Source organism: Sinocyclocheilus grahami, unplaced genomic scaffold, assembly GCF_001515645.1.
Source record: "Sinocyclocheilus grahami isolate Dianchi unplaced genomic scaffold, SAMN03320097.WGS_v1.1 scaffold328.1, whole genome shotgun sequence".
Lineage (NCBI taxonomy): Eukaryota > Metazoa > Chordata > Actinopteri > Cypriniformes > Cyprinidae > Sinocyclocheilus > Sinocyclocheilus grahami.
This window is the reverse complement of record NW_015505507.1, coordinates 509458-578676: the sequence shown is the minus strand read 5'-3', so window position 1 is coordinate 578676 and position 69219 is coordinate 509458. Positions and strand designations below refer to the sequence as shown.

The 69219-nt window shown below is 37.6% G+C and overlaps 2 protein-coding genes and 1 long non-coding RNA gene across 3 annotated transcripts in view; all 3 read left to right on the top strand.

The window, feature by feature from the left end:
- Window positions 1-12166, top strand: part of LOC107602477 (eukaryotic translation initiation factor 3 subunit A) — a 29451-nt gene extending 17285 nt beyond the window's left edge. Inside the window, exons 16-20 of the mRNA XM_016294996.1 lie at window positions 3735-3814; window positions 3914-4449; window positions 6438-6570; window positions 7092-7255; window positions 11538-12166. Coding sequence (XP_016150482.1) covers window positions 3735-3814; window positions 3914-4449; window positions 6438-6570; window positions 7092-7255; window positions 11538-11731 — 1107 coding nt within the window. The 3' untranslated portion in view covers window positions 11732-12166. The remainder of the gene's footprint in view (window positions 1-3734; window positions 3815-3913; window positions 4450-6437; window positions 6571-7091; window positions 7256-11537) is intronic.
- A 5290-nt stretch (window positions 12167-17456) lies between these two features.
- Window positions 17457-21967, top strand: LOC107602481 (homeobox protein EMX2). Its single transcript, XM_016294998.1, has 3 exons — window positions 17457-18147; window positions 19709-19893; window positions 21386-21967. Exons 1-3 carry the CDS (start codon window positions 17757-17759, stop codon window positions 21551-21553), a joined length of 744 nt encoding a protein of 247 aa, XP_016150484.1. The 5' UTR covers window positions 17457-17756; the 3' UTR covers window positions 21554-21967.
- Window positions 21968-44826: 22859 nt separating this feature from the next.
- On the top strand, window positions 44827-57783 carry LOC107602480 (uncharacterized). The gene is made up of 3 exons (XR_001611042.1): window positions 44827-44890; window positions 56315-56451; window positions 57699-57783. It is a non-coding gene; the product is annotated as an uncharacterized lncRNA (long non-coding RNA).
- The last annotated feature ends 11436 nt before the right edge of the window (window positions 57784-69219 follow it).

Genomic DNA, 69219 nt, shown 5'->3' with positions numbered 1-69219 from the left:
ACATTTGGGCGGCGTTATGCAAATCTTCCCACATTGTGACGTAGACATGTGGGGTGTGTTAGAACGAGCCGTTTTTGGTAGGCGTGGTTGACTCTTAACTTTTTATAAAGAATATCTCTTTGGATTTGGGACTTTAGTCTTTGCAACTTTACAGATCTTCTTCATGCACCAAGAGCTTGCAACACTCCAAAGAGAAAGGAAAAATTGAAATCGCATCATATGACCCCTTTAATTTTGACTTGTTTTTTTCCATTTTTACTTGTCTAGAAAATCCTTCTTGGTTTAAGAATTTTTAGATATCTGGGCTGGGAACAAGCAGTGTAGGAGAAGAACATTTGGCATCTAACTCAAAAAACTGCTTTCAACAGATCAATCTTTATCAAATTTATTATGTATAAAACTTGAAGAACATTCGATGTGAATCTCTTGAATGTGAAAACACAACAAACACCAAATCCATTTGACTTAAAGTGGTGGAACATAGTGCAGAACAAAGTGCAGCCATTAAGTTGCCCCAACAGGACATTGTGTATCAAAAAGTTAAATGAAAATAAATAAGTAATAATAATTAGATATGTATATTTTCTGAAGAAAATGTGAGTGGTGCTTGCCATGGCAAAACCCGGCACTAGACACTAATAGTATCGTGTTAACATGTTACACACAAGTAAAATCTTAAAACAAAATTAACATGATTAGCATGTTGCTAGCATGATATTAACATGTTTTAAACCATAGATATGTATACGTAGATGCCTTATTAGCGACTGTTTCTATGGGCTGTTATATGTTAGCCGTCCACCATATTGTAACGGTCAACTTGACGTCATTCATCAGTCTGTGCGAACCCTCGAGTATGGTGGCCGAGAGAGCTCACCGGGCTGCTATCTTATCCCAAATCGAATATCGAATTTTTTTAACAAGGTATCGCATTTTTTTTTCAATATCGCACAGCCCTAATAAAAGCATACTTACAGTCTGTGAGTCAGAACAGCCGGCATTGTAGTCTACTCTCCCAGGATCAGGAAACAGTCCTCCATAAAATGCGCTGCACACATCTGAATATTTGGGTTAAACTGTTCTGGAACAGTGTTGTAAATACAACTTAACCACTGATTTCTTATTGTGTCCTCTTTTGGAAGGCCAAACAAAGTAGTTTCGCTTTCACAACGAAACAGCGTCACACAGCCTTGAGTGAGCGGAGGCCGGAGGCTTAGTGAACCGTGGCCTAGAGTATGCGGAGGCTGGCTTGAGTGAGCAGAGGTGTGCGGGCTTGAGAACGGCGCGGCCGGTGGATTCAACGGAGCGTCCAGGCTTGTGACGACCCCGTGCTGGACTCCGCTTTTTAGATATCGTCCTCTTTTAGAAGGCCTACCAAAGTAGTTTCGCTTTCACAATGAAACACAGCACCTTCACGACATGGCGGCGGCAACAACAATACTACAGCGAGAATAAAAGTTATGCCGCCTTTCTTTGCGTGAACATTTGGGCAGCGTTATGCAAATCTTCCCACATTGTGACGTAGACATGTGGGGTGTGTTAGAACGAGCCGTTTTTGGTAGGCGTGGTTGACTCTTAACTTTTTATAAAGAATATCTCTTTGGATTTGGGACTTTAGTCTTTGCAACTTTACAGATCTTCTTCATGCACCAAGAGCTTGCAACACTCCAAAGAGAAAGGAAAAATTGAAATCGCATCATATGACCCCTTTAATTTTGACTTGTTTTTTTCCATTTTTACTTGTCTAGAAAATCCTTCTTGGTTTAAGAATTTTTAGATATCTGGGCTGGGAACAAGCAGTGTAGGAGAAGAACATTTGGCATCTAACTCAAAAAACTGCTTTCAACAGATCAATCTTTATCAAATTTATTATGTATAAAACTTGAAGAACATTCGATGTGAATCTCTTGAATGTGAAAACACAACAAACACCAAATCCATTTGACTTAAAGTGGTGGAACATAGTGCAGAACAAAGTGCAGCTATTAAGTTGCCCCAACAGGACATTGTGTATCAAAAAGTTTAATGAAAATAAATAAATAATAATAATTAGATATGTATATTTTCTGAAGAAAATGTGAGTGGTGCTTGCCATGGCAAAACCCGGCACTAGACACTAATAGTATCGTGTTAACATGTTACACACAAGTAAAATCTTAAAACAAAATTAACATGATTAGCATGTTGCTAGCATGATATTAACATGTTTTAAACCATAGATATGTATACGTAGATGCCTTATTAGCGACTGTTTCTATGGGCTGTTATATGTTAGCCGTCCACCATATTGTAACGGTCAACTTGACGTCATTCATCAGTCTGTGCGAACCCTCGAGTATGGTGGCCGAGAGAGCTCACCGGGCTGCAACTAAGAAAACAATGTTTTAAAACTTGTAAAATTGAGATAGTACACTTGAAACCACAAACCAACACATTCTCACCTGTGAAAGGTTATATCGTTTCTTCGGGTATTTAAATACCAGAGGTATTTACAACCAAAGGCTATGTAGGATTGTTGCATCTTTGAATATTCATTGATTATTATGGTGAATGATATCAAGTTGACCGTTCCAAAATGGCAGATGCGTCAACGTTTCTGGAGTGGTCGAATGTGGCATCTATCTATGGTTTTAAACAAGCTGTTTTTGTGATTAGCATGATGCTAGCAACATACTAACATGATTAACATGTTGTTAGCATGATGCTAACATGTTTTTAACAAGAAGGTAACATGAGTAGCATGATGCTAGTGACAGTATACCCCATTTCCCCATTATATACGTTATGTGTACTTGCAAGTCATTTGCCCATAGTTGCCGCTTGGACGTTTGACTAGGTATACAAAAAACTATAGATATCTTGTAAGATTTGTTTTGTTTGAATGATTTTAGAGACCTTCATGATTATGTAAATATATATATATATATATATATATATCTGTTATGGACTCCTAGGAACATATTAAAACGTCATAAATAGGCTGGCAATATGCTAGAAACATACTAAAACCTGCTAGCAACACTTAGCTAAGTGCTAAAGCATGCTATTAATGCAGTGAAACAGGAAGTTGCTGTAACTCAGGCATGCAGTGTCCAATCTGCCCCAAATTTAACATGTTTGAGTCCTGTCCTGAACACATCTACATGCCCGTATTTGGTTATAGTCATAGCGCCACCTACTGGCAATAGGAAGTGACATGTTTTAACACTGTGATGCACTATTAGCAACACAGTAAAATATGCCATTGTGTGCTAAACATGTTAGAAACATTTTACCTCCTATATTTATCACTTTAAATGCATATTGCCCACCATTAGCTGTTTTCCTAAAGCCACCGGGTGGTGGTGAGCCTGGGTGCAAGGGCCCTTTCATCGCTGCTTGCAGCTTTAATTTAAAATGTAATTTATTACTCTGACGACTAAGCTGAATTTTCAGTATCTGTTACTCAGGTCTTCAGTGTCACATGATCCATCAGAAATCATTAAAATATGCTGCTTAATTTTTGTGGAATTTTTTTCAGGATTCTTTGAATAAAAAGTTTAAAAGAACAGCAATTTTGTAACAATTATTTTGATCATTATAATGCTCCCTTGGTAAAGAGTATTAATTTCTATAAAAATTAACACTTAACAAAATTAATACTTCCATTTTAACCAGATGATGACTGCATACTGTTCAGATATAAAATGGATATTGTTATTTATTAGTCTAAATTTTAATTGTTTTTTTTCCAGGACTGGGGTGAACAGGAAGAAGGAGGCTGGAGGAAGCGTGGTGAGGGCGATTCAGACTGGCGACGTCCTGTTGGTGACCGGTAAGAGTTTTCACATAAATTGATAACCTGATGCGTAAGGACAAAGATTAAAAACGGATGCAGAGAATTGTGATTCATTATCTTTTTTTTTCCTCCCAGGGAGTGGCGTCAGGAGGGGCGTGAAGGCCGTGAAGACAATGATCGAGAAGACCGTGACCGTGAAATGCCCTTCCGGAGAGGAGGAGAAAGTTCTAGTCGTGGTGGTTCAGATGACAGAGGACTCCGCCGTGGCTTTGATGATGAACGAGGTCCGCGCCGAGGAGGTGACGATGACCGTGGACCCAGACGGGGATTTGATGATGACCGTGGGCCCAGGAGGGGCGTTGACGATGACCGAGGTAACCGAAAAGCTGATGAGGACCGCGGACCAAGGCGTGGAATGGACGATGACCGTGGCCCCAGACGAGGTGATGATGACCGTGGCCCAAGAAGAGGCTTTGATGATGACCGTGGACCCCGTAGAGGCATGGATGAACCCAGGGGGCCTCGACGTGGGGCAGATGATGACTGGGGCCCCAGAAGAGGAGGGGATGATGAGAGGGGAGGCCGTAGGGGTATGGATGACTCTGGCCCACGTCATGGAGATGACTCTAAACCCTGGAAACCTCTTGGGAGACCAGGTGCAAGCTCATGTGGTATTTCTGTTTCTTTTCTTGCAGAGGGCATGTTGCTAAATATGTGTTTTAAAGGGTTCATATCATGAGGAATCTAATTTTCCTGTCATGAAGCAATGTGATGCTATCATCTGTTATTGAAGCATGGGACAGTTTAAACCCACAGCTCGTTCTTAAGTGCAGCAAAGTGTCATTTCATAGGAGAAATGTATTTGGTCTTAAACCCGTTTTATTCCAGAGGTCAGAGGAAAGATGGTTGGAAAATAAGAGGTGAAAAAATTAATTACTGTAGTTGTTGGAAATCATTCACTAATGTCTGAGAACCTCAGAGGGAACAAAAATATGACCCCTTTATATTGTATTTGATCAGTGGAAAGTTGGTTTTTGGTAACTATAGTCAGTTCTAGGGGTGGCAATCACCAGAGGCCTCACGATACGATATTATCACGATACGTGCCACGATACAATATCTTGCGATATTCTGTGAGATATTGTAATTTATTATCTTTTTCCAACTTCAGATTATGTCCCCAAAGGAAAACTTTGGCAACATCTGTTTTAACTAAAAATAAACATTTCTCAGTTTATCTCACTTCAATTTTATTGCTGCAGTGCAAAATAAGATTGTCAAACAGACAAACTGACTACACTTACATCCCCTCCTTGTTAAAATAAATAAAACATAGTCTTACATCCGATTTAAACGCGGACGGTGCTTTCCTGATAACTTACCAGGATGGCGATACCGATATGGTGGCCGATATATCGTGCATCCCTATTATTTTCTAGATTATAATCGGTTGTAGAGGGTTGTATGAGTGCATGTTTTGCTTCTTTTTGAATTAGCATTTGAAAGTAGGGAGAAGTAAAGAATAGACATGCATTACATTTTTTCCCCCTGATTTTTTTTATATATTTAATATTGGAATATAATGTGTTTTTTTTTTTTTTTTCTTTAAACGGTGATTGTTTTTGCTTAAAAGCAGTATTAAGTCCTTGTGGTCCTTAGGACTGTGTAATTGAATAAAATATTTTATAAAACAGGTTCCATACCTTACTTTTTCAGATCTTAAGATCCACCCATTTACTATTTGCTGGAAATCTAGGCTCATCCAGTTGGCAGTAAGTTTAAAGTGAATGTGTGTGCAGGGAAGAAGGGGGTGGCTGGAGAAGAGGTGGTGCTGAGGAGCAGAGCAGCTGGCGTGACTCTCGTCGTGAAGACTTTGACCATGATGATCGTCATGAACGCCGTGACATGAGGGACCGCAGAGATGACCGAGACCGCGATCGTGACCTCAGAGCCCATGATGAAGGTTAGTCTCATGATCTGCCTTGCACATCTTCAATGTAGTCATAATATTTTCACTCATTTTAAGTTTGCACATATAGAGCCTTTTGACAGATTTGATTAAAATGTACACTTGTTTGAGATGAAGGTACTGTATCAGTGGCCCAGATAAAGCTGTTTTGTAGTGTGGGGTCATGAGTGCCTGGAGTTAATAATAGAAGTTATAACTAGAGCCCGACCGATATGGGTTTTTTGGGGGCCGATACCGATATTAGGGAGTAAAAAAGACTGCTATCGATATATCGGCAGATATTCTTTGTGTGTAGGCTATATTATGGTACACTATAGGGCTGTGCGATTAATCGAAATCGTCATAAAATCGTGATTTGAGCTTGCGAGATTTCTAAATCGCTTTATAGCACAATTTTCTGCGCCCTTGATCTCCCGCAGAATGCTCATCAGATCAGAGCGTTCACACTGCACGCGATTGCGGTCCGGCAGTGCGCTCCAGGAGCGGTGCGTCTGCAGCAGTCTTGCTGCAAACGTTTCCGCACATAATCTATTTCTGCTGTGTTGCACGCGCTGAAAGAAAGTGACAGCGCATTATTCGCGGTAAAAATTTACATGGATTGACACGGAAATTTAGTAATTACACCATAAATGCATATAATTAAAGTCTGTTTTTTCAACTCATGTAATTGCTCCATGTAACCTTTTGTAGGTGGATGGAGAGAGCGAGAGAAGGCTCGGGAAGAAAGCTGGGGACCTGCTCGTGAAACTGGCCATGATGATGGTGAGCGTGAGGGAGATGATGGTCATGAGGGAGATCGATTTAGAGATCGCCGCCCTCCCAGGTAAAAATATAGCAATTTACTCTATGAAAAATAAAAGTTTTGTCTGACACTGTTGCATATTCTACAAGCTTGTGGTTTCAGAGCAGTTAAAATTCTGCACATTTATGCCATGCAATTGCTTATGATGTACTTCTGATGAATTATAATGTTTGTCATTTTCTAGATTATAATCGGTTGTAGAGGGTTGTATGAGTGCATGTTTTGCTTCTTTTTGAATTAGCATTTGAAAGTAGGGAGAAGTAAAGAATAGACATGCATTACATTTTTTCCCCCTGATTTTTTTTAATATATTTAATATTGGAATATAATGTTTTTTTTTTTTTTTTCTTTAAACGGTGATTGTTTTGCTTAAAAGCAGTATTAAGTCCTTGTGGTCCTTAGGACTGTGTAATTGAATAAAATATTTTATAAAACAGGTTCCATACCTTACTTTTTCAGATCTTAAGATCCACCCATTTACTATTTTCTGGAAATCTAGGCTCATCCAGTTGGCAGTAAGTTTAAAGTGAATGTGTGTGCAGGGAAGAAGGGGGTGGCTGGAGAAGAGGTGGTGCTGAGGAGCAGAGCAGCTGGCGTGACTCTCGTCGTGAAGACTTTGACCATGATGATCGTCATGAACGCCGTGACATGAGGGACCGCAGAGATGACCGAGACCGCGATCGTGACCTCAGAGCCCATGATGAAGGTTAGTCTCATGATCTGCCTTGCACATCTTCAATGTAGTCATAATATTTTCACTCATTTTAAGTTTGCACATATAGAGCCTTTTGACAGATTTGATTAAAATGTACACTTGTTTGAGATGAAGGTACTGTATCAGTGGCCCAGATAAAGCTGTTTTGTAGTGTGGGGTCATGAGTGCCTGGAGTTAATAATAGAAGTTATAACTAGAGCCCGACCGATATGGGTTTTTTGGGGGCCGATACCGATATTAGGGAGTAAAAAAGACTGCTATCGATATATCGGCAGATATTCTTTGTGTGTAGGCTATATTATGGTACACTATAGGGCTGTGCGATTAATCGAAATCGTCATAAAATCGTGATTTGAGCTTGCGAGATTTCTAAATCGCTTTATAGCACAATTTTCTGCGCCCTTGATCTCCCGCAGAATGCTCATCAGATCAGAGCGTTCACACTGCACGCGATTGCGGTCCGGCAGTGCGCTCCAGGAGCGGTGCGTCTGCAGCAGTCTTGCTGCAAACGTTTCCGCACATAATCTATTTCTGCTGTGTTGCACGCGCTGAAAGAAAGTGACAGCGCATTATTCGCGGTAAAAATTTACATGGATTGACACGGAAATTTAGTAATTACACCATAAATGCATATAATTCAAGTCTACTGTTTCACAGTCAACACATGGCTTTTTGGCTAGATTTAAAACAAGGAAAAGTGCACTTTTAGATAAACAAGGCAATAATAGATGGCACTCCTGGTGGTAGTTAAACAAAGTTATATTTATTGAGTTTAAACGTGAATATGTCTATGAAAGATTGTATTACTGTACTGTGATAAAAGAGAATCACAATGCTGAAAAAGCATTTTCAGAAACAACGTTTGGATTTGAAATCAAAATAATGGATAAATGTTGTGTTTGTGGTAAACAGCAGCGGATCAGGAGCAGACCGCAAACTGCATCCTGTGTGAAAGCAAAATGAGTCCATGCTGCTTCTGCACCGCATACACATACTGTATACACACTGCAGACGGAGTACGTGTGAACTTGGCGCAACAAATCTAGTTCAACATCTGAGGCAATGCCACAAAGCTTTTTTTGGTTTTCTTTTGGAAATGTTTTAAATTCACACTGAATGCATTAATGACTGTAAAGCATGTCTGTGTGTGTCAAAATCGTGATTAAAATCGAAATCGCAAAATTGATCAAAGAAATCGCGATAGTTTTTTTTTGTCCATATCGCACAGCCCTAGTACACTATAGACAAAAGTTTGCACACACTTCCCGTTCGTGTGTCTAAACTTTTGACTGGTACTGTATATAGAATTATCGTATATACATAAACAGAATATATATACATAAACACATTTTTTGTATATACATAAACACATGATACTCAAATGTGGTGATCAAACACTTGTAATGATGTGACAAACATAGTCCTATGTAATGGAGGCAGGGTATTTAACAATTTAACAAACTTTATTATTCAAAATGGGTCTGACATCAGTGCACTTAACAGTGAACTTCACTTATTATAAATCTTAAATGACACAAATAGAATAAAACATGTATAACTTGAATTGTATACATTGAAATTGTGTAGGGCAGGGGTCAAGTAAGTTTGGCATCAGGCCAAAAATAAAATTCGCCACTAGATGGCAGGCCAGAACATAGTCAAAGGATAATTTAAGAAATTAATTGATGAAAAATGCAACTATAATTGCCTGTGACAGACTGTTACAGTGTATTTTGTAACTGGTAGTGAGCTGTTACTCTGTGTTAAATCCTGTAGTAGGACAGTCATTAACAAAAAGCCACATTTGTGTGGATGTCCGGCAGAGTATGTGAGCGGAGTGAAGAGGCAACAATTTCCCCTTCGCGCTCCCGAGCGTTTAATAATCACTCCACTCCATGTTCACCATTTCCCGCTTCTGATCCACTCCGCGCTCACTAATCTCAGAAACACCGCTCCACGGCTAAAATATTTCAGTATGTTTGAAAGTGGCTTATTAGAACATAGTGTTCAAACATTTTTCCTACCACATGACAAGCTAATAACATGGTTGTCAGCATTAAAAGGTAATAATCGCTGCTTTTTGCAGTGCAAATTTTGTTTGTGATGAAAATAACAGTACGTTTTCGTCAGTTATTTTACCTACTGATCGATGCATTTCTTACAGATTTCTGCTCATTCTAAATCGGATACAGATGAAGTAGCACTGTAAGATTACATTTGTTTGAATGCATTATTGAGAGAGCGATTGCGTGTGAATAAGTGTTGTAGTACTTGTTTAAATCATGCTTTCAGCTGAAAATATTCAGTATCTAGAATGAACAGACTAATTCCTTGAGAACTATAACTTCCCGCTCATGTCCATTGCCGTCATCATAGCTTCACATTCTTTCTGATTTGAGTGATCCTTCTTTATCAAGCTAGCTAAATATGTTTAACATGTGAATTCTTGCTAAATATGCAGTTATATTACGGGCTGTTGGCACGAATTGTACTCGTGGTGGAGCACTCTTGGAGCGAGTGAAAACCATGACGCTCTGACTTTTAAAAGATCCGCTCCTCGCTCCAGTCAAAATCACACCGCTCCGCTCACATACTCTGATTGTGAGTAACTGTTGCTGTCATGACCGATCTATTTCAGAACCAGCCGCTATCAAAATAATCTGGCTGCGGGCGCGGGCCAGATATTATTGCTGGCAGGCCAGTTTTGGCCCGTGGCCTGCCTGTTGCCGACCACTGGTGTAGGGCAAGCAAGCTACTGCCAGTCCAACAGGAGCAGATTTATGCAGGAAGCACAGCTTTTCCAAATGTAAACCTCTAAAATGAATAAATAATAATAATGAATAATATTTTTTCACAAATTCTTTGTATTTTCTGGTAATCAAATGAACATGCAGAACATGTTTTCTGCATCGTGGAAATCATAGGGCCCTACTAATGTAGCAAACGAGTATGATAAGCTCATTGTGAGAGTAAAAGATGGGGACATTGTTTATTTACTTTAAAGCATTGAGTCTCACCAACTAGGTGACAACGTAGCGTTAAATCACCATTCAACAGACTCAAACCACTACCGCACTGCTGTCTATTGGACTGCAGAAAGATACTAACTTTTCAATCTGCTACGTTACTGACTGTACTGACAAACTATGCTGACACACAGTGTCTGCGCCGCAACAGGACACAACAAAGCGACCATTGAAAATCATTTGAACTTTGTGTCAGCATGTCATAAATGGGACGAGGCTTCAGTTTGCTGTCGGGATTTGTCGTGTCTCGCCGTATCCAGTGAAGACACCATCACTGATTATAATGGGTTCTATTGTATTTTGTTGTGCCGCTCGTGTCCAGTGTAGATACCCAGTTAGGAAATGTGACCGATGTGATAAGCATGAGTTCTGGCCTTGGCGCGGCCAGTATAAACACCAGCATTGACTATAGAGCAGGCACAATCAGCTCCGGTGGCCGTGGAGCCGTGATGCGCCACAGACGTGTGCAGTGATGCGCAGATCAGCTCTAACGTCACTGAATCTGCTGTTAAAAATGAACCATCCATTCATCATATCATCATGCAAAACTAAGAATTAGAATCATTGTAATGTGACGATCAAATATAGGTGCGGGTGGGTGGCGGGTGGATAATTTATTTGAAGTAGCCGACTCGGGTAAAGTTTGAGCTCATCCGCGCATCTCTACACTTACCCTGAGTCACCAGTAGCAAACAATGGAGCAAACTCTCGCTCTGCTGGACAAACTAAGTAATTACACCATTCAGAAGCATTTAATCTGCTTTATATGTTCTGTAAAAAAAAATCATATCGGCAGCATATTCACCGATACTGATATATCTGCGACAGGCTCATATCTGCCGATAATATTTGGTCGGGCTCTAGTTATAACAGTAAATGTATTTACTGCTTAAAGTACTTAACCAAAACTAAATCACAGAAGTACATCTAACAGAACAAACTCAAGTGGCAACTACAAATGCATGATACCACAGCAGTCCAAAATGCCTCCAAACATAGCCATGCTGCTGCAAACACTTAATTGCCACAAAGTCTAAAAATTGCAGTTGAATCCAATAATGTCCAAGTTATTGATGTTTTTGTTTCAAACAAAACAAGATGAGCAGTTCTGGTTTAAAGTGGCATCCATGACAGTAGGTAGGTGTCTGTATAAAATCCAAGACCCTTGGACAAAGCTGAGCAAGTGAAATATGCTTGGGGTACCTTTTAAGAGGTCAGTTTCTTACATCCTATTTCTTAACTCAAAGGTGGTTCATGGCGTCGTGGTGGTGAAGACCGACGGGAAGAGCGCAAGGACGAAAGAGAGGTTCCTCCCAGACCACGTGACCAGGACCGTGATGGCGGTGAGAAGAGCACCTGGCGCTCTGACAAAGATAAGGAAAACCCACGCCGGACCAAGAACGAGACGGATGATGATGGCTGGACCACTGTCCGCCGCTAATGCTAAAGCATCAGAATTTTTTGCTTGATGTTGTACTAAGCCTTGATGTGTTCTCTAATCAGTACAGATCACTGCTTACATTAACATGAAATACATAAAGTTTTGCCATAGAATTACAACACTTACAATGGGTTTTCAAACATGGCAATTTATATTTCATCCCTTTTTAAAAACTTACATTTGAAAAGTAGCTCATTCCTTTGTTATGCATGCTTAGAGGATTAAATTGGTCACACAAAATTAAGTAGATGTTTTTTTTTTCTTTGAGATGCAGATGTTGTAGAACATGAATGTGTGGTGGTGAGGTTTTGAGATGAAATCATCAGGTTATCTTTACAGCTGTCCATGCTGTAGTTGCTGCTTATGCTGTGGTTGTATGCCCTCTAGAAATATGAAGAAAAAAAACTTTATTAATAAAGTCGTTTGCTCATTAAATTACCATAATTTCAGTTCTTATACAGCAGAAGACAGTATCATGCATCATTTTGTGTCAAATGAACCCGTCTGGAATAAGAATCAGTGGTTATTTAAGTAGTTTTCAGACGCCTCAGTAGATGATTATTTTGCTCACTAGGGGTCACCAAAATCTCAGCAAGGTTTTCTGAAGCTTTAGAAGTCTCTCTTCATAAATGAACCAAAAACAATTGATTGGATCCCTATAATCTATTCATTTATGCTGTTGTCAGTAGAAAACGGTAGCATTTAATACGCTGCTGTTGGTCCTCCTGATTGATACATTAAAAGGTTTAGTAAATAAACATTGCAATCTTTTGTGATCCCTCCCCTTTGGTGGCAAATATGACAATAAAAATGCAGATAATTCTAACAACAATACCGCCATTTCATTATAGCGAGATTTTATCTCTACAAGAAAATAATAACAATGGCATAATCCAGTTTCAAACTCGATTAGGATTTCTTTCAGGGAAGTTTTAGGTGGTACGACGCCTTTTTCTAAAGACTTACTGGCTCTTGGTTAAACTAACTGGGGTAGGTAGGAGGACCACACGCACACGTTGGTAAGAGGTAATCCTCGGTAAACCTCATCAATGCGAGTGCTTAGTTTCATGCAATGGCTTCTTTGAATCGTGATTCTTCCCGCTGCGAGGGTGATAAACTTTTGCTTGCATTATATCATTATGCAGAAAAGACTAGAAGAAAAACAATTATGTCAGCCGTCTTTGTTGCATTCTAGTGGAAAATCCACAATTAAGACCAATAATCCCGCAACTGGAGACTCAAATTCCCACGCAAGAGGTTATGAACTCCCAAACTAGATTAGACCCCTATATTTGCTAAGACCTACTTTGTGAAGTTTGACCACGGGTCACCGTGAGTAAACTCCGCCGACCTCGAGCTGGAGGGATGCTGCTTGTGAATATGGGATATATGCCTTTAAACGGCACGTATCGCTTAATCTGAGCATCTGCCACCCAGTTGTCCTATATTTCAGTCTAGTCCAGTCATTTAACTGGAATTTATCAACTCTAATTTCGAAATAATGTTTTATACCTGATTTATAAACATTTTATAAATGTAGTCTTGCAGATATAAATGTAGCCTAATTGTTAATAGCCTAATTCTTCTCGAACATATTGCTGCAGCAAGTGTTATTATTATCCGGTGTTCTGAAGGATTTGTGCTACCAGCTCAGATTGTGCTACCTCCCGTAAAAAAGATAGGTATACACAAATCGATAGCGAGAAATTATACCTATCAGATTGTGCTACCAGCATCTTATTCATGTGGTTTGAGGCTTTTTTTAATGTCCATACCTACCCCTACCCTATACCCGTCCACACCTACCCTTACCCTAAACTTACCCTTAAAACAAAGTAAATATATTTTTGGTAGCGCAATCTGATAGGTTGGTACACCCGGCGCTGCACGGTGGCGACGAGTGTCTGGTGCACCAGTCGAGTTTGACTAATTATAACAGCAAACTAAATAAAAATGACGGCCGCTACGGCATTCAAAACTGGGATGTTAGGACAAACATTAAATAAAGCAAAAATGTTGAACAGTGTGATGGTTTCTTGTAAATTCTTAAGTTGCACTGTAGCCTACGTAATACTTTACGACATTATTTTGTATGGCTTGTAGCCTATGTGTGTGTATTTTGCACATGTGGTGTAAGAAATATATTAAAACTGATAAGTCAAATGCTTCGTCGACTTGGACATTCTTAGATGAGAGCATACCTCATATTTCGTAGGCTGTTAATTTGTTTAAGTTTAAGCAATCGAATTTCAATGCGGGATTCGAATGTTTTCGTCAATCGGACAAACTTATTGTGTTTTATTTATATTTGTAGCAACAAGTGCAATTTCTGAATTAGTTTCCTACGGGCTGGCTCATAGCCTACAATTATTGCGCTTTAAGTGGGAATACAATTATTGAATTCAAAAGCAAAATGCAAATAGGCCTAATTAGAAAAACAAAAACTGCGTATTGTTTTGTCAGTATGCTGGCATACTAGTAGAAAGACTTTTATAGATACCAGAATAATTCCTTTCGATAGGTCTGCGCAAAGCCTTTGTGCTTGCAAGTTATTGCGTGGAGTGAAAAGCACAGCTTTGAAAGGTAATTTCTTGTATTGAAATTGATAGGCCTTGCACACTGAATACATGATTGTGAATCCTGCAGTTTGACGATATAACATAATTCAGTTGACATTTCTATTGCAAAGCTCTTCGAAAAGCTGTTCATGGGCGTCAGTTACATTTCATAACAGCTTTTCAAAAGCCATCCACTTAATTATTGCGTATCCGACACATTTTTTGAAGGATGGATCAAATAAATAGTCGAATAAAGCTCAATGCGCTTTTGTCTTCTGATTCCAGGACTACCTCACAGGCGACTTTTAAACCATTTTGTCTTTTAATTTTTAAACCGAAGAAAAATCACTAAACCGATATATGCTGGTATCGATCAAGTGTTAGTGCTTTTGATAGCTTGTGCAAATGAACGATGTAGGCTACTTTAATTTCCTAAAGAACCTTAATTTCGAGACAGTTATCAATTGAAAACATATAGACTAACCCCGTAAACATGAAAAGTGAAAATGGTGAGACCTGTAAAGCACGAACTGATCATTTATTATTATTGATGTTGTTGTTGTTTCTTGGGCTTGTATTAACATTTCGCAGTCTATCTATTAATGTGTTTAGTTTGTGGGTCCGCAAAGTGATGCAAATGTTTACATTACACTGCGGGTTGAGTTTATCAAGTGAAATTAATGGCGGGATTCATACAGACAAAGCTTGTCATGAGCTCGTCATTCTTTGTCCACGGGAGACTATAGAAATATCACTTAACTGCAGGTGGTATCATGGACCATAAATGTTGAAGTCTTTCGATGTCGATGTCGAATGACACCAAAAAACGTAACAAACATGCCCTAACAGTAAATGTGCTGTACAGTCATTTCACGGAGAAAAAAAAAGGTAATTAGCAATGTAGACAGCCAAACAGTAATCGTGCTTTTCATTTCTGTGCACGTCCAGCAATTGGCGGAAAGTGCATTTTGTAAAAGTACCAGTTGGTGTCGCACTATCCTTACACTTCAATGCGCAGATCGAAGAGCACTCTGACCCCCTTCGAAGAGCAGCAGATCCTCAGTGTGCTCCATATTTTGCTCTTTAGATCAAAAATAATAATCCAAAATATCTCAATTGATTTTAATAGCATCTGCCTTATTTAGCAAATGCACAAAAGTCAGACAAGTGTAAAAATGACTAATTTATTTTGTTCCCTTTTTATACATATAAAAAAACGAGAGTGGTTTATTTCGTTTCACCAAACGATTACTTCATATAGCTTAAAAAACGTAATGTAGCCTAGTGGCTTGTTTATATGTGGACGAAAAAAATGGAAGTTAAAGAAAAAGTGTGGTGTACACAGCAGCTATTTTAAGTGCAAAAGTTTAGGCTACCAAAAGCGCAATCACAAATAGGCCATTTAAAATGTAGCACGTAAAGTAGCCTACTTCGAGGCATTTACCGCACGGAAGAGCAGACGAGCAAAAACTGAGTGACCTTAACTCCACATACAAGAAACAGCCTCGTACGAATTAAATATTGAATTGATCATCGTTAATGTATGTCTATCATACTTGCATACAAATCCAGGATTATTTCTGGAATCAAGAAATCACTTGAATATCTGAGCAAGGGTTGTGGCAGGTTTATAGAAACAAAACAAGTAGGCTAGTATTTGAATCCGATAGTCCGTTTTTACTACGGTGGATTTATATTAATTTAGACGCAATCAAAATAGACCGACATAATAATAATAATAAATATGCCTGTATATATTCTGATTTATTAATAATAATCTATCATAATCATAATTAAAGACTGCATAACTCACTTCGCGTTAACACAAGAAAAGCTAATGGAAAGGATAATATCTAAAACGAATTCCTCCGTTTAATGCAATGCAGTATGCAACTGAATAATGTACACCACTTAGCCTATACCTATTGTCATGCTGCCTTCGTACGTTAAACCAACAGCTGATATATTGTTCATTTATTTTAACAAATGTGGGGTGTTGAGAGCTATGGGCAAAATTATTCAAGTGAACAATGAACGTAATAAATGTGGACCTCTTTTGTAAACATTTCAATTATTTTTCCTCATGTTGCACATAAGCGTTCACTGCAGTGCCATAAAACACACTTGGATTTTAAAATGACATAAAACGCGTGCTTGTGTCTCATGCACAAATTAGACTAATAGATTTTATGGATTGATTTATGTATGTATTTTACTAATAGATTTAATGGTGGAAATTTAGGCTAACTGAAATTTCTGCAGTTTCCATTTTATTTGTAGGCTACATGTCCGACAAAATTGTTTTCATTTGCAACCAATAATTGCGTGGTGTATGTTAAGGAATTGTAGTGCTGTATGAGATGAATCTGAAAGTATGTAAAAGTAAAAAGAATATAAAACCTTTTTAAAATAGCCTATCACCGAACTACCTCACACCCTGCAAATTCAGACACTAAAACCCAAGAGCAACTGTGCATACCTGAACTTTTGAGATGCAGTATGCACATTAGTAACCCATAATGGGATTGAACTCAGCTAATTTAATGTAGTAGTTAGAGGGTAGGCTCTTGTAGTCATACGACAAACAAACAGAGCTGAAAATATTGTCTGTGTCTAATAAGCCTCATCCTTGTCTCATGGCCAATAGAGAAAGGGAGTCTCTCATCCTTAAACTAATCACAAACCCATCGGAGAAAATGAAAACGTGGAGATACAATACAGAGGTGGGCGTTAGCAGGCGCACCGACCATCCAGAAAAGGAGAACCTTCAAAAGTTTGATACACAGAGATTGTCATTTAAACTGATTATTTCCTGACAGTGTTTCACTGATTACTGTCATTTTTTTTAAACGACACTCTGAAATTGTACTTTTGTAGTCGAGTACAAATCAGCATGTTGTGTAGTTATACATCTAAACGTGCATTGATTAAGCACTGAGGTGCTGTAGTAACAGCGTGTAAAAGCGTCGTTATGCCTTGTGTGCAACACAAATACATGCTGAAGTACCTTGAGTCTCTCAATGGGATCAGCTGCGTATGTAAATTGCTCCACAGCTCTGTTTCTGGGCGAATCCGTTCCGTTTCGCTTGAATCCGCCTCTCCGTGCTCGTTCGTATTGACGCACTTAAAGACTCTTCCCTCAACCTTAAGGCGAGCGGCAGCGACCAATCACCAAGCCATTACAGGCTTCAGAGGAAACTGTTTATGTGACTCCAGAGCTAATTAGGCTCATGAACTAACAAATCGCTAGCACAACTGGTGAGGAACCGATCACATTCATGGATTGTCTGGAGAAGTCGGCCACCTCTCTCACGATGTGTTGAGCTGTGTGCTTTTGACAGATTTTTTACCCTTTCTTTAGCCGCCACTAACTTGCTGACAAAACTTTGGTCTTGGGTGTGGAGTATTTTTTAGTGCTAACGCGTGTACCGTTTTCACTTAAACTGGGGAATCTTGACTGGTGAACCATGTTTCAGCCCACACCGAAGAGGTGTTTTACCATAGAGTCTTTGGTAGCGAAGGATAATCCTTTGCCAGCGTCGAGATCCGAGGAGCCCATACGACCAGCGGCTCTCAGCTATGCAAACTCAAGCCAGATGAACCCATTTTTAAACGGCTTTCATTCCAGCGGCAGGGGCGTCTACTCAAACCCGGACTTGATGTTCGCTGAGGCTGTTTCACATCCTCCCAACTCCGCCGTCCCAGTCCATTCAGTACCACCTCCTCACGCTTTGGCTGCTCACCCACTGTCGTCCTCGCACAGTCCGCACCCTCTTTTCGCAAGCCAGCAAAGGGACCCTTCAACTTTTTACCCGTGGTTGATACATAGATATAGATACTTGGGTCACAGATTTCAAGGTAAGTTCCAGCAAAATATTTTATTCGCCAGTTGTTTTGACCAGTCGTCCAGAGAAAAAAAAAGGCCACACGGCCCAAGGACATTGCAGTGTTTCATTGATAATTAGCTAAATGCCACTTTTGTGCTAGAAATTAAAAATGCTGAAATTAATGCTATCGAAAAAAGTTTATAATCATTTTATTGTATCGAAATAATAGGCTAATGCTGTGAATTAGCCTACTGACATTATACAACGGTTATCAGTAAATTGCTGGAAGAAAGGAACCTGGCATTATACCATATATATATATACACACAAAGCTGGTTTAAAACTCATAAGTAAAGTATTTATAACTTTTGTATTTGATGTTTATTATATTAAATTAATTATTTTAACAGGCTTACATATTTATTTAGCGTAAACGTGTTACATCGCCTTTTAAAAGAATCAACATAATAATAATCGATTGTTGTGTCGTCAAATATATATGAAAAACTTTTATTACAAATAATACGCATTCACATTACCAGAAAAAAAACTTAAGAGCAAATAAATAATTTATCAATAGAACAGAAGTTTAATTTCCGTTCGACTGTTTTTTTTTCCTGGTAATTTTCTCGAATTTCGCATTTATCTGAAAGTGCTTTGCCTGGGTCCTTAATGTTGTAAAAGTGACCTTAAAAAAAGAAGCTAATATTCATAAACGTTAATAAGTGTGATACTATCGTATTATTACATACATCACACTCTCAGCTAAATAACACACGTTAAAGCAAAAAATTATGGCTCTTTTTTATATTATTCAGTATAGGAAAACATTTGTCATCCCAGTTTCTAACCGAAATGTTTTCCTGGTAATTTTCTCGAATTTCGCATTTATCTGAAAGTGCTTTGCCTGGGTCCTTAATGTTGTAAAAGTCACCTTAAAAAAGAAGCTAATATTCATAAACGTTAATAAGTGTGATACTATCGTATTATTACATACATCACACTCTCAGCTAAATAACACACGTTAAAGCAAAAAATTATGGCTCTTTTTTATATTATTCAGTATAGGAAAACATTTGTCATCCCAGTTTCTAACCGAAATCCTCGCAATGAAAACCTTTATTTACCACTGGTAAAGATAGGCTACTCAAAGCCATTTCAGTTGTGAAATAAAAATAGCCGTGTTGTATCTCCGTGTGTTTTATTTACAAATATAGGAAAATAATATTGTAGGCATCATATTTTGAACGATTACCTGTAAATTAACATTATTTAGTCTCAGATTTGAATTGGCAACAAAAGTTTACTTAGCTACAGGAAATATTATCGCTATTGGCAAGTAACTATAAAAAAAGATAACAGAAAAAAAATATTTATATATATATATATCTATTTCTGTTTGGCATGACCGGTTAATTGTGATATTATTGTAGACTATATTTTAGTAAGATGTTGGATGCTATATAATGTTTTAAAATGTAAGGCCCAATTAATAGGTGAGAACAAATTGAACAAAGTCTAACACCGATAAAGGATAGGCTGCTTATTTTATGGGAGACGATGGGTTTTAATTTTCACCATTTTCATTACAGGAAACGAAACGTGTCCTGAAAGCTTCCTATTGCACAATGCACTGGCAAGAAAGCCCAAAAGGATTCGTACAGCTTTTTCACCATCACAGCTACTACGGCTTGAACATGCTTTCGAAAAAAATCATTACGTCGTCGGCGCGGAACGAAAACAGCTCGCTCACACCCTTAACCTCACAGAAACTCAGGTAAGATGAAGTTTACCTGTCTTCATTAGCGTGTACAGCCATATGTGAATGTGCGCATGGTTCTGTGGATATAATACGGCCTAAATAACTATTGAAATCAGTAGGCTCGTCTTTGAAACGGTTACATATTATGGTTTGACTACACCTTAAATATAAACACATAGACAATGTTTGCGCAACAAAAACGCAGTTCTGAATGATTTAATAAACAATAAAAGCTTTTAAAATTTAAATGCTTTATTTAAATATTTTCTAACGTTTAATCGCTCTCTTTGATTGCATATTTACATATATGTAGTAGCAATGAGTATTGGCGTTAGTCATAAGTGGCCTTGCACAATATGTTTTTTATTTGCACAGATGTGGCGACTTTTTGATTTCAAACAGAAAATGCTGCTGTGCTTTTTAGCGTTTGGGTTTTGTTGGGAATTCCATGCGTAAAGGGCATTGTTCTAAAAGCGCAGTGGTTTGAAGTGAGTTCAATCCACCATTTCCAATTCACCCCGATGTTTGGTGAGGTTGAGCAATTCCTTTTTAGGCAGAGGGCTCTTGTGCAAAATGTTTGACTATTAACCAGTTAACCGTTTTAAATGGACACTTACAATAATGAGGCGGATTCTATGAATTTCCCTGACCATATTTAAGATCGTATTTGCGCGTATCGTTCAGTGGCCCGGTCGAGTCTATTGTCCCGGTGACAGCACCGGCCCTTTTCTAAACGCCGCCTTTCAGAAGAGCAAGAGAGAGAAATGGACTACGAGCCACTTCAATGCTTCAATTAGCTCTCTGAAAGCACATTAAATGTGCCTCACTTGCCAAGTTGTCAGCTGTGAGCTTTACGGATGATATGAATGATAAAGGTGATGAATTAAGCTAAAGACTTAACTTTACCAATGTGTGCTAATATAAAAGGTTTTATACGGGGATGTAATAATGTGGGGGTGAATTGTAAATAGGCCAGCTAACACAGTGATCCGTGATAATAAGCGACAAGTCGGTGAAGTTACACTGGTGGTATCACACTATTATACACTCACATGCTGCTTCTATTGTACTGAGTCCATTCTCGCTCAACAGTTGAGTTTGAGTTTGAAGTAGCAGCAGGGCATGATCGTGATGATGCAACCTGTCGTTCGTAAACAGGTCAGGTGCACTTTAAAAGGAAAGCCACGCCAGCCAGTCTTCCCTTCCCCAATCTCATCCTCACTTATCAGTAATATGTATTTAATAGCCTACCTCATTTCAATTATTAGTTGTTTTAATTTATGCCGACCGAGGAGGACACTAAATGAAAGTCGGCCAATGCTCTCGCGACTAGATTGACTGTGAGATACCTGGCAGTTCTTTGTCCGTCTAGCCCTAGCTATTCTTTAAGGCCCGTTAGTGATACCTTCTGTTAGGCCAACTCTCTTTGTTTAATTGTTTTATTCAGAGGCCAACGAAAAGCCTTTGTGTACTTTACGCTGATTATTTTCATTTTTCCTCGCCACAGGTAAAAGTTTGGTTTCAGAATCGAAGGACGAAGTTCAAGCGCCAGAAACTGGAGGAGGAAGGTTCGGATTCACAACAGAAAAAGAAAGGAACTCATCACATAAACCGATGGAGAATGGCCACAAAACAAGGAAGCCCTGAGGAAATTGACGTCACCTCAGACGATTAAAAGACTTATACTGTTTGAACCCGGGACAGCGGCGTGGCTTGAAGGATGTCACGGATAAGGATGCTGTGTACTGACAGAGGGAGAGGGTAAAGCCAATATCACATTTTGATTCTTCGAGATCGACAGCTTGAGGGTGAGAGATCCTGTTGGTGGCACTGCTGTCACTACAAGGGAACTGTCAATAATTTTCACGTTGCCAAGGCAAGGTGATTGACAGGTATTACATGCAGCCCCCCGCCCCCCATCACCACACTACCCGCGCGACCTCCTCACAACTATCACAAAATATAGCTCAAATGCGCTAGGACATTTGCACTTCTGAGGTTTTTTTCCTCTCGTTTTATTTTTTCAAGACGTGAACCTTCCACATCAAGATACCAAAATATAGCTACAACTGTTTTTGTAAAACTTGAATTGCATGGTAGAGCAATGCATTTTTTTTTGGTAGGTTCATTAATTAATTTGACCTTCTTTTTTCAAAGTAAATTTGATTTGATTCTATTTTTAATCTGAGAAATGTTGTGTGCTTCTTCCTTTTTTACAACAGTGTGCAGTCTTTGAATTTATGATTCTCGTGTTAAAGTGATTGTGAAAACAATATGAAGTAGCAGTGCTGCGTTATAGTGTTTTTAAAAAAAAGTTTATAAAAAAAACCGATTATAAAAACTTTATTCAAGTTTACCACGTACAAAAGTAATTCTAATGAAAAAATTCTCCATGACATTCCTTAAAAATTAAGCTTTACCATGACTCCGTAATCTTGGTGCGAATATATGATCGGGACTCGCCCCTCCTCTAAAGAGTTGCCTCGAAGGATTAATGCAAGAATTGACGGCCGCCTAGGCAGCAAAACTTCAAGCACTGAGCGTATTCCATGTATAGAGATACTAAAAGCTAATGTTTATGTTAAATCGTCTTTTACAAGAATGTAAATAATTTTGTGTTTGTGTTAAGTTTGCTACAATTTTAACACAAAGTATACTTCCAAGAAGTATGTAATTGTCAATATTTTGTCAATAAAGTTTTATCAATATGTTGCTCAGAATAAAATTACAGCCTTTTTGTTTTACAAAAAGAGGCCAAAATGAAACTTTTGTCCGGTATAGTGAATGGTTTAGGATGCATCCTTTTTTAGAAAAGTATTATTGGACAGTATTGTATGTGTTGCACTGGCAGTTGGTGTTCTTTCGATTCGGTCCCTTGCTCATTGTCCTTCAGGACAAACAGGCGAGGTATCGTAATTATCACTATTTTATCAATGGAATATTCCACCAGCTGTCTAATTAATCTGAGTGTATAAAGAATGTAACGGGGAAATGGACTGGTTAAAATGTAACACAAATAGAATGCTTACAACGGTCTTGAGCTCGGTTTTTCCACAGTGCTTGTTTTTTCTCGCCTCATTTGCCGCTCAGTCTGATAGACTGGCATTAACCAGTTTTATTTCCATTGGTAGAAGAGCAGCGTCTGGTCTGTTCAAGCTACAAAGAGTCCTGCGAGCTTTTGTGAAAGTGCAAATCAGTTTAGGCAATTATCATACGAGTAATATGTGGGGGAAAGGGGATGCATTGAACAGTGGTCCACTTTAATCTGTTAATCCGTGGATCCAAGGGGGCCTGGTTGGACATAATTTAGTACAATCTGACTACCTCTCTCAACGCGATAAGAGAAGGTTTGCAATGTGCCGCAAAATAGGAGCTTTGTTTAAAATCTTGTCGGCAGCAACGGCTGGAATGTATCTAGCCTTTCGTCCTCCGTTCTTGTTTTTATTATAGGCACTAGCCTACTATGAATAATAGGCTATAGAATGCAAATATGAATTCTATATTTGTATGTGAAACACGTCAATTCATCTATTAGCCTAACTTGTATTTTTCATCCATTTAAAACATTATCCCAAAATAGCCTAATCGTCGTTTTAAAAATAAAATTGCATTAGTAGTAGGCTATTAGCTATTTTATTTAGCTAACGAGACGAAATATTCCGAAATCCCAAGCAAGACCATGCTGAGCGTTTTAGTGTTGTCCCCAAAACTTTTAATCGTAGTTTGATAAAGGCTAAATTTTTCATTGGGCTATACATAAACATACTAGGCTATATAAAGGGATTTTTGAACAGTATGTGGCTAGGCCTATAACGGTAATAAAAAAAAATCTGCGGAGAATACTATTAGCTTTGAAAAACCCCTAAAAGCTTTATTACAAACCCAGCTTTGAAATAGAGGGATTAGAAGGCTGAAAGGGTCCCACAATAGTTAGAAGAAAAGGTTTCATGCTAATGAGGTTAATGCCCTTTGTATCTCCGGACTCCACAACTTCATTACTCCTATCTCGGGCAACACCGAGCGGCTCAGAGCCCACAATCCACTCGAGCTGTTCCCTACCCTGCCTAAAGAAGGATTTGATAGCAGCCCTGTTCAAACTAGATAATTATATCTTTTCAAGTTGGAATTAAGATAAAGAAAGTGCAGTGAAGGCGGTGAGCCTTGATCCGCTGCAAACAAATTTGGCGCACTTTCTCCCTCCGTTGTGCTTCAAAAGACAGGACACCCCCTCGTTACCGCTCGCTCCCCTTTATTAATTTTGCATTGCCGATTTAAATGCGCCTGGTGTTTTGCATTTAATGCTGGACAATTAGCTGAATTTAAAGAAGGGAAATTATATTTCGCCGAACAGAACAGGCTTAGAAACTTTTTATTATTTGTTAACGTTATTTGAGTTGAGAAGATTCAATTAATTTGAAAGGCCCAGTTACGGTGTCAAATAAAGAGCAAAAATGCAAGGGCATTAGAGAACCGAAGTAGGCTGCAATATTTTCTATTTCTTATAGCCTTATTTTAAAGCATGTGTTTCATTTAATTATGGAACGTAGGCTACTAATTATTAACATTATGATAAACTCGTGTGTTTAAATTATTCAAATATTGTCTAAAAGATACAATCTCTTTCCACCCAAAAATGTCATTTTCGTAAACAGCGAGCGGTGGACTATAACTTCGACCTTGTATAGACTATGCCTATTAATCGATTTGCTTTTCTAAACAAGCATACGGGCCATGGGACTCGCTGTATTGAGAACCCTCTGACCCGCTAGGTTACCCCGTGCTGCGATAACTTGTTTCAGAAGCAACATTAACTTAAACGTTCAACAACGCCACGCTTATGCAGAGGGAAAACGATCAATCACAGAGGGCCATTGCCATGATTCATCATACAGTGAGGGAAAAAAGTTGGTGTAGCTTCCAAATGCTTGCAGTGGTTTCTAAAATTGAGGTCTGGGTTTTAAACCCAGGTGAAAAACCTGCGCCATACGTGTGATGTTAAATAATTACCCGTCATTTAAAACGGCCTTCTATCAAATAACCCCAATGACCCAAAACCTCTAATCTGCAATTACTGGCTTTAATTACGTCCGCTGATCCTACTAAAAGGCAGTTTTACAGTACGCTGGACGGTCTGGACTCGTGTGCAAAATAAAGTTATGCCTGCTATACCTACCTGCATTATAGCAACGTATTGCACCCTACTGATGTAAGATCAACCTTAAAATTTTTAAAAAGTGTGATGGAGATTAAAGTGCAGTTTCACTTCAATTTATTGACAGTTGGCAAAAACATAATAGATGTTGTCCTGCACGTTCCGAAGTTATTTGCAGGCTTCTGCTTTATATAGGCCTACTCTGCATTTCCAGTTGCAACTGGCCACTGAAGCTGGTTTGAGGTGATATTTATATAGCATGGCCTGAAATGTGACGTCATGACAAACACAATCTATCCAGTTTCACAAATTGCTTTTGAAACTGATCCTTGTAATGGGAGAATGAACCCCCCCACAATTCCCGCGGCCTTGCCATAAGGTACAGCGATAAATATACAAGACTAATGAGCAATTATAAAATAATCACCCTTCAAATAGTTTACGTTACAAATTAAATATCATCTTAGATTCTCTTTTTATTATTAACGAAGGAAAGCCCTGAGAGTTTCCATTCTTACACTGATGCTGGTCTGGAGAAATGTACTTGAGTACATTTAGTCACAACTTCTTAGTATGGCGCACAACGTGCGACGAGAATTTGATTGAATTCATTTTTGTAGCCTTGGTCAAGTGCATTGATTGAATCCCCCCCAGCCCCTTCACTGAACACACAAATATCAATGGACCAACGGTAAAAACACGGGTAACAGCAGCGGTGACACTGCTGAGACTTTATCGATCCTGTAGCGAGAGAGTCGAGCCAGTCAGGGCTTACCTTATCCTGGTTATGGCGTTTTCCTGCATTACTATGCTGCCTCAAAGGGCCACTTCATTGACAAATTTAACAGCATTGCCTACTTTTTTTGGCTTTTTCATCCGGATTTAAAAGTCTATTCTCATTTCTGTGCAGATGCAAAAAACGTGTCAAAATCCATTGCTATGCCATTTGGTTAATGCGTCACCTTAACGATAATATGATGGAAACTTTTTGGTACCGTTATTACTGACTTCAGGTGAATGCATCAGTATTGCAAAAAATGCATTTATGTTGTTATTTGTAGAATCACTTCATTTTAATTAATGGTGACGCTGGGAATTTGTCTAGAAGAAACCATAGGACGAAAACCTTTAAATCGCTCAACATAGTAGGCTACTGTCACAAAAGCTATAAAAAGTCGACGGATTAACACGTATGGAATAACCCATGTTTCCTAAACTAGATCGTTCGTATTAGGGTAGAATATGAACTTATTTATCGTGTCTACAGCTGTCAGATACAAGGTGTAGAACTATGACCGCAAATTTCCCCAGTATGCCCAAAACTGTCTCCTTGACACCAATAATATATCTATATCGTGAAAATACCGTCAAACATCAAAATCATGCGTAATCAAAGTAGACAATTCTGAATATAGTAAAAAATTATTTGAGATTTGGTAAGATTTCTTTTTTTTTTCAGAAATATTTTCAGAAAATGAGTAAGAAATACAACATAGCTCAACAACATGGAGACAATAACAAAATATAACGGGAAAGCATGCATTGTGGGTCATTTTAAAGGACCCTGCAGTTATTGCTGTTTTGGCTGACAACTTAACAGATCCAATGCATTTACAATTGCGATCATATATGTGGCTGCCATGATACAGACTATAGGCTACTGGGGCAGTTTTGTAGGAAGAAGAGGATGAGGAGGATGAGCACGTGGGAAATCTCTCTCAAATGTATTTTGTTAACTTGGTAAAATCAAATAGAGGGTTGATTTCTAATTAAATCATTCATAACGTAGATCTATAAACTTAAGCCTCATCGCCTGTCATGTATCTAGACCTTTCAAGTGCATTCAGACTGCAGAGTTATGTATTAAAAGGGACTCTTGCCAGCACGTTTTATAAAACTACTTTTAAATTCAAATATTAAAAGTGTTTTTAGTGTACAGTTGCCGTGCATGAAATAATTTATTAAGTATTCGCAAAAGACTTAAGAAGTGATTTTGTATTTCATTTATGAACGTTTTAGGTGCTGATTTGGTGAACATTAAGTAGCCTAAGTGCAACTAGCGTCCTACCTTTAAACTAATAGAATAACATCAATAGTCTAATCTCATACAGTAATTACACTACTGCTTCTTGGAAAGTAAAAGAGACAACAACAACCCCTCGATGATATTGTAAAAGGACAGAAATCACTAACCCTAACCAAAATCTATAATTTTAGTTTTCAAATGAACAATCTCTCCATTTCCGCAGTAGTCTGTTGACATATCTAACAGACAACTCACTTGTACATATTTTCGGTGTCTGAAGACGTACGCACACAGACAGAGCGAGCGAGAGAAGAGGGGGGTGCGCACGCACGCACATACAGACCACAAAAATTGTAAGCCTAGGAACAGACCTGTAGCACTTAGGCCTATAGGGCTTAAATCACGGAATTTTAACAATACTGCAATTGCACAGTGTAAATCGGTCAGCTTGCTGCAGTATCTTGGATCTCCCGCACAAGCCTGGCTATCTCACACAGTGGATTAGAACTAAATTCACCCTGGAATTCCCAGGTACACTGCTTTAATAATTTTGTATTTGAAAGCAATGCAGGCGTTTGAAAGTACCACGTTAGTGTTGTGGTCATTAAAGCTTTTGGAATGTAGCCTGTTCCATAAATGATGAGCCTTTTATAGCTAATATGGAGGAGTCAAAGCGGAGCGTTTCAAGTGCAAGTGCAAAGCGTGTTCCTTATGGTTTCTAAAAAAGTTTGTTTCTGGTTCGACTTTGTAATACTACTACTACTACTACTACTACTAATAATAATAACAACAATAATAATAATTATTATTATTTTAAAAAGTATTGCCAAATAACATTCCCTTTAAATAACTAATGTACTCCACATGGCAGAACTGTACACCTGATAAAATATCTCAGGGGCCTCGCTGTTTGGAAAATCCTCGATTCGTTCCCTAAATAAAATAAACAATGGCTTCACTAAATATATCACAAGTGTTGCCATATTGATTCGCCTCGTCTGCTCTCGTGGTCACTCCTCTCATATGTTGCCTAAGTTGATGGTATGCTTTCTAACACTAGTTCATTGAGTGTGTTTTGAAAGACATCATTAGCGCAGCCAGCCTTGATTTAGACAACACACTTTGTAGTACTAAAATAATTGTGTCCATAATTAAACGAAAACTCTTGCAATTGCGTCTGCCTTTTTAATTTCATTTATTTTTGTACCTATTACACAATAGTATAGAATATATTTGTGTGACAATTAATGAGTGGTCGATGTTAAACATGCAACCCTTAGGTTAAAACTCTATTACCACAAGGACAAGAATCTTGCTTGGTTAAGAGTCAGTATATAGATTCAGTCTTGAATTAGACATTTAAGTATACACTGGTTATGAATTTCATTCTGTAAAGTCTTGACCAATTCAAAGTATTTTTTAGGATGCATAACATCTGAAATGTTTGATATCTTCTCACTTCTTGTGTGTTAACTTCTTGTAAATTAAGATCTTGATATATGAACACACATGGACACGCACACTGTGGTCTGGAATTCTCACAGACTCATTTCATTTTCAGTTTGGGACTTATGTCAATCCTTTGACATTTCTCATGCAGACAGAAAACACTAAACCACTTGACATAACTCACTGCCAGTGTCAAACTCTGTAAATCAAAGACTCTATTCCCGATTCAAATTGGTGAACCAATCCCAAATGAACTACTGGTGCGTTGCCTAGGCCAAACATTGTCCAACAGTTGCAGCACCCATGCAACAAAAAGAATAATGTTGTTAAAGGGAAAAATTCTAATGATCCATGTTTAGCAAATGGAATTTAGAGGGGAAGTGTGGAGCAGAGAAAAGGAGGGTGGTGTGTATAATGAGACTGAAACGTTTGGTTAGAGCACTTTCTTATTTAAGAATGACTTCAGTTTGGGTGAGTATGTTATGAATATGGTTTTTATTGGAATAATTAATAGAACTAATAACTGTACCTGGACAGTTTTGTAAATGCAGTGCAAAAAACTAAAGCAAACGCAAACTACACTTTCAACCTTATGAGATATCCCATACCATTTCCCCCCCATCAACAGAACACTGTGGAAAGAGCACAAACTGGAAAAAAAGGAAGAATGATGTCATTGGACTGAAGTGTGGGGTTAATAATTTTTTTAAAGATAATGCACTTTTCTATGTGTGTGTGTGTGTGTGTGCATAACGATTTTAGTCTTTTATATATATATATATATATATATATATATAAAAGACTAAAATAGTGGATAAATGGATAGAAATAAAGATGGAATTAGGGTTGTGGTAAATTAAACAGGTGTCTTCAAGTATATTGTTCACATTAACAAATCATACTATTCTTACATGTGTAAGATGGCTTGCATTTTAATGGATATATATTAAGCCAATTTGAGTGTAATTGATTTATATATCAAGGATCTTCAAAAATGTGTAAACTATATTTTGGGCATGTTGACCGAAATTTTGATTACATTGCATTTTCAATATGATTATTAGATTAAATGCTAAATAAAACAAAAAAAGCCCCATTAATATATTTAGAACTAAGTGCATTGGAGGTTTTTATAGTCTTACGTTTTGTGTTCACAGGAGGTTGCTTTTTAATCTAAGTGAGAGAAAAGAGTAAAGCAGGCCACTTCACACGTGAAAGGTGGTGTGTACATGTGTGTGCGTGTGAGAAGCTCTCTCTTTCTCCTGCCCAGTCACTTGCTGTCCTTTTAGGGACTCCAGAGGCTAGTTAAAAGGTGTCTGATTCTCACCATGAATCTAATTAGATCCTTGACTGAGGTCTTAACATTTCCTTGAAGAGAGGAGAGAGAGAGAGAATTGTTCAGAAAGGGGAGAAAAGGTGCTAAAACAGCAACTCGTTTCTCCCTTCTACGAGCCTCCACCCTCATCCTACCAGCCCCCACTGAAGAAAAACAAAGACCAGCAAGCTAATGAAGTTGGTAATTAAGAGGCTTCTGTCAGGCACAATGGGTAATTTGGAACTTGCTTCCCTTGGGTGTTAGTGGTCCAGTCTCATCAGTGCTAGGGCCTGCGGTCTGACCCTTCAGGAAAATGGAGAGAAACGTTCATTTTCACCTCAGTCTGACCCAAATCTGTTATATCTCCCCCACCTGCTATTCAGCAGTTTTTCCCCCATTTTGAATCTCAGTTAGCTGAGATGTAAACTTGTTAGCAGGCAAATAGAGGACGCTGTGTAAAAGAGCAGGTGTGGTTCAGTCGGACCTGTTCATTGTGTCTCTATTTACATGTGAGATGTATTTTGTTGGTGAAAAATCCCCATAATTCCTCATTATACTTCAGTAAGAGATCTGCAGTAGCACTCACTTTACAAAGGACTGTTTTCTTACCCAGATGGTGAAGATTTTTAACTAGGCCTATCCATTTTACCAAGTAACACAGAAATTGCATATTATATAGCTGTGATGTTGTGCAATGCATTTGTATGTGAGCCTCCCCATGTTAATGGCTTAGCTGTAGTGAAGCATCTTTCAAGCAGCCCAGCCCAGCCCACTCAGCATTCTGCTGGAACAGAGCTTTGCTCTAATTAGCACATTTACTTTAGATTGCTTGACTGTGGTGCGGATAGAGAAAGTTCACTTGGCCTCAATTAAGCATATTTATCTCCGATTATCTGTCGGTAAGATTTCTGCCTGAGCAAAGAGATTATTTTAAAGAGGTGGCGATATGCGAGAAGGATGAAATATTCTGAAGGCGTGATGTCTTTCAGAGTAGAAAAAGGAAATGAAAGATTTAGAAATTGAATCAGCTAAAAGAAGAGTTTAAAGTGAAGCTAATTTGTGGGTTCCAGGCTCTGATGTGTGCACTTACACAGTCATTTTTTTGTTAAAAAAAGGTGCCTTGGATTTTAATAGATATTAATCCAAATAGAGCATAAATATTGGAAAACGCTCTGAATTTATTGACCAGAATTAATATATAATTCAAGAAAGAACAGATATTTTCATTTTTTTTGTGTAAGATGGCTTGCATTTTAATGGATATATTTTAAGCCAATTTGAGTGTAAATGTTAGAGAACGCCTGGAATTTATTGACCGTAATTAATATATAAATGAAAAATACAGATTTTGTTCATAAGTTGCTCAATGGCCCATTGAGCATATTTGTATGCCTTTGTGTTATTATGGTGCCCACTTTTCAACAGCTGGATATGCCACACCTGCTCCACTGATGTGTTATTTGCCACTAAAGGGTGTGAGGCAGTCATATGGCAGAGCTTTTACCACCTGAGGCACAAAGTAATGGTGAAAAACACTCACTGATTATGTGACATGGGTTGCAGCATAATGCTAAAATCTCCTGATTAATCTAGGCTCTAAATAGGTGAGAACAACAAACAAAGTCACTTATGTAGTTTTAACTAATTGGTTATGAGCAGGCTAACAGCGACAAATGGCACATCATGTCAATTTAGTTAAAAGTTCTTATCTTGGGTGTCAAACATATATCTGTATCTTTTTTGTTGATGCTCAAGATAACCTAGTCATCGGTTATGGGGGTGATATCATTTGTTGTTTTCACCTCAAACTTTAGCTTACCTCATTACATTGAGACATGCCAGCTAATAACACAGCTTACATCTTTGTCACAGCTCACTACTTAAACCAGGATGGCTTAACCAAAGTCTCTCCAAAAGATACAGTGTAAACTGGATCCAGATCGGCTGGCTCCTTTGATCCAGTCGCATTCCTCAAAATCGTTTACACTGTTTAGACGGGAAGTGTCCTGCTGCAGGGCACAACACCTGTGGTTTGAACCCGTGACCTCTCATCTAAGTGTGGCTGCCGAAGTTCCCTCTGCCTCCCGGTCAGCGCAGGGATCAGTGTGGACAGACAGCTGCATATCTCCTCATATCCTGTTCGGCTCCCTGTCAACTTGAACTGTGTATCCAGCCCTGAAGACATGTCACCTGTGCTCAGGTAAAGACAGTAAAAGCTCTCAATAGTATCAAAACGTTTATGTACATTCATACACAAGATAACAGAATTATTGGCAAATAGATCACTAAAAAGCAATGAGTACATAAACACATCTGTGCACGCACCTTTAGGCTGTTCACCGTGTAACCATTAAGTGCAGATTTCTGATTCACAAATGTACCTGTTTATATATTATCTGAGTATAATAAAAGTAAATATATTTGGAAGAATGTCCATTATTGAGCGCTCAAGCCCAGAGTAAGTGGATAAATAGATAGAAATAAAGATGGAATTAGGGTTGTGGTAAACGAAACAGGTGTCTTCAAGAATATTGTTTACATTAACAAATCATACTATTGCTATTAATCTGAATAAGAAATTGTTAAATCAGCAGTTTCATTCGGAGCAGTTAGTGACATCTGCAGAAAAAAGCAGAGAAAATGTTCCCTTGTGTACTCAAAACTAACCAATTGCATTTTGAGGGGGGTCCCGTGGTAAAAATTGCATTCCTGGGGGTAAATACCAGCCCGATCTCACGGCAAATCGTACATATTTTACGAGGTGGCTAATTCGTACGAATTCGTACGACTTAACTCTTACAAATTCATACGATTTGTGCTAAATCGTAGCCTACGTATTTTACGAGGCTACGATTTTGCACAAATTTGCACAATTCGTATGAATTTGTAGGAATGACCTACACGATTTCGTACGAATTAGCCACCTCCTAAAATACTTCCGATTTGGTCGTGAGATAGCCTTGTAAATACACGTTTTTTGGCGAGGTTCCCCCGGTAAAATTTACATTGCAGGGGCTAAATATCACGTTATTGGGGTCGCTTCAGCCCGCGGACATGAAAACACCCCAAGTGTTAAAGTAGCCCAATTCCGCGGGAAAACCGCAGACTTGGCAAGGCAGAGAAACTTTCACGTGCTCATGCGCTGCCGTTACCGTTGCTTTTCCACACGCTTGTAGAACGTTTTCGTGTAGCCTACAAGAAGATGTTTCTCGTTCAATGTCTTGTGCGCCCCTTTTTTTTTTTTTTTTGCTGCTTGAGTGTTACTTTCGGGGCTCCGTAGTACCGCAAAATGTTTGAGTGATAAAGGTAAAGAGATTTGATATACTGTCCCCGATGGAGGGGTTCAACTATTTGTGATTGACCTCTAAGCATTTGATAGTCTAGATCTTTCATTGTAGAACCAATCAGTTTAAAGCATCAAAACATTAAAACGACAATGCATGTTAATATGAAAACAAGACATAAAATAACTCATAAATAGTTCTACAAACACTACTATGTTTTCGTTGACGTTTTTGTAGCCTACATGACCAGGATATACACAATAGTTATGTAAAGAAGAGAATGTGTGGAACACGCAATCTATGTTAACATTCTAATTAGAATGTTGTTTTATTTCATGATTTACAGCAAATAGCTAAATAATTTGTGGCCCACGTGAATGCAGGCAAATGTTAGAATAAAGATCATGGCTTGCTGGACTTGACTCTTATATGACAGATTAAAAAGTGAACCTTTGTAGGGAATTCTGTCTGTTTCTCAGCAGGTGCCTGACAGATCTCTGAGCTGGGCTTTAGCAGATGCCTCAAGCACCCTCTAACTTCCTCCTTTCGCATCACTCTGTGTCCGAAATTGCTTTGAGTGAGCGAGCGAGAGCATCGGTTTCGTGGGGGTTCATCCCTCATCGTCCGGGCTCGACCCTACACCTCTCAGCGCCACAGGCAGGGGGGAAGATAAAGAGTCCCGGCCTGCCTAGCTGTAGGAATCCTAAATATTAGTGGCAGTAAATCAGGCCTCTATAGCCCTATGGGTAGCTATTATCTTTTTCTCACTAATAAATCCCTCTCCATCACTGATAAGCTGGTTTCCCTCCCTAACCTTGCAGAAGAAGAAAAAAGAGGTGATTTTAACAAGGAGGGAAGAAGAGAAGAGACAGAGGAGGGCTGGGTGAATTGGTGGTGTTGAGCTTGTTGGTGAGGATTGGGGTTTATTTGAGCCCCATTAGTTTAGTATCAGTGCAATATCAGAATTTTCATAGCTAAATTATGTGTATGGTACTCATATACAGAAGGGTCAATGATATGACACTCAAATTTTGTCCTATTAATTTATTCTAAATTTCATTAAAATGCAATTCAAGCATAAACTGCCCTTATATCATCAGGAAGAAAAAAGAATGAAATCCCTATTTAAGAAAAAAACCCAAAAACCCCCCCACTATTATCGCTATTAATAATATGCTTTCCTGCATATTAATATTTGGAATATTTGTCTGGAAAAAATTGACTTACAAAAATTGTGGTGCAACAAACATGGAAAAAAGGACCCCTGTAGACCGTTTTATGAGAAGCTGGCTACTTGAGGTTGTAAAATATCATGTGATGCAATTACCAAAAAACCTAATGAAACTACATTGAAATGTATTTATAAATAAATAAATAAATAATGATCAAGATGTGTACACTAACATGTATTCAGAACACAAGGAAAATATCACTTTTTACGTGGTTTCACCACAACATTTTTAGTTATTAAAGGTAAACTTTTCTTGAAAATATTATAACATTTTCTTTTTCTTTCTTTTTTATATGAAACCAACATTGGCACAGTTAAAACTGTTTTAAATAGATCTATTTATCTTGGATACTCTTATATATCTTTGATTGATCCATAAATACATTTTTTGGAATAAATATAGAATATAGAATTTTTATTTGACCACATAAATTGTTAAAACAAAATATTGTCCAGCCACAAGAATTTAACAAACAAAGAATTTAAACTTTTATGATTTTGGCGTTGTTTTTTTTTCAGGACTGATATTTAAGCCCAAGCAAGCTGGGAGACGTCTGATAATACTGATACCAACAAACATCAGAGCAGTGATCAATCTGGTAGTAACCTTCAGCTAGGTGGTGATTCAACAATTTGCGGCAAGTCTTCAACAGTCTTGAGGCAAGGTTAGAGAGGTTGTGCGATGACAGGGGCACATCTATTTGATAAGAGTGTTCTCTGATTGTATCTTCTGTAGGTCAGAGTGTTTAAATGGCTTTAGCTGAGTTGTGGAGCAGGATCAGGCTGTTTAAACCAGAGATCTTTACATGCACTTTACACAGTGATAAGCTACTGTGATAGCAGATATGGGGTAACTCCCTAGTGCAATACACAGAAAATGCTGCTGTATCATGAGTGTTGCATTTGTATGCATTGCATTAATATTCTCAGAACTAAGTGGTGAGCTCTATATATCATTAAGAGCAATATTATTGCCAAGCCTATTTGCCACCTTATTAAGTGTAATAATAGTGTACGGCTAACAAACAGCAATTACAGAAAAAGGCAGCATACCACTGAGAACTGCACTTTTTTCCACATCCTGGCAAGACTGGACCCCATTCAGTGCAAAGACTTAAGTTTAACCTCATTAAGAGAGCACACACTAGATACATAATTATTCCTCTGAGAATAAGCCTCACTAATACAAATTAGAGTGATAATGAAGCCACTGAGACTGGTCATTGCTGCTCCCTGAGCATCATGTGCAGTGAACTATTATCTAGAATTAGAGCGTTTGTTTACATTCACAGCTAAAAGCCTTTTGCCAATGTCCACTCATTTATGAACACAGGCTGCAGTGTGCACTTTACAAGGTATGAGTTTGAAGATATAGTCTGAATTAAGGAGCTAGTATTCAGAATGTTTATTCAAATCATGGGAAATTCCAGACACAGGTGTTTGGCGAAAACCAAAATGCTGTCTCGAATCAAAATACTTGTTTGGGAAAAACTTACAGCAAAGTGATTTCCTTCCCTGGAAAGGACCTAAAAGCCTGATCGCAAAAGTTGCACTATTCAAAACGCATCTGGATTTCCCCTAACAAGTCGATTTAGTCTGCTACTTCAAAAGATGTCTAAACATCTCCTTGAGGGAAGGAAATTGTTCTCTTTTTGACGTCTACAGTGTGGACCATACATCTGTGTTATTTCTGCATTCCTTCTCAGATCAAGTGGCATCAAGAGTGCTGAAAGGCTTCTCAATCATGTCATATCTGAAACGTTTCAGCTTTCACTGAGCAACGCTCATACAGAAACCTGAGCTAGTACTTTGCTTAGAAAACTAGAATCTAAACCTCTATTCTGATATAGTAACAATGTTAGCAGTCTGCAAGATATGTTGTGGAAAGAAGTCAGTTACGCTAACCTGGGCTGCATTTTGTTAGGTTAAAAAATACATTAAAAACAGTAGTGAAATAATTTTACAATTTAAAATAACTATTTTCTATTTTGAATATATTTTAAAACGTAATTTATTTCATGAATCTCCATTTGGTGTTTAAGAAACATACCTTGTTTTTGTTGAAAATAGTTATTTTTTGTGGAAATCGTGATATACAGTATGTATTATTTTTTAAAAATTCTTTGGCCACGTTCAGAATACGGTTGTCAGCGAAAGGACCTAAAAGCCTGATCGCAAAAGTTGCACTATTCAAAACGCATCTGGATTTCCCCTAACAAGTCGATTTAGTCTGCTACTTCAAAAGATGTCTATGAGGGAAGGAAATTGTTCTCTTTTTGACGTCTATACAGTGTGGACCATACATCTGTGTTATTTCTGCATTCCTTCTCAGATCAAGTGGCATCAAGAGTGCTGAAAGGCTTCTCAATCATGTCATATCTGAAACGTTTCAGCTTTCACTGAGCAACGCTCATACAGAAACCTGAGCTAGTACTTTGCTTAGAAAACTAGAATCTAAACCTCTATTCTGATATAGTAACAATGTTAGCAGTCTGCAAGATTATTGTTCTGCAAGATATGTTGTGGAAAGAAGTTACGCTAACCTGGGCTGCATTTTGTTAGGTTAAAAAATACATTAAAAACAGTAGTGAAATAATTTTACAATTTAAAATAACTATTTTCTATTTTGAATATATTTTAAAATGTAATTTATTTCATGAATCTCCATTTGGTGTTTAAGAAACATACCTTGTTTTTGTTGAAAATAGTTATTTTTTGAGGAAATCGTGATATACAGTATGTATTATTATTTTTTTTTAATTCTTTGGCCACGTTCAGAATACGGTTGTCAGTCCTGTATTTGAGTCCTTAATACGTTACGTTCAACCGCATTCTGTAACCGAACTCACGCCTGTATATTTTCAGGTCTCACAACCGCATTCTCGGACTCAAAAAAACACGCGCTGTGTGAACGGAACCGGACTGGACTACAGTGCGAGAGAGAGAGCCACTCTGCAGCACAAACGCGCGTCTACCGTGCGTTAGGCCTTACGTGTTTTCGCCATGTCGTGAAGGCGCTGTGTGTTTCGTTGTGAAAGCGAAACTACTTTGTTTGGCCTTCCAAAAGAGGATGCTTCGTCATGCCTGGAGCTGATCCGTGCTGGTCACTGAGGAAATACATCAACTTCGTGCTGTGGATCGCCGGATCGGCTTTCATCGTGGAGTCCAGCCCGGGGTCGTCACATGTGGTTGTCGCAAGCCTGCAGGATGCTCCTTCGTCGAATCCGCCGGCTGCGCCGTTCTCAAGCCCGCTCGCCCGCCTCTGCTCACTCAAGCCGGCCTCCGCTCACTCTAGGCTGCGGCTCACTCTAGGCCTCCGGCCTCCACTCACTCAAGGCCGCGGTGTGTGACGCTGTTTCGTTGTGAAAGCAAAACTACTTTGTTTGGTCTTCCAAAAGAGGACATGACTCGAAATCAGTGATTAAGTTGTATTTACAACACTGTTCCAGAACAGTTCAACCCAAATATTCAGATGTGTGCAGCGCATTTTATGGAGGACTGTTTCCTGATCCTGGGAGATTAGACTACAGTGCCGGCTGTTCTGGCTCACAGACTGTTTTTTATATTTAAAGAATTTGCCACTGACGATTCAAACATTGACGATTGTTGTTTGTCATTTCTCCGATCACAAATGCAGACATGGTTTTATGTTTACGCGTAAACATAAAACACAACACTTAAAAAGACAGTATAAGTCATTATAATCCATAATTATGTCCCCACTGGATGCAACAAATTCCTCATTTATAATGGGTTTTAATGTTTTTGTCTCGTCGCTCCGGGACACGGCAACACAGTATGTTATTGGCGTAAAATTTCCATCACACGCTTGAGGTATTCGGCCAATCACAATGCACTGGATAGCTGGCCAATCAGAGCACACCTCGCTTTTCAGACCGATGAGCTTTATAAAAATCGACGCGTTTCAGAAACGCGGGGCATAGAGGAGAAAGAATAATGTACAGTATGTGGAAAGTAATGTGTTTTTTGAACCTTAAACTGCATAAACACATTTCATTACACCAAATACACCAAATAATGTTCTTTTTAGCAGCATCATATGACCCCTTTAATAAATAAAACATTTATTCATGCTTGGGTGTTGGCTGTGAATCCAGTGGAGAGAAATCCCCCCCACCACTAGCTTTAAACTGGCATTCAGATTTGCCTCCATTTTCTTGGCAACGCCCCAACTTCCAACAATCCAATCAATTCCCGAAGGACGAAATCAAGTCACGCCCTCTCATTTCAGATGCCGTTTCACTTGGATATACGTCACAGTAGAGAAGAAAAGACAATCACAACTTCCATTTCATGCAGACTTTAAAGCAAAACGAGGGGACGAATTAGTACACATTGCCATGATTTACTAAAAGGAGGAAAGGAATTAGTAAATTGTAGCCACAATTTAAATAAAATGAGGGAACAAGTAATTAACAAATTGTGGGAACAAGTTCTTAATTAATGGCCATAATATATAGGCTAATTTGTTTTTTTCTCATGCGTGTCATGTGCAGGGCTCTGTATAACTGTGACTTTCAGAGGCGGACAAAGTACTCAACTCCATTACTTGAGTGAAAGTACAGATACTGTTGGTCAAATATTACCCCATTACAAGTAAAAGTTGTAAAGATAGATTTTTACTTAAGTAAAAGTACAGAAATACTTGCTTTTAAAAGTACTTAAGTACCAAAAGTAAATTTCCTTTTTTATGTCAATGCACTATTTTATTGTTGTACATAATATTTGCAATACTTCTGAAGCAACTTACAATACATTACACCTACTGAATACACTGACTAGGTTGCAGTATCTTTGGAATAAAGAGCTTTTAGAATGTTAAAAAAAATTAACACCCCTACCCACCCCCACAAAAGCAGGATGGTAGTGATCTCACACAGCTCTGACAGTGTGTGCACACATCTATGTGTAGCCATTCATCCACATTTGAACAGAGTGGACAGTGAAATCCTGTAAATACAGAGTGATAAGGAAGAAAAAAAAATCAAACCTGCTTTAAAACCCAGCAACACAACTGTAGCTGTACAACTTTACAACAGCAACACTGCTTTAACAAAAAAGCAAAACAGACTTATTTGACATCAAAACAAAAATTATAAAAATTATAAAATACTGTCTAATCGCTCTCGCAGTACTTTGATGTCACACACAGAATGGTCTGTGCAGTGCTGCTTTAAGTCCAACACCTATTGTGTTTTATTAGGAGATGCACAACAGTTCTTCTGTGGCTTTATAGGTAATATTTTCACCTACACAATTTAGCAAAATCAGACAGTATTGTGTCTAATATATACCACAATATTAACTTCCTATTATTGAATTGTTGTAAATAAATATCACATTTGCAACTGGTCAGTGTTCAAAAAATGCTGAAAAATCACTTCATGTAGCCTTACAAGAGTGATTACTGATAAACTGAAAAAAAAAGAAAGTCACGTTTTAGAGAAGAAAAAAATCACCCACTGACTTTCAAAGCTGCTACATAGTAACGACTTTCTACTTCGAGGATCTTGATAGAAATGTAGTGGAGTGAAAAGTACAATATTTGTCTTTCAAATGTAGTGACGTTAAAGTCATAAGTTCCCAGAAAAAATAATACTCAAGTAAAGTACAGATACACAAAAAGTGTACTTAAGTACAATACTCAAGTAAATGTACTTAGTTACTGTCCGCCTCTGGTGACTTTTGATCAGTGTCTTTGCTGAAAAAAAAATCAAAACATTTATTTTTTAATGGGACTATTTTTCCTTTTTTTTACTCTATGCTTATACAATATCTCAAAATGAATTTTAATACAGGAATTAAATGCATGCTCATCATAGATTAGGTGCATTCAATATACTGTATGTGAGAATTTGTAATGTATTTTTAAACACACACAAATATATATATATATATATATATATATATATATATATATATATATATATATTTACATGAGATAAAGGCTACTTTAAAACAACAGGGCCTCATAGGCAAAGCAATCATAGCCCAGTCATAAAGCATGTAGACCATACAACCTGTTCACAATCAGATCCCATAAATCGCACCCTCTATTGCATTCCTGCAGCCTGGACTGGCATTTCCCCCTCTGTATGTAAAGGCTTGGGCGGGTGCCAAAACTGCTTTCCGTGGTTTCACACATAACAACATTGCATCACTCAAATATAAAGAATTATTTTAAAAGGGGTTCTTCTCTTGGCTGCATCTCAGGCAAAACAAATCTCTCTGTTTTGATAGCCTTGTTGAGCCGACTGCACCTGGATGTTCTGTGCAGAGCATATTCAGAGCGCTCTCAGGGGCCAGACTCTTAGGTCACGGCCCCTTATAAAACAGTACATCAGGAGAATTAGGAACCTGACATACAACCTACCTGAGAGACAACCCACAAAGTTTTTAATTATTTGAAGGAGCTTGACATTCTTACCCAAAGGTTGAGCAACTCCAAAGGGTGCTAATAAACTACAGTGATGAGTGATGAAGGAAAATTGGTTTCTAGATCCACAATTCTGCTGTGAAACACAACAGATTAGAAGGATAAAGGCCATTAACACTCAAAAAAGTTTTCGTCACGTTTAAAAATAACAGGGCATTTTTGCTTATTCAAGAAGAAACAGATAATCCTTTGCTTGTGTGGGAGATGTTGGCCGAGAAAGTTAAAACAACATAAACTAAATTGAATCCTTCACCATTATATAAACATAGCAATTAAATGCATCATCTGACCAATTGTATGTTTCTCTGGAAGCCACAAACCCTTGGTTCCTGAGCAGGGAAACTCCCACATCTGATACTATCTCTCAGCTCCTCAGAGAAGTTGAGTGCTACATTAAGTGGGTTATATATTTTCTCTGGACAGCTCTTTCGAAGTGAAGAGGAGTAAAGGAGCTGATTTTGGCCAAAGGCAAAGATAAGCACTAGGCGGGTGTGCAGGTTAAGAGTGTGTGTTTGAACTTGTGTGTGGACGACGAGTCAGGCCCAGCAATCAGTGAACAATCTCAGGTGGTGTTTAGTGGCCCCTCAGATCTCATAAACTGGCCCTAATTTTGACTGTCGAAGGGGGTGTGTGAGCCTGGTAGAAAAACGCTAGAGGGAAGGGATGTGTCGCTGTTTATATCTGAAGATATTTGTAGCCGTACCCCAGACAGCACCCTCTACTGCAGGGGAAGAATGCATAGTATAGGGAAAAAACAGACAGGAAGGAGATGGAGGAAGAAAGATCACTCACACCTGTGAGGCCCTGCTGAGAGGAACAACTTGCTCGACCAGGGGTTTTGCAGAGGTTGTCGATCCATATAGTTAGTAAAGAAGAAACGTTTTTTTAAACCAGTTCAAACAACACTGTTTAAAACAATTAAAAAATGTCCACTGTTCATACTTTTCTTTTTCTTCTAAGAAACGCAGACACATTAAATAGAAAGTGGCAGTCAAGACATTTACAGGCTAATGTTGCAAAACATTTCTGTTTCCACAAAAATATAAGCTGCACAGCCATTTTCTACATCAATAATAACAAATGTTTCTTGAGCTCCAAATCAACATTTTAGAAAGATTTCTGAAGGATCCCTGAAGCCTAGAGTAATGGCTGCTAAAAATTCATCTTTTCCATCACATAATTAAATTACATTTAAAATATATTAAAATATAAAACTCTTCTTTTAACTTGTAATAATATTTCACAGTATTACTGTTTTTACAGTATTTTTTATTAAATAAATGCAGCTTGGATGAGCATAAAAACATCAAAAAATCTTAAAGATCCTAAACTTTTAAATGGTAGCATACTGTATATTTCAATTTCAGAGTCTGTTTTACATAAATATTGCTATAGCATCCCAAAAGTTTTCTGGTTTCTCTTTAGCGGAATTATATGTATGCAGTAAATATTTTGTATTCTTTTAGTTGCAGTAACTCAGTGTAATAAGTCAGAATTCAGTGTCAGCGATGACAATGCAGAGTAGAAGGACAGATATATGCCACAGTCCATCACAGTAAAACATGTAGCTCTTTTTTAATTAATAGATAACTACATTCAAAAATTAATTAATACTGTCTGATTTTAATAATACTACCGACCACTGAACTGGTCCTTGGTTTTCATTTCAGAAACCTAGTTACCTTACATCTGCACACAGGTGAAAGGGAGAATAGAAATAATATGGGACAGTTTAGCAGAGTGTGAGAAAGAAAGAGGTTGAGGAGAATGGACGTGTAGCACATTTGGTCTTGTCTCTCTGGACTCAAGTAGCAGTGAAGAGCTCCCAGGGTGAACTGCCAATAAAGACATCAGAGAGAAAAAAATCTCTCGCTTTTTTGCTCTCTCTCTCTCTGTATATATCTGTCTTCATACCTTTCTCTTCTCCTTCACTTTGCCCCTTGCTTCATTACTCTCTGTCTCCATTTGTTCTCTTTCATCTGTCTGTCTCTTCATGCCAGGGCAGCTCTCTTGCCTCCGCTGGCAGACAGACTGGCTGAAAGCAAAGGACATCTGGATCTAGGTCTGTGTGAGAGAGAGGGAGGATAAGCATGTGAAATGAAACAAGCACTGAAAATTGTATGTGGTTTTGTTTGTTCTGATATATGTAAGGGCTTGCATGTGGTTGTAACATATATGAGTTTTTGTATTTAGTAAAAGGAGTCTGAGTAGGATTGCAGTAGTTTGTGGTTGTTAACCAAACAGATACCAAACCTGGATTTATGGCTCAGGTACTCATTATGTTAAAAATGACTCAGACCTCCTTAATACCACATAACAGCGATTATTGTTTCAATTACGTTTCCTGTAAAGCAATCGTTGCAATAAAAACTAAATATCGCAAAACCTAGAAAAATGTATAGTGTTATTTTAGTACGTTTGGTTAGTTACTCTCTAAGACCTTTACTATATCTCAAACACGCTAACTAAAGTATGAAATATCTTAAGCATTTTACAGATACGAAACATATTAGAGTCAATATAAAAAAATAATGGTAAAAATATAGTGTCTGTATTTGCTTTCAGTGGTTTTAAACAGTTGGATTCACATTGTTACATTTACTAGTACAACTACATTTAACTTTTTTTTTTTACATGACAAAATCAGATTTACCAATTTCTTGTTTTATTACACACACCCAATAATAGTTCACCCAAAAAATGAAAATTATGTCATTAATTATTCACCCTCATGTCAAACCCGTAAGACCTTCTTTCATCTTTGGAACTCAAATTAAGATATTTTTAATTAAAATATGTGAGCTCTCTGACCCTACATAAACAGCAAGGGTACTACTATGGTTAAGGCACAGAAACGCAGCAAGGAAAATAGTCGTTATTCAATATGTTGAATAAAGTCATTCTTTTTGTTTTATTTGTGCATAAAAAGTATTCTCGTAGCTTCGTAAAATTACGGTTGAACCACTGATGTCACATGGACTATTTTACCGATGTCCTTGCTACGTTTCTGTGCCTTGATCGTGGTAGTAACCTTGCTGTCTATGCAGGGTCAGAAAGTTCTCAGATTTCATATATTTGTGTTCCGAAGATGAACGAAGTTCTTACGGGTTTGGATCGACATGAGGGTGAGTAATTAATGACAACATTTTCATTTTTGGGTGAACTATCCCTTTAATGTACAGTTTTGAAATCAAATGTTCTTTGTCATCTACTTGAAACTGAAGGAACTAAACCCTGTGGACCATTATGAGCTGTTCAGATCTGCAGTTTTCTCTAGTTTGTGATTTACCCAATGCTACGCTGGAAACGTTCCTGGCTTTATGATGACAGGGGCTCCACTAAAACACTGCTAAATATAGGGCTAGGGGGCCTATGCATGAAAATGTTGTCCCAAACCCAGAGAATTCTGGATTTACTTTCAAACATCCATTAATTCAGCTGTGCCAGATCTGATGTGGCAGTGGCTCAGGAGTGCAGACCACTGAAGTCCAGCCTGGAATGCGATGTGGAATACAGTTGGTTTCACATTACTTTCACTTTTAAATCTGCATATCCTTTTCCATATGGACAGCACGTCTGAAGTTGAGCTGACAATGTAAGATAATGTAAATGGAGTAGATGATGACCAGATGCTCCATAATTTCTGTTGTCTCCATGAGAACTAGACTTTGGTCAATGATTTATGCATTTATGTTCCCCTTCAGATAATATTTTGTCCCTTTTTATTACTTGATATTATTTTTTGATAATATTATTTAATTTGGCACTTAAATTGTTTAATATGAGCACTCCTTTCTCCTCATATTTTCACAGGCTTGATCACCAGTGAATCCTCTGCAGTGAATGGGTGCTGTCAGAATGAGAGCCCTCATATTTTAGCCGGAAGCAGCGGTTTAAAGTTAAAAACGTCCTTAATGATGAATTTGTTTATTAAAAACACAGCTTTTTGCTTCACAAGATGTTAATTGATTGACTGAAGTCATTTAAATTACTTGTGGATTATTGTGCTGTTTTAATCAGCTGCAGGTGATAATGCTACATTTGTCCAAACCTGTTCCCATGAAGAAACTAGCTCATCTACATTTTGGATGGCCAGAGGTGAGTAAATTTTCAGCAAATTTTCATTTTTGGGTGAATTATTCCTTTAAACCAGTGTTTCTCAAGTGATGTGTCGCACATCAACAACAACAAAAAAACGTAATTCTTAATGATTCTCTGATGCGAGACTTTTATTTTAAAACACGTGCATGAAAGCTGTTGACACGTCTATCAGACGCAGTTTAAGTAAAGAGTGCCTGAGAAAAACACGCTGTCCCGATTCAGTATCTGCGGTCAGATGAGATGTTGACAGGCTTACTGTCAGTGTCATTAATCTATCGTTATTTTCGTAACTTGTTATGAAACAAAAAGTCTCTCGTCTCAGAAAAACGAACTATCCTGTCCTGCCAGATGTTATAACGTGCTCGTAGCGCGCACTGTAGGCTATATCACTTCACTAAAGCGCAGAAACTACGAGCACGCAACGCGTGAAATACAAGTACAGTACCGATAAATCACATAACTGGTACTGCGTGTGCTAGCTGTGAAGGATTTGCATGAAGGTATGATATGCATTCTATTCAGGAGCAGTTTCCACGTTTCATTAACAGTTCTAGTATTGTATATTCACCATGGTAACACTGTTGTTTCCATAACCCAATAATACCATGTTATTTTCACTTTGTGTCATTTTGTATATGTTTAAATGAATGTGATGGCTCAAACCAACTTAATTGTATTAACAAAAACTAGTTTGGGACTGCTATTTAATAGCCTTATACCTTATAGGCTGTTTATTCAGTATTAATCATATTCTTAATTTCTGTGAAATTAATTTGCTTTGTTTTCGTTTTTTAACAAATTATATATATATATATATATGGTAAGTGGGTCTCAGCTTGATGACCATGGGAAACGTGGGTCCCAATGCCAAACCAGTTGAGAACCACTGCTTTAAACAATATGTATATTGATAAAAAGATAAATAAGAAACCATGAGAAATGCAATGTTAATGCAGTATCATGTATTTGAATATATTTTATTATATAGTAAACTCATGTACTTCTCGTATAATTCCTTTTGCATTTGCATCAGAACAAGTGTTCTTAATATTCCCATAACTCTGTCTGAATCTAGTTCCACATTTAAAGGGGTCATATGATGCTTTTTTAAAGATCATTATTTTATGTATTTGGTGTAACAGAATATGTTGGCATGGTTTAATGTTCACATTATTTTTCAAATACTGTACATTATTGTAGGTCCTCTACACCCCGCCTCTCTCAAACCCTTCATTTTCTACAAAGTCCCTCCTTCCGACAAGCGCAGTCTGCTCTGATTGGCCAGCTGACCCAGTGCATTGTGATTGGCCGAACACTACAAGCACTTGTCGGAAATGTAACACCCCTTACCATAATCGCTTCATCTTTCAAAATAAATGTAAAGACAGTAAATAATGGCATTAGTTTTACCATCAGTTCAAGCCCGAAAGGGGAACAGAGTCACGTGACAGACACAGTGATGAAGCTGGTATGTGTTTGCAGTACACAAGCCACGGTTAAGACAGCTGACTCCACTGTGATGTGACCCCCCCCCCCTCTCTCTCACACACACGCACGCGCACACACACGCATGCGCACGATGCGCAAAACTCCGCATTTGACCACATAGTGAGGTAGATATGTGGGGGTGTTTTAGACGAGCCGTTTTAGGGGGGCGTGGCAGAGTCTTAACTTTGATAAAGAATAACTCTTTTGTTTTGAGACTTTAGTCTTTGCAACTTCAGGGATCTTATCTATGCACAATCACCTTGTAACACTCCAAAGAGAAAGGAAAACTTGAAATCGCATCATATGACCCCTTTAAGAACAGGCTGTATATTGCAACCTATGCCCTTTCTGAGAGGCAGCCCAGGCCGAGGGTAGGTGTTGCTGGGATATTTCACCATACAAGGGTGAAAACCAATTGTTTTGGCGGCATAGTAGCCTTAGGGATTAAAATGGTCATTAAGCATCCATGAATTGCAGAAGCCGCCCATTGCTTATTGACTCACACTTTGCTCATTAAAAAAAATCAGCTTTTATCTCTGCCCTCTCTCTCTCCATCCCACTTTCTTCCTCTCATTAAACCACATTCGGCTAATGGGCCAAAACCCCACTTTCCCCCCCAATACTGGCCACCGCTGTGCCGGGGGGAGAAGAGTGAACTAGTGCATCACACACATATCCAAATGTCAAGTGCTTCTCCCGTCTTCTCCCTCCCAAATGAGGCACCTCTGTGACCGGAGCACACCTGAAGTCCTTTAAAAATGGTCATTTAATGATGCTCTCCAACTGCAACTGTGTTTTTTAAGGAGTTTGAGTTTGCAGTGGAATACGTGTATTCTCTCGAGATGCTCTGGTAAATGGAGGGACAATTACTGGTGTTTTGGAGTGTGTTAGAGAAAGCAACACAAGTCGTGCAATAACAATGCTTCTTCATTTAAGACCTATGGGACCATCTTCAAAGTGCAGAATGGTCTTCTTTTTGATCAGGGAGTTCATAATTGATAGCCAAGACTCAGCCAGCAATTAAACAGATAACTTCCCTCCAAACACCACATTTAAGTTATATTTTTGTACAGAGCCTACTGTTATACGCAGTATAATGTGATGAAGTGTTAGTGAGGGGAAAAACGGAGGAAAAACGTGTTTTTTTTCTGTTCTCTGGCATTTCTCCATGACTAAGTGTGTGTAAGGAGGCAGATGGTAATTACTGCAGGGATCACTCATTCTACAGTGCAGTTCATTAAGACATTGAGTGTTTACATGTACAACAAAAGCTGATAACTATCAACAATCAGTTCATTACAAGAACCCAACAACATAAGAAAAATGTGTTTGCGTGAGAATTTGAAATTTTTAATTTTCTCTTAAAAGTAGAATGAACCTTTCAGCATATGGTTTTGACCATAACTTGTTGGATATTTAGGTTGCAATAATGTGTCATTGCATTGCATTTCAAAACAATTAAAAGCTTTTAAAGGTATTTAGAGAAAATGATAAAGCAGCATAATGTTCTTGAGTGGATCTATTGATTCAGTGGTCACATTCCCAGAGTTTAGTACCTCTTTAAAGAATATCATAATACAAACGTATCCTAAACAAGTTTTGTTTTATTCTTTACAGGCCAGTATGTCTGGCAACAGGAATCATGTTGCATTTTTGTTTTCAAACATATAAAACAAATCAGATTTGTTTTCAAAAACAGAACTCGCAGAAAATATCTTGCAGAAGACTTAACATGCAATATCATTTTGACTCAGTTGTAGAATTCATTATTTGGCCTTTTTTAAATAATCTAGTACATGAATTTTACTTAAGAACAATGCATATTTTAATACATTTGTAAATTGTGTTAATTCAGGTCTCTGTATTTCAAAAGTGCCAGGGACAGCAAAGGCTTTGTTATTACCTCTAGAGGGAGTAGATTTTTAAAGTCTTTTATTTCTGTGTGCTGTGTTTTCTTTTTTAAATGTAATATGCATATTACTGCATTTACAGTAGCATCCATTGTAAGGAACAATGTGCTCATCATATTCAACACGTTAACATACATTTTTGTGATGAAAGCATTCACATGGAGCATCGAGTCATAAGTTCTATTCACATGCACCCTTACCCCTTTTTGTGCTAAAATAAGTAATTATAATACCAAAAATAAAAAAAAGCACACAACATAACACCATGTGCGCATTTGTCGAATCCCCTGGTCTGTCCCCTGCTTTAATGTTTTCATTGCTTTCATCTGAACCATTGTGTTAGGACGGAGGGGCGTTCCTGGACATTCATCATACAGCTGCTAGTTGGTTGGGGGGCAGGTTCAGACACGCCCCCAGGGAAAGAGGAAATGAGGGGTTGGTCTGAACACACTGACATACTCACTCACTCACTCACCCACCCCTGAAATCACCTAATCGTCCTTATTAGTTCAGTGAATGTTCTGCCAAAGGCTCTGCAAAGCAATTTCATCTCACTTACTAATATATCTGTGTCCTGCACTGATGTGTTTATTTCCTTACACTAAAATGAAGGAATGAGTGACATTAAAATCACCTGGCAGACATTCAGTGACCCAGAATAGCACTGATAATCATCAGCATGTGTCAAAAGTGTAGAGCAGGAAGACAGAAAGGAAGAAGTGAATGAAAGAACAGGAAAAGTACAGCAGACAGAAAGGAAGAAAGCCAGTAGATCTTACATGTGCCAGAGTATTTACATGAGCGAGTTAAATATCCTGTCTAATACATGATTTGTGAGCTTTACACCTACAGACAACCGAAGGCAAAATGATCTGATCTGCACAACAGGCCTGGCAGGTAAAAACCTTTCTGTATGTGTGCAAATGTGATGTAAATGATTTAATTTAACACCCATAATGGTGTAATCTCTTTATAAAATGCAATAAGATTAAATGATCTGGTCAGCAGTTCTGCATTACGTCTCATAAATGCTGTCGGATGAATTGTGAGGTACTTGTTTGAGGAAGCAAAACTTCTCAGTATTGCAATATGGGTCATATACTTTGAGATGAACAGGCATAATTTCAATTATGATCGTGAAATTAAATAATTCCTCTTCCCCATAAATCGATAACAAATCCATTTCATTTTTCATCATCGATAAGACAATAAACGCATGACAGCATAACCAGTGATACCAGCATCTGTTTCTCATTTCAAGGTAATTAAGGTCATTTCAGCCCTCTTTATATTTGATTTCCGGTTCCCACCTCATGCTGTCTTCATAACACTTTGTGTGCTATTTGATCTAGTGTGTATGTATCTATTTATCCATTATTTCAGTAAGTGATATTACCATATAGAGAAAAAAAGTGGAATTTAAGTGGAAAAATGACTAAAATTATCATATTATCTACTTTTATGCACACTGAATAGATGAAGTTAGGCTGATACATTCATTGTAAGTGGATGCGCATATTGTAAGGTGTTTTTACAAACAGTCAGATCTGTATCTCGCCACGTATGTTGGTTGAGCACAAAGGAACAAGAGAGGGTTTGAAGAACTGCTGCATTAACTGTTGCAGGGCCAAATTTGTCACTGAGAAAGTAGCCCTAAGCAACACAATAGCTGGAACAATAGAGATGGCTATCCTAGGTGGACATATCTGATCAAAGGGGTTTAAAGATCAAATGCTCGCCAAGTGTTTGGCATTCCTCGTCCAGCTTCTTTTGAAGTCTTTAACCATCCGCCTTCAAAGCAATTGTTTTCGTATTGCCATAAAATGTAAATATTATTACTGATAAACAACTTGAATTTATGTCTGGAATGGACAGCATTCTTGAGTTGGTACAGATGGTAATAAGTATGGGATCACAGACTGTTTATGGCTTTGTGGGTAATAGAAGTGAAAAGTTCACTAATTATAGTTTTTCCTGTGACGGCCATGGTTGTTTTCATGGCTGCTGCAGAAGTGATTTCACTCCAGTTATCAATCCATGGCTCCAAAAGTTCAATTCAGGCCTCTAAACTAGTATCAGGAACTTATCGGTGCATGCAGAGTTGTCTAGACAAACGTAGTTAAAGGTATAGTTTATCAATAATTAAGATTATTCTGTCATCATTTACTCACCTCCATGCCACTCCAAACCTGTATGACGTTCTTTCTTTTGTGGAACTCAAAAGAAGATATTTTGAAAAATGTCTCAGTGTTTTTATTTTGTTCGGTGTACAATTAAAGTCTCTGGGGTCCAGTGATGTTTTGGGCCCCATTGAATTTCATTGTATGGGCAAAAATAAGCAAACATTCTTCAAAATGGTGACCGTGATTTCACCAAGTACAACATGTTCCTGGAACAACATTCCAATCAACCAATCAGAACTGAAGGATAACTTTTCAGGAAATATCTGTTTTAGGCTTACGATCAGGGTTAGGTGCTTCTACACCCTTGTTAATGAGCTATCATTTCACACTGATTTTAGGAATAAATTATGGGTAGGGTTAGGTTTAGGGGTAGGGATTGGGTTTAGTCTATATTCTTGGACAGTAATGTTGATCCAGGATCAACAAAAGATGTTGATCCAGGAACATGTCTTACTTGGCAAAATCACGGTGACCCTTCAAAATATCTTTTGTGTTCTGCACAAGCAAACAATGAGTGAATGATGACAGATCTTTTGGGTGAATGATCCATTTATGCATTTAAGGACTGTAAAAATAACACCAATGGAACCTTTCCATTCCACAAAAGCAGCTTTATAGTGGAAAAAGGTTCTTTAGATTTTTTAAATGTTCTTCACACTGAGAAAAAAGTGGGTCTTTTAAGGCTGTGACACACCAAACCAACATCAAAGAACTGGCAGCGACGAAAGTAGACTGTTCACTGAAACGTTCTTTGGGAAACCAAAAATGGTTCTTCTATGATAGCATTGTGAAAAACCCTTTTGGAACCTTAATTGGAACCTGTAGTGCTCCTTTGAAAACCTAATCCCATAGTTTCCAAATATGAATGGTCTCTTTTTATTATATTTAGCAGGTCTTGTTCGATAAAGTACACAGTATTTTAAGAACTGATTTGTGCTTCATAATTGTTTTGCTGTTTATAACAATAACTAATAAAAATGACAAAAACAATTACAAAAACTTTAATTAAAGTTAAAAATAAAATGGATAAAAATGGTAAATGAAAAAAAAAAAGGAAATATAAAAAATAAAAACCAATACAAAATATTTATAAAAACTATAATATTGTAGTATACTATACTAAAATAACACTGGACAGTATGCCCCACTGGAATTAAAAGTGCGACATCTAGCCCCATTCTCCCCTACATAAGTATGCCATTCCCACATTTAGGTGTTTTGTAGTATTTCTTTCTTTAAAAATATGCCCACTCCTGCTGATGTAAATCAGCCGCATAGCACTTCCATACTAAACAGATCTGGTGATTTGACGTGTAGGCAGTAAAAGATTTGGGCCACATTTTAATTAATGCTTTTAAATTAAGCTGAAATCTCCACCACGACCTGAATAAAAAAACTCTTTTTTTTAACTACCCAGAAAATGTAGTAGTTATTTTAATAACTTGCAGGTAAAGGCCAATTATAAGGCAATTGAGTCCTCGTTAGGGCAATTGTTTTTCATCTGCACAAGCTTCTGCAGTCACAGCGACTGTGCAAAATAATTAATTTCAGTGCATGTATTTAAAAATATCTACATTTTAATGTAGCTTATGCAGTTAAATGAGAGAATGGTTAAGGGTCCAAATAGTTTGGCAAAGAACTACATCTCCTTACTTATGCCCTCAGAGTCTTTGACCTTTGCGGATTTATAGAATAATTATAACAAATGTCACACAGTAATGCTGTTAAATGTTCCCTCACAGATCTGTAAAGGAAATAAGGTGAACACAGTCCTAAACTGTTATGGGAAGAACTTAATACTGACTTTAAGTATTAGTAGAATATAAAAATAATGACCAATTTAAAGGGATACACTGATCATGTAGAAACAATTTTTACTCAGAAATTGCTAGTCATTTTCACAAATAATTATGCGAGTAACAGTTAATTAAATTTGAATTAAACACAGTAAATCTTTGCCTTAGAACTTAGAAAAATCATTTTTATAGAGTATTTTACCCCAAAATGAAAATTCTGTCATTATTTACTCACCCTCATGATGTTTCAAACCTGACTATTTTTTGTGTCCTGCAGAAGAACAGGTTTGAACTGACAAGAAGTTGAGTAAGTAATGACAGAATTTTCTTACTTTACCTGTAGGCCTATTCAGCCTACATTTTTGTCCTGCCAAAATCATGTTTAGATGAAAATTGTACAAAATATTGGAAGCACACAGTATACCCACCTCATCCGACACATTTTAGTTTATGCCGCTGTACTCCAGATGCTTCATAGCATGAAAAGTAAAACAAAAGATGCAGAACGAGTGGTTAAATAAGACGAGAGAAACAGAGAAGCACACAATGCCTTCTAAGAGGCTGCCAGCTCCTTCCCCTGTGATAAGCTCAGTTTGAAATCACAATGGTGTCTCCAGACCGTTGCGTTAACCCCTCTACAGGCATCTACGTATGTCCGCACTCTTATCAAGGCTGGCTGGCTATATCACACTCCAGCTCATTATCGACACACTCTCGAAAATGTGTTTATATATCCGACGCTCAGGAACCTCCTGCTGGTGTTTATAACAGCCTCATATGTAGATGAGAAAGTGTGTGAGTGTGCCAGAGAATGCAATTTGCACTGGATGCTGAGAGATAGGCTCTTTCCTGAATCATGAAATAGATCTGGTGAATGTCCAGAAACAGCAAAACGTGTTTCTTGCTGTAGTTGTACATGTAATCTGTACTGTATTCTGCTCTTCGTAAATGATTTTCAAGAATACAAGAAGAATAAATCGTCAGTGCCCATATCTGTGCTTATGTAACAAACAAACTAACTTTGTGTACACCTAATACCAAGATAAACGGGGTGCTCAAAGACACCTGGTTGGAATATTATAATTCCGGGATATTTAACGGTGTGAGGGTTTTTTAGGATGTCAGAAATCTGTCTATTACCGATAAGAGGAAGTGTTGTTTATTCCGAGTGAGTTTTAACGCTGCAGAGACAAAGTGAAGCTTCATTTATGTGCTAATGTGGGGAGAGAGAGATAAAAGTGTGGAGAGTGATCACTCTGTATGCCAGCCACAGCCTTTTGAACATCCTTCATCTGAAAGAGCAGGAGTTCAACTACAGCACCTGCCACACAGCCACAGGTTTACCACAAACTTCAACTGTAAACATCCTGGATTTCAGCAAGTGCTGAGAGTTGAAGAAAATAATGACTTTGGCAATGTGTGTGCGTGACATCCAGATTGTTTGACAGCCCTGCAAACTCCACTGAAATAGCGGCCTTGATCTACTTCCTGGTGCAAATTTATAATGGATTAGAATATAAAACAAAAAACTAGAGCCATGACCATTAAAACCGACACATGCCCCCTCAAATGCAACTATCACTGATAATTAAAGCTGCAGTCCGTAACTTTTTTTTGGTTGAAAATGATCCGAAATCAATTTTTGAGCAAGTACATAACCAGCCAGTGTTCAAAACTATCGCCTTACTTTAGCCCGATTCACAACGGTTTGCTTATAATAATGTTTTCTAATTTGAGTGGTACGTGTAGGTTTCCGCGGGAAATTCGAGCATGCCGCTGCGTCATTACGTCACTTCTGTAAACATAGAGAAGTTGTCCCGGCTACTAGGCTATTGCATGTGAGGATCCTGCAGGTGGTGGATCGTTTATAGCCTTTTCTCACAGCAGCCTGAATAATAAAATGTATAATTTTGATGGCAGATTGTAATCCATAAAGGATTATGTGTTTATGAAACACATGTGAATGAAATTAAATTATATTCCAGTTATAAATGTGCTTCTGATTACAGATAGCCTGGGATTACAAAGATTTGTATTTGAAAGAAAACCAGTTCAAAGCGAGCATAATTTGCTTTTTTAGTTAAAATAATTTCTTAATATGAAATTCGAAAAGTATGACAATTAGAGATTAGACTGTGCAGAAATTGAAATTGACACGCTAATACACACTATACTCATAGTCAGGCAATGCTGATGTTGTTAACATTAATCACTTGAGAATAAGGTATAACAATAATAATAATTTGAACAGTTTGATGTGATATGAGCTAACCGATCTTTAGATTTAATCACCATTGGTAGCGAGATTTATGGTAATGCTTTGTTCCTCAGTTGGTCAGAACAAACGTGGCAGACGTGTTACTTGTTCAGATGGCAATATACGGTGAAAATTCTTATTTGGGTCATATATTCCAAGACGTAGGCTAGAATCTGTGATTGCTAAGTACAGTAAATATCCACACCGGTGCAGTGACTGACTGCCACACATACTCTTCAGAACATTAGATCCATCTGCTGGAGCCCGCCCACTCACAACCCACGCAAGCTAGATAATTCCGCACACGGCTGCAATTCCAGGTTTTCAAACAGATAGCGACAAAGAGGCAAAACTTACGGGCTGCCGCTTTAAATAAAGTAAAAAATTTAATTTCTTTATTTACTCACCCTCTTGATATTTCAAACTTGATTGAAAATATAAAAGTACACTATACATACAAATGTTTGGGGTCAAATGTCTGTATTTATTTATTTATTTATTTATTATTTATCCATTTATTCATTTATTTATTTTAATTAATACTTTGATTCAGCAAGTACTGTGGTTTCCACATAAATGTTAAGCAGCATAACTGTTTTCAACATTGACAATAAAATAAAATAAAAAATGATTGAGCACTAAATCAGCATATTAAGAGTGATTTATGAAGGATCATGTGACACTGAAACCAGTTTGCATCATATAAATAAATTACATTTCAAGTAAATTATAATAGAAAAAACTTGTTTTAAATTGTAATAATATTTTATGATATTTCTGTCTTACTGTAATATTTACTTGGTCAAAAACATGAAACAATCTTTTAAAATGCTGGGATCCGATCCGATGAGTCCAATCAATTCAAATTTGATTTGCTTTAAAAACAAGAACAAGAAGAAAATTGTCATCACTCTTATGTCACTTGAAACACTTTTGTGTCAAGTTCACCTGAGATGTGAGGCTCAAGTCTACGAACACAATGTATTTGTTTAACGCATGGTCAACAGATATCAGTGCTGGCCTCAGAGCCTGACCAACCCCAGTAATGGAGACCGTAGTGACTAGCCTTTGAATTTTGATTATGTTTTATGACTCTTAATTGGACCGGGGCGACCTGTCTCCATTTCATTGGTTCAGAGGAGGGGTAGAGGGGTGTCCTCTCTCTCTGATTGCAGCTGATTGGACGATCCTCCTGACCTCCACCTCTGAGGGACGGTGAAGACACGTCTCAAGTTCATCCTGAACCTGGGTGGCACTGAGATCGGTTTACCTACACCTGTCCAGTGGACTAAGGCTGCCTCTTCACCCTGCTCACCCCACAGCTTTTAGTCCGTACCGCACAGACTACTTAACATATCCGTATATCCCCAACACAGGTCCTCTTACCACTCTTAAACAAAGTTGCACAGCTGTCTTGACAAAATTGCAGCATATGCTTTTTAAATGGTAAAATGAAATTAGAAAAAAAAAACATTCCCTAAATGATGTATAAATAATGTTTTGAGAACGTTATTAAAGATCAGATAACTTTAAACGTTATTAATGTTACTGGAAAAATTGTCATAACTTTGCCAAAGCATTCTGAGAACTTTCCGTGTTAGTAATAATTTGGCCACATAGAGTTTAATACACCATGGAGTGATGTCATCATCTGTTTTCTCATTGGATCCAGTCACTGATACTCTTTTAAAGTAACACAATAATGTTATTCTAGCCTTTTATTACACTGCAGATTCCATGTAGTTTATGTAAGCTTACTAAACTATAAACCACATCTTTGATTTTAGGTCCCACATGTGCTGTGCAAAAGAAACTGGCCATCTTGCGTCTACTCGCCTTCTTTGAAGATGCAATGAAAACGAATGACTGTAACTCAGTAACTTATCGCTACGACTACATCACTGGAAATTATGGAGTACTGCAGGTGAGTGTGAGAACATGTCTGTCAGCACTTTCACTTTATGCTGCAGATGAAAGCATAACCATGTGCAAGGCAGGTAATGGTCATCAACCATTTCCAGACTGCTATAGAGAGCAACAGTGCAAGGCTACTTTTAAAGTTTTTTGGTAAAACTTTACTTAAAGCCTTTATGTATAATGTATTATAAAAGCAGTTTTAAAGCATTAATTATGCCTTGTACAATCTCACGAATAATTGTAACCACAGTTAATACACTTATCAATTCATTGCTACACTATGCATTTTAAATTCGGTTATAATTATTTACGACATAATATAATGTGTTGCAACGCACATTATGAATAATTGTAATGCATTATACCCTTTAATAACCCTTTATAATGCATGTTTTCCTTTGCTAAAGTAAGGAAACTTTGCTTCCTTTGCTCCTGTTAGGAAACGTTGGTTTTCACGAGACTCACTGGCACATGCACAGCACTGACCTCATACGTCATCCCCCCGGAACTGCTTCCAGTGTACAACAGTGAGCGCAAGCTACATTAAAGTGATTATTACGTTTTGATTATGGATATTTTTCGAACAAAAACGCATCGATTTGCTACAGAAGACCTCTGTTCACCCCCCGGAGCCGAGTGAGACAATTTTTTTAACGGATGGGCGCATTTTATTTAACTGCTTTTGGACTGATGCATGCAACACCCTCTGAGTGCCATGAAACAGCTTGAAAGATCAAAGACGATTTTTAATATAACTCTGACTGGATTCGTCTGAAAGAAGAAAGTCATATACACCTAGGATGACTTGAGGGCGAGTAATTTATGGGCTAATTTTCATTTTTGGGTGAACTAACCTAAAGTGTTACCATTTATTCCAATTCTTTTTTAAATAGATATTTTAAAATAAAGACAGATATGAACCAAACTAACCAGTTTAGTGATGAATCGCAACATTACAAACTTTGATTTAAAAAGGATTTCTTTGGAAACAAAAACTAATATTTTACATTGCCAATTGCATAATCAAATTTTAAAAAGATGAAAAAAAATAGTAATATTAAAGTTGTTCACTGTTAGAACAGAAACTATATATCTTAAGTTTCTATTGCAAAATATTCAGATATATACAAAAAGTGGTTTGAAAGAATTGGAAGAACAACTGATTGATTACTTATGTTTCAGTGCTTCATTTGGGTATAAGTACAATTTATTTGCCATGATTTATTACTCTAATCTGGTGATATTTCTCTGCAGGATCATGGGTGATGTCGTTCTAAACCAGGAAGTGCACTGTTAAACAGGATTTAAAAATAAACAAATAAATGCAGCATAAAGCTAAAAAGACACAAACTGATGTCTGCCAAGATAATGGGTCTTTAAATTTATTTATAAATTCCCATACGGAGAAAATGAATGGGATTTTTACATCCAGAACCTGATTGTTGCACTCTACAGCTGGATTCTGTTGTCAAGGCTGTATGGACAGAAGAAACCCTTTTCCTCATTCTTTCCCTTTATACTCTTTACTTTCTCTACCCGTCTGTAGATATGAAGGGTAATGGCACGCATTTATCCCCCCTTTAATGTTGCGAACGCGATGCTAGCATGATGTAACATTACCTGTTGTTCTCACATGCAGAGAGGCATCTCTCTCTGTCTGTATAATAACCCTCCCTTAGGAGAGTGAAGGTTTAATGCGGCCTTATCACGTTGGGTTGTCTGGCTTGCAGTCAAGTTGAGGTCCACGAGGTGAAATGAGTTTGGCAACCTCGCCGGGCGGCGCGAGCCGCGAACACATTCTGGTGCAGTAAGAGGGATAAAGAATGGGAAAATTGACTGCATAAGCAGTTTCACCTCACCTCTCTCTTGCTCTTTCTCTCTATCGAATACTGGTCCGTAGCAGATTTCAAACACTAAATTGCCAATCATTTCTCAATGAAACCCAAAGGAGCAGGTTTTTAATGACGTCCATTTCGTCCCCCCATAATCCCTCACTGTTATGCACCACAAGAGAGGGAGCCGTTTAAGTGGGACTGGTGTGAACACATGGGGTACCCTGCTCTGCGTCTAGACCGGTCCCTCTCTCTTCTTCCAGTCTGTCCTGGATAATCTATATTAATTAGGAGATCATTTTTCTTTTCAGGGAAGTTCAAAATAACGTGGCGCTTTGATCTTAATTGGACATATTGACTGTGATTGATACCTGATATCATAAGCGAGCCTCTCTTTTGCCTCAGTAGACACTCTGAATGCACATACGCACACACAACACAGAGCGATTCGTGACTAATGACCACCCTGAGATGGTCAGGCATGTCTCGGAGCCTCTTCACCTCTCTTTTTCCCTCTTTCACGTTCTCATTTTCTCAAACACACACTCCCACTTTTCTAACTGGCCTCATTAATGAGAGATGATGAGCATCACTCTTGCCTCAATTAAAGAGTCAATCTCCTGCATTAGCCCCAAAGAGCTGCGACCACACACGAGGGGTTCGCTCTGCACGGCCTCCCCCCTGCCAACTCCTTTCTGCGAGGCACTCAGGTGAGGAGAGGAGGGATGGACCCAGTATCACTGCTGGGTTTGAGTAAATGAGTGCTTCTCTCCTTCCCCTGTCCACCTGGTGAAACTTAAACCTGGGCCTTGATAATGATTTCAGGATCAGAGAAGTGGGGGAGGCCGAGCATAATTATGTCCTTAACTTGAGTTAAGAGAGTGGTTTATTGAATACTAAGTGTAAATGAGTGCAGAGTGATTGCCAAATGACTGACTTGGGCAAGATATCTTGGAAAATGAAAGGTTATAAACATATGGATAACACTGGAAAACATATTTGCAGATGTTTTACCCCCGTCAGGGTTACTTGAAATAAATATTAACTAAAATATAATTATATATATATATATATATATATATAGAAACATTTATCTTTTTATTAGTTTATCTCAGTATACTACAACTAAAATAAATCAATAAGTAAATGTTACAAATTATTTAAAAAATGACTATATTGATTTAAAAACAATAACAAAGTAAACTAAAATGTAAATACAATTTAAAATACAAAAACAAACATTAATTAATTAAAACATTTAACAAAATATAAAATATATATATAGTATCTTAATGACACTAAATTAACAATACGCTTTTATGTTATTTATTAGGGCTATAAATTAAAACTTTTTTAATCAAAATATTTACGTTATCAAATTTAATTACTTAAATTGTTCCCTAGTGAAAAATAAATATACTAAAATGTATTTGAAAGACATTTATTTCATGCTAAGTATGCTATACAAATACATTTACTTATTGACGTACTTAATAAAAATACCCTGCTATTGTACTTTTAGTATAATAAACTGATATACTTGAAGTCTGCTAAATTGGAACTAATTTTGTACTTTATTTGTGCGGAAGTAGAGGTGAAGTCCAACTAAAGATATACTGAAGTATATTTGATTGTGCTAATGCGAAACTATTGCAAGTATACTTTAGGTACGCTTTAAATATCTTCAATCCTCATCAATAGTGACATTAAAACACATTTTAGACTTAATAATATGTAATGTGCATTGTGCACAAGCAGTACTCCAAATAAAGTTGAATTATACTTTTTATATCAGTCTCAAGCGATATGTCAGTAAATATGTTATTAGATTTGAACTATACTTAGTATGAAATAAATGTATTTTAAATATATTACCTTTTTTAACTAGGGTAATTTAACTTAATTATTCACATATATTAAAAGCAAAAAAGCAACAACATATATATAAAGATTAATTATTATATATATTCCAAAGCAAACATGTATACACACACACATCAAGAACATGTGCTTGCATTTCATCTGCCGTTGATTTTCAATTGCTGGTCTATGTACATATGTACATATGTACGCAACGCATCTCGCTGTTTTTGAGCATCTCTATGCCATGAGAGTCACCCATTTAAAATGGTTCATATTTTTGAAGCATCAGTTAAACTGGCAGCCATATCATTTCTACATTCAAGGAATTGCACAGACTCAACCTGATTTTATTTACATGATCTCTTCCTCTAGAACATTTTAAAAGTATACGGACATGTTTGTAGTGCCGATTAGCTTTAGGCGCAGTCCTCAGCCTAATCACGTAAGATTTTTCTCATGCATTCTGGCTAACACATCACACATAAAACACACTTTAGAGCCTCTCTTTCCACGCTTTGAATGGTAAACATCATTAGGTGTGCTAAGTGCAACATTTATCTACTTAGATTGGCGCAGCTATCAAAAGGAACCGAATGCTAGCTGGGGTTGGCTGGGTCTCCGCTCGTTGGTGGCAGTGCTTTCAAAGAAAGGACAGAGACGTCATTAGAAAAATAGGATGCTTCAGAAAATAAATTAAAAATACGATAAACACTGCGCAAACATGAAAGCAGGCGCATTTAAAGAAGCATTCAAGAGTTGTCACAGCAGGGTAAACTGCTTCCTAGGGGCCAGCAATGGCACACCATGTTTTTGTCATTTGGGCAAAAGCGAAGAGTGTGTGTGACTGTGCAACCAGAGAGGAAGATGGAGGATGGGAAGCGAACCGAAATGAATGACATATTGTGAAATCTTTACCTACAAAGCAGAGTCTTCCTCCATGCAAATGAGTCTTCTGCTCCCTCTTGATAAGGATCTGTTTGATGGGACACATGCGGAATATGAGGCGACTAATTCCCTTATTAGTATTCAACGCGGCTTATTGGCAAAAACCAGGGAGAGCCAGGCACAGAGCTCTTGCTGCAAAACCCAATATTGATTTGTTTAATGGTGTCAGTGAGTCAAAAATCACAAATCTCCAGTCAATTGTTTATGAGGCTGTTAGCGGGGCAATGCATGCCCCTGGTTTAATTAATAACTCATTACAGAGATGTGATTATATGCTTGAGCTCCTAATGGACCCTGTCTGTTTCACAGATCCCGGGAAAGGTGTTTTGACAGAGCCAAGGGAAGAGAACGAGGCATCTGATGCACTCAAATCTCTGTTTGTCTTCCGTGACGTCTTTGTTTGTTTTGCCTCATGACTGGTCTAGCGTCACATGCATCTCTAAATTTCACGCTTTAACAAACTCTTCAGCATGGGGCTTTGAGCTCTGCTGCTGTCCCCACAACAGAACCAGAATAGTTTGAAAAAAAAAAAAAGCTGTTAAAGGAGTAGTTCACACAAAAGGATTTTTTTTGTAATTAACCCTATAAAGCATACTGTATCTCATTTGGTATGCAAATTTCTAAGACTTCTAAACGATCAACATGATCAACTCTGCTGAAAAAAGCTGTTATACACAAAGTACTACATGCTGACTATTGTCTGATTGATAGTTTATATTTTGTGTTTAAGTGTTTAAAAGGCCTTTAAGTATAATTTTACAAATGGTATGGCTTTTTGCTGTGAAATCGTTTTATAAAGTAAATGTAACAATACCTTTTATGTTATTAGTAATATTTCGAGATGAACACTTACTGAACTTTTCAGTTTACTTAATTAACTATGCATAATATTTTAGAAAAATCATGTTAAAATGTAGGTATCAAATTAATACATCAGGCTTTTATTTGTACAATTCTCAATCATCATTGTATTGCATTGCATTATAAGTTTTGCCCCCACAATAAAGATTACAGAATTTTATGATCTTTCATAAATTTACAAATGAAAGATCATAAAGCTTCTTGAGTGTGAGCTCTATATTCTCATTATATCATACTATATGAGAAATTCAAGCCTGATGTATAAAATATGATACTCAAAAAATAAAATAATAAATAAAATGAATATATTCTATAAGCTCTTCCATTTAAAATAAAATAAATATTTGTCTGTCTATTATTTTATATATGTTACGGCTTTAAGGTTAAAAACCATCAAAAAGTATAACCATCTTATTATTAATTCATGTCGTTCTAAATATGTATACCATTCTTTGAGGGAACAAACAAAAAGGTGTTTCATGAATGTTTCAACTGTTTTTGTCTATACAATAAAAGTCAATATAGTGTCCAACACTGCACAGCATCGTACCCCATTGACTTTTATCGTATGAACAATAAAATAATTTTTCAAAATATCCTCTTTTGTGTTCCAAAGGAAAACGAAAGTCACACGCAGCCTTGGAATGATGAATTGTCCTTTTTTTGTAAACTATCCCTTTACCTAAGGTCAGTAAGTGTGTATCGCTCGAATGGAACTGCAGAACTAAGAACTTCTCAAAGTACCACATCTTATCAAAATGACTTCTATGATAGAGATGTTCCGTTATCCCATTTGCTTTTTGCTTTTTTTAAGGTAAACACACACTAAATTTCAGATTTGTACTCACGTCTTTTTGCAAGAATATTACACAGACTTGCAGATATGCTTTACAGAGCCTGACAGAGGAGGTCTCCATTTAGAGGCAGAATAAGAGCAGTCATTACAGGCATATTTCAGTCCACTGTGAGCTGCTGGCCTGCCCCTGCTGTTATTGTTATTTTCTCTATTCCTTGATGGCCACTAAAGCGGAAAAATGGATCCGCACTTGGGCAGAAATATGAGGCTTCATGGAGTTAAACATTCAAATCCATGCTGCAGCTTACACACACACACAAACACCACTCATCCAACACACACACACACATCCTCCTTCCATTTTATTCTCTCTGACAGGATTAGCTGGTCTGCGGTGTTAGAAATACATTAAGTGGACCTTTGCAGGCCACTTATTATGCTTGATTATGCAGCTGGAATGGGGAAGGTAGGCGTTGTTTGTAGTTAAATAACTTCTGAGATGCTTTTTTCCCCTTTTCTTTTTTTCCCTTCCCTTCCCTCCCTTTCTTTTTTTAAAGTGACCGTCTTCAAAGCATAAACGGGTCAGCAGCTCTGCCACAAGGCTAAGATTGATTTCCACCCTCCCACTCCTTTGTTCCCGCAGTTTTAAAGCAGACAGGATCTGCTAAATTAGTTTGTCCATTAATGAAACAGCCAATGAAACTCCCATAAAACTGCAATATAGCAAAACAATGGCAAAGCACCACGTAGGTGAAGATCCAGGCCAAAAAGCCTCTTGCAGTGTTCTTGGCTAATGAAATGGTTAACTCATGTTGGAGAACAGATAGGATTATGTTCCATCTGGGCTGTGGGCCAGCCTATAGGTATGGTGTAAATTAACTTGAATTACAATAAATAGTCTCACCAGCTGTCCATCTCCCCACTGTGTGCTGCCTGATTAGAGTGTGCTATGCTGTAATGCATTCTGGGATGTGTTGGGGTCAGGGAGAAATATAACACATCGTCATCAGACTGAGTCGCCCTCTCTTCAACCCCCTAAACTACCATCATCATCTCAGCCTCTTGTGTTTGGACAGCTGGCACCAAACAAGCCGAGAGTGTTTCGACTTAAAACAAGTGGACAATTCAACTGCTTTCCCCAAACTTTGCATAAAATCAAGTGTTTGACGGGTGGGTGTGAGAATCAGAGAGACAGGCTGAGAAAGAGATATGGAGAAAGAGACAGAAAAACAAACAGATAAACAGACCGTCTGACAAATTACAATTATGAGATAATTTATTAGTCTGCATAGCTCATATCACTAAAAGGGAAAGCGTTTAATTTGTCTCAAGCTATTTAGAGGGATTTAACTTTGAGGGCCTCTAAGTCAACAACATTCAAATGAGGCCATTAAGATATTACAGAGACATCAACATGATTTCATTTAGATTTCAGTTAGGTATTCAGTATTTTTAAAAAAAAAACATAATGAAAAATATGTTCTGGATTAATTGGCCATTCATTCAGGGTGATCCTGGGATAGGCTCCAGAAAATGGATGGATGGATGTTCTGTTTTAAACAATGAAGGCAAAAAGTATTTGGAGACTTTGTGGTTTTCAAACATTAGTCGAACATGTTCATGGTTAATGTGATGAACTACACCTGCTCGAACATCTACATCTGCTATAGGACACCTGTGTGAACTTGAGGGGAACTGACTTCACATATCTACCAAAATCACAGTGAGACCACCAAGTTAGCTTTGACAAAGAGTCGCGTATCATTTGTTGGCAAACGACACATGCTTTGATATTCTGTTATCTAATGCAAAACATTCAGACTTTAATCTCCAAATACTTTTGGGGCTACTGTATATTTAAAAGTGGTAACAAATTTTAAAGTATTTGTATCAAAACAGAAAATATGATTGACCACTTTACAAATATTTAAAACACTGTGTGTTTGTGTGTGTATGTATGACAAATTATCTTTACATTTCACAGCAGTGTTTAATATTAGTTATGTATTATTTTACATAACTTTTATTATTTTATCTTATATTTTTATATTTTTATTTTTCATTTTAGTATAATTTACATTTTTAGTAATTTTATGTGCTTTTTGTAATGGTTTAGTTTTTTTTTTCAAATAATATTTCTACATTTCATTTTTATTTCAACTAGTTTTTAGTACTTTAGTAAGTACTTCAACTTATTTCAATTACATCTTTAATTTTTGTTTTTCAGCTGATATTTATATTTCATTTCAGATTTATTTTAAATAACAGAAATATTTTTAATAGTTTTAGTTCAGTTAACAACAAACTTTGATTTTTAGATCTCAGTACTGAAATGTGCAAACTTCACTAAACTCTGATTTAATAATAAACAAATGACATGATGAGTAATAAAGAAAGAATCACGTCAATCGCTGTTTTAGTAATATTATGACCTCACAATCTGTAGTAGCATATATGCAGTGTCTAAAGGGACCAGGGTAAGCAACAAAAGCAAGAGCACACAGCTCATGGACAGAAGAGTATTTATTTGAACAGTAGTAAAGCTCTTCAAAAGCAGCAGTGATCAGTAGAGTCCAGGCCTTTGGGTCAAAGGTGTAAAGCCTACAGTCTTCTAAACCATTTAGTTCTCAGATTGACACCTCCTCTCTGTTCTGATCCCAAAGACCAGGAACCCCTTTCCATCCCGATTAAAAAAAAATGCACCAGCAGTTACCATTTAACACCTGTTCGCCCTAATTTCCATTCTAGGGTACGCAATGGATTTTAAATCATTTATCACTTCCTAAAGTGCTTCCACATGTGAGCTCCCACCTCCCTTTTTCTGGAAAGTCCTTTCCCACCTCCGGCCAACCTTTTCCAAATGTATTAAAATTCATTTGGGCCCAAAGAAGTTCAGACACTGATGTTTCATTGTGGTGATGTCTGGTAATTATTAGACCAAATTACGGGTCCTGCTTGTGACTTGACAAGGTAGACTTCATGTTAAAGAAGGGTGGGGGTGAGGGGGATAAGTTTTATGTTTGGAGGGGTGGTCTGTGGGGCTTTGTGGACTTTAAATGGGCTCTCCTGTACTGGGGTGTCAGTCATTGACCCAACAGATCGCCACTGTGGAAACATGTTGGCAGTTTGGGACTGCGGGAGTCCCACAGGGGCCTGTACTGGGACCATTTGAGAAGTCAATTTCAGGTGGGGAGCAATAAGAATAAATGATTCTCAAAGAGCCAGGTCAATCTGGTGTAGTTTTTATTGCAAATATATACAGTATTTAATTACAAATTCCACCATGCAATTTTGTAGGTTTATTTATATTCTCAAAGAACGGCTGTATTTCTAAAAATCACAGATCATCTGCGGATATGTGGAGTCTGAAACAAATTCGCCAACCGCAAAATTTTACAGACCTAGAGTTATATCAGTCTGTCATCAGTACAATGCAAATTTGCATACAGAATAGTGAAAAAATTGTCATAAAGTTCTTGTAATGTCATAAATACAGTGGCATAAGTTTCATATCATTCAAGCCATTTAAAGAGTAAGTGTGATTTAGTAGTCTACAGAAAAAAAAGTTTAAATTAAGTTTCAGTGTGACTAAATATCAAAAGAAGCAAACACTTCTGCTAATTTCTAGAGAACTGCTGCCACACTATAATGGAATGAGAGGGTGTGGAGAGAAATCACACTTTAACTTAATTAAAACTCTGAACTGCTACATTTATTGTTTACCAAATAGGTTTTTAACATATTTGCTCCATCTTTGAAACGAGAATTGTTAGAAACCATACAGTAAGTGTTCTTAATTGGAGCTGTTCTGTAAAAATGTGCACTAATCAGATATGCTTAATAACAAAGTCCATGAAATTACTAATTAGAATTTCATTAAAAGGTACTGCTTTATCGTCAAAGGAAATCGTAACCTTTAAAATGCTTTCAGGAAGGCACACGCCTCTTCAAATGAGAAAAAAGGAGGAAATTGATGGCTTTTGATGTAATATCTCATTTAGGATTCAAGCTAAATTGGGCTATTTAAACATGTCATTGTTTTGAGCGTAATTTATCAGACTAATTAACACGCGTTATTGCTTGGGTTGGGCAGCTGACAGCATATTGTGCTTCCTCAGCTTCCTAAATTGTCAAGCATCTCAAAACACACAAAAAAGTTTATTGTGATTATTTCATTACAACTGCCAAAAAACCTCACAAAATAGGAACCGATTACCTTAGTGAGTATAAAATTATAGTTGTTGTTCCTTCATTTTTCCCTATTTATGTTTTTTCCACCCCTATATAAACTATGCTTAAAATTTTGTTCCAAAATAAATTATTACATATGTAAATTTGCCCTTTAAGTGTACAAAATGCTTGGGGGAAAAATTGAAAAATTTTGCACTCACGTAACTTGCAAAACTATATATTTTTAAATTATATTAAATGTGTCTTGATTATCTGTCCACAACCACCTGTGCATGTCCTTTTACTTATTTTTCCTGCATGCTTTTAAAATTGGTTATTAAACATACTATTTACTAGTGATGTTTTTATCCCCTCTGCTCCACATTTCTGACCTTAAATGTCCCTTAAATGATTCTTTGGTAGTACATGGTGAGGTGATTCGGGCCAGGACTTCAGAGGCTAGACCAGTTACTAGAAACTAAGGACTCAGAAAGTTATTTTATTGGCTGGACCTGTTAATCTGTGAGTTAAGAAACATTTTATAGTAAAGCTATATCACACCTCTGCTCTTTATCTGACAACATGCCAAACATTAGCATGAGATGTACTTATTTGTTGATAACAACAATAAATGCACATATGCCCATCAGTGCAATTTTATGAATGCATTTGAGTGTAATGAACAAAGATTTGATCACACATGACCAGACTGCCACAGTCATGCCATTTCAAAAATATGCTTTCCCACTGCTGTCAGATAACCTGCTATGAGATTCATTAGCATTTGTCTTTAACAAGACAGCAAGTGGTTGTTTAGGCCAGTGGGGGAGCATCAACACATGCCATGAATCAGTCGTCCACTATAATTAAAGGCCCCTATTAAGTTAATTACCAGTATCTCACACAGCAGTGCATGCTGGGAAGGCAGCCATTTGATTTGCCCTGTGGGCATCTTCTGCAGTTTTTTTTTCTCATCATGTTCTGCCATGCCCATATCTCATCAGTACCGCACCAAAATTACTGCAAAAATATAAATGGTCAGAGAACATTTTATCAATATAATATGTATGTATAGCATTACATACAGTCTTTGCACTGTGAAAATAATTATTTTGAACAAAATATTCATCTTGTCCCCATGAATGCATCGGATCTCTAAAGTACTCATATATCAACATAATTAAGTAATTAAATAATTGTGATAAAAATGGCTAAGTACTCATATGTCAGGCTTTATTGTTATGAAATTTGTGCCTTTATGTGATTTTTGGCTTATTTGCATATTTGTATCCTGGCTCTGCACCTTTGTGAATGCACCTATAATTAAGACAGATGGCCAAATCTAACTGTCAGACCTGCAATCATAAGATGTCAATGCTTTCTAATGCTCTTCCTGTTTTAAAAAATAAAGGTCAGATATACCTGTGTTTCTCAGGATTTATTCTCCTAACAGGTCATTACAATCGTGTTGCTAACACCAGGACCCACATCTCTCCTCACTACGGCTGTCAGTACAATTAAGGAGAACAATAAATGCAGCTGGGGGGTTAACAAAGAGCAGGACTTTACTTACAAATGTGTTGTCAGGTGGCTTCAGAGAGAAAGAGGGTATCGGGAATTGACAAATGGTTGTGTGCTCACCAAGCACTGATCCCCTAATAAGGCTACAGTTCTTTAGAGTTTGATTAGCCTATGAATGCCCAGTTAGAGGCTCATAAATGCACCTCCAAAAATGTGTTACTTTGAGAACAACCTTCATACCAGAAAAAGACTAATGAGGCATTTTAATGAACTAGTTGTCTTGCTGCTGTCTTTCTGAGGAGGGTAAAGGGTAGGGGGTCAAGACCATTACCAGCCTTTATGCAGACGCAAGGCTGTTGGGTAATCTATTGACAGTCACTAAGCAGTTCAAGTGCACTGAGACTTAATTAGAATTACACGTTTGAGATTGACTCTGAGATCTGTTGATAAGTTTCTGCAGTACAACTGGTTATAATGAAGCATTGTGAATTTGTCCCTGACACTGGTATAGCGTATGAAATTGTACGGCTCCTCTACAGTCACCTCAAATAGATCCTCCACAGGAAAACTGCACAGAACTTTGGTCTTGTTGCTTTAAAGTGTGTCATTTTTTTAATGTTAAACAGACTCTCCTATCCCAGCTTAATATGCAACCATTCGTAGGACATTTGTTGGTTGATTTCCATGAAAAGTGCTATCACAGTATTGCTATGGTTGTTTGAGCATCATGACCAGCCTGACGACAGCATTATTACTTTCATTAAACTTTACTAATGAGGTTTTTTTT

What these genes read in the sequence shown, in the direction of transcription:
- LOC107602481 (XM_016294998.1), top strand. Translation starts at nt 17,757, where the DNA reads ATGTTTCAGCCCACACCGAAGAGGTGTTTTACCATAGAGTCTTTGGTA. An exon ending in CTTGGGTCACAGATTTCAAG is followed by an intron (nt 18,148 to 19,708) that starts GTAAGTTCCAGC and finishes TTTTCATTACAG; the next exon opens with GAAACGAAACGTGTCCTGAA. An exon ending in TTAACCTCACAGAAACTCAG is followed by an intron (nt 19,894 to 21,385) that starts GTAAGATGAAGT and finishes TCCTCGCCACAG; the next exon opens with GTAAAAGTTTGGTTTCAGAA.